The sequence below is a fragment of the Apis laboriosa genome, unplaced genomic scaffold (assembly GCF_014066325.1).
Source record: "Apis laboriosa isolate Shangri-la unplaced genomic scaffold, ASM1406632v1 scaffold26_cov146, whole genome shotgun sequence".
NCBI lineage: Eukaryota > Metazoa > Arthropoda > Insecta > Hymenoptera > Apidae > Apis > Apis laboriosa.
In genome coordinates, this window is record NW_025222592.1 from 4556138 (window position 1) to 4623635 (window position 67498).

At 43.5% G+C, this 67498-nt stretch overlaps 8 protein-coding genes across 8 annotated transcripts in view; 6 read left to right on the forward strand and 2 right to left on the reverse strand.

The window, feature by feature from the left end:
* LOC122713790 (homeobox protein ARX) overlaps nucleotides 1–1520 on the reverse strand; it is a 7802-nt gene extending 6282 nt beyond the window's left edge. The window contains exon 1 of the mRNA XM_043934562.1: nucleotides 566–1520. Within this exon, the coding sequence (XP_043790497.1) occupies nucleotides 566–1520 (955 nt within the window). The remainder of the gene's footprint in view (nucleotides 1–565) is intronic.
* A 26090-nt stretch (nucleotides 1521–27610) lies between these two features.
* On the forward strand, nucleotides 27611–28801 carry LOC122713751 (39S ribosomal protein L2, mitochondrial). Its single transcript, XM_043934490.1, has 2 exons — nucleotides 27611–27845; nucleotides 28074–28801. Exons 1-2 carry the CDS (start codon nucleotides 27611–27613, stop codon nucleotides 28769–28771), a joined length of 933 nt encoding a protein of 310 aa, XP_043790425.1. The 3' UTR covers nucleotides 28772–28801.
* On the reverse strand, nucleotides 28799–30828 carry LOC122713750 (sideroflexin-1). The gene is made up of 4 exons (XM_043934488.1): nucleotides 30382–30828; nucleotides 30129–30305; nucleotides 29376–29764; nucleotides 28799–29287 (listed from the first exon to the last, which is right to left on the reverse strand). The coding sequence occupies exons 1-4, from the start codon at nucleotides 30531–30533 to the stop codon at nucleotides 29043–29045; spliced, it is 963 nt and encodes a 320-aa protein (XP_043790423.1). The 5' UTR covers nucleotides 30534–30828; the 3' UTR covers nucleotides 28799–29042.
* Nucleotides 30829–37495: 6667 nt separating this feature from the next.
* LOC122713935 lies at nucleotides 37496–39757 on the forward strand. The gene is made up of 4 exons (XM_043934775.1): nucleotides 37496–37762; nucleotides 38340–38607; nucleotides 38856–39116; nucleotides 39672–39757. The coding sequence occupies exons 1-4, from the start codon at nucleotides 37496–37498 to the stop codon at nucleotides 39755–39757; spliced, it is 882 nt and encodes a 293-aa protein (XP_043790710.1).
* Nucleotides 39758–43750: 3993 nt separating this feature from the next.
* LOC122713908 lies at nucleotides 43751–46314 on the forward strand. Its single transcript, XM_043934737.1, has 4 exons — nucleotides 43751–44270; nucleotides 45098–45271; nucleotides 45405–45697; nucleotides 45892–46314. The coding sequence occupies exons 1-4, from the start codon at nucleotides 43751–43753 to the stop codon at nucleotides 46312–46314; spliced, it is 1410 nt and encodes a 469-aa protein (XP_043790672.1).
* Nucleotides 46315–49393: 3079 nt separating this feature from the next.
* LOC122713903 lies at nucleotides 49394–50755 on the forward strand. The gene is made up of 4 exons (XM_043934728.1): nucleotides 49394–49505; nucleotides 49662–49956; nucleotides 50029–50222; nucleotides 50400–50755. Exons 1-4 carry the CDS (start codon nucleotides 49394–49396, stop codon nucleotides 50753–50755), a joined length of 957 nt encoding a protein of 318 aa, XP_043790663.1.
* A 6374-nt stretch (nucleotides 50756–57129) lies between these two features.
* LOC122713905 lies at nucleotides 57130–59320 on the forward strand. Its single transcript, XM_043934731.1, has 2 exons — nucleotides 57130–57640; nucleotides 58950–59320. Exons 1-2 carry the CDS (start codon nucleotides 57130–57132, stop codon nucleotides 59318–59320), a joined length of 882 nt encoding a protein of 293 aa, XP_043790666.1.
* Nucleotides 59321–64123: 4803 nt separating this feature from the next.
* Nucleotides 64124–65255, forward strand: LOC122713915. Its single transcript, XM_043934750.1, has 3 exons — nucleotides 64124–64631; nucleotides 64720–64827; nucleotides 64984–65255. Exons 1-3 carry the CDS (start codon nucleotides 64124–64126, stop codon nucleotides 65253–65255), a joined length of 888 nt encoding a protein of 295 aa, XP_043790685.1.
* The last annotated feature ends 2243 nt before the right edge of the window (nucleotides 65256–67498 follow it).

Genomic DNA, 67498 nt, shown 5'->3' on the forward strand with positions numbered 1-67498 from the left:
ATTAATCGGCCACGTTTCCAACCAAATTTATAGCCGAGAAGAACGGGTAGCGAAGTGTTTCTAACGGAGCGACGGTAGAATCTGCTCTGTGAATGAAAATGTAAATATTCGGATAGCAAGATTTGTCGCGACGAATCGTGTTTACAAGCAAGGATTATTATTAATACTCGATAACACCGTACATTGTAACGAACGAACGATAACATTGGAAATATTACGAATAAAATTCATCAAACATGTATCGCGAACGACTCGTTAAAAATAACTCCTTATCGATATCGAGATATCATTGTATAAATTTCATATCAACATTAAATATTCTATCGATATAAACGATCGTATTCCGGTCTTAAATTTCTCCTAATTTATAGCTCACCGCTAAAATAATCCCCTCCTCAAAAAATTCGTCAGTATATTGTCCGTATAAACGGCACGACTCGTTAGAAAAAAAAAAAAAACTATCGTTTCCAACACAGTGTTTCAAATATTAATCAATCAATCCAAGATCAATCACCAGAGGTAGAGAGAATCGAAATCGAAGAGCAAACTGTAACTGAGTAATCACCTTCGTGCACGCTGTCGGCCCGCCGATGTCGCCGATGCTGAACGCGGGTGTGCACCACCCTTCCGCCGGTGAACTTGTTCGGATCCAATATATTCTCCACCGAGAACGCGAGACACCGTTTGTTCGCTTGCACGGTGCTCGCGGTCGTGGTGATGCCACCGCCGGTCGAGGTGCCGGTCGTTCGTGCCGCGTTCCCGGAAGTGCAGACGGTCATCACGGTTGACGCGGCGGCGGCGGCGGCGGCGGCGGCAGCGGCAGCGGCGGCGGCGTGCGCGGATATGTACACAGGTGTGCCGTGGGCAGTAGCGGTCTGTTCACCGCTTTGAACACACGAGAAAGGGTGGACGCCTCGGGCGGCGAACGGGTTAAGGAACTGGTCGGATCCACCGCCGCCCCTCGACGAGGGGGCGGTCAAGTCTACCGGGCTGCTCGGGTTGCTCTCGTCCACCTCGTCCCGACAAACGTCCACCTCGACCTCCTCGTCCTCCTGATAACTTCCGTTCCGATCCCCCGGATGCACTTCCTCCTCCTCCTCCTCCTGCTCCTCCTCGTCCTCTTCGTCCTCGACCACGTTCCTCCTCCTCCTCCTCCTCCTCCTCCTCGCGCCGCTCTCCTCGCGATCGCCGTCCTCCTCCTCCTCCTCGTCCTCCTGCTCCTCCTCCTCCTCCTCGGCCTCGTCCTCTTCCATCCTCTTCGACCGCGCCGATTCCATCTCGTGGAAAGTCGCCTCGTTGCCGTCGACCGGGCGGAGGATCGGCGAGGTCGGCGAGGGCGAGTGCTGCTGCTGGCGCGCGTTCTCGTAGCGGACAAAAGGCTCGGCTGTGCGTACGTGGAGCAACACGTGCCTCCTTTCTTGAGGCGGCAGCGACAACCCCGCACGCATATCCGCTTCCTCCCGCGGCAGAACGACCGGCCCTAGAGGCGACACGGTCCTCCCTTCCTGCATCCTCCACATAACCCTTCGAGGTTATCTCTCCTTTACCTCCTCCTCGCCTCTCGATCCTCCATTCTCTTCTTCCACTGCTCTCCTCGCGACGAAACCGCTACTACTGCTGCTGCTATTGCTATACTGTTACTGCTACCGTTGATACTCGCGAGAGAGCGAGAAACTCACACTCTTTATATAATATAATCGACGGATCCTCAAACGGTATTGGGAAACGGGTGCACCCCGACTCGGCGAGACATCACTCACACCCCCCGATCACACTCCAATTTCATCACTGATCCCTCTCCAACCGCACTATTCCTCTCCTCCTCTCCTCTATCCTCCCGGAAGAAGAGCGAGGAAGAGAACACCAAAAAAACGTTCCTCGTTCGAGACGGGACGGATGTACGAGCGAACCGAATCTCGCTTCCTCTCCGAGAACAGCGAACCGAGCGCGGAACAAATCACCGGAAACCGCGCGACGAGGGCGTCGCGTCTAACGTAGAATCCGTGTGGAATCGTGGTCGGCGATCAGAGCGTGATCGGGCGCGCGATTAGCAGTGTCTTTGGTGAGTGAGAAGCGGCGCGCGTCCCGTGAAAGCTGGCCTCGGGACCTCCACGTAGAGCCATGGTGGCTTGAATAGGTGGTATATCGGCGTATTATTAGTAGCGGAGGAGCCGTCGTAGGAGACGTGGTCGGGCGTACCGGCGTACCCCGTCTGGTGGGGTGGTTGTTCCGCCTCGAGTGGGCGTGTCCAACCCCTGCCGGCTTACCAGAGTGTGCCGTGACCGGCGAGGGGGCGTGCACAGTGTACAGGGGGTTGCGCGCACACACGTGCTCTACCCCGAGCCGTCCGTGGTGGGTCGCGATCCATGTCCACCGCGGGCGGCTCTCTCTCGTCCGTGTTGGTCGGACGCCCGCGCCAACGATCACTTACACGATCACGGGGACGCGCGCGATCCACCCAGACACCCAGCCGCGGATACTGAATGGACGGGCACGAACACGAAATCGGGAAACAGAGGCCGCGTGCAGACGTTTCGCGGCCCCACGAGCGAGCTTTCGCCAGATACTCGGGTATGTACACACAGGGAGAGAGTCCTACCTTTCCTCCCTCCCTGCGCCAGCTTTCTATCCGCCCTCCCACTCTCCCCCTCTCACCCCACTCCCTCGGATCCGGACCGGCTAAAGTGGTTTGTCTTTGATTTAACCACCACCGCCGCCGCCACCGCCGCCGCCACCGTCGATGGAGGAACGCTTTTCCCTCCACGCACGTTCCCATCGTTCAACGTTTCCCGGAGGATGTGTGGAGTTGCACGCTCTACCTGCTAGATATGTATATATATTCTTGATATACGTAGCTGGATTTATCGATGATCTTGGCACGCTAGGCGAAGCGCGTGGTGTGCGGCTTCGAAATGCCGAGGAGGATAATACAATTAAGCCGAAGATCTTTCGACGTGTCTTCTTTGGCTTTTTGAAGGCGGAAGAGGAATACGGTCGGCCGATGGATCAAGGAACAGTGGCGGCGATGCCACTGTTCACGGTAGTGGCGTGGCTGTATTGCCGCTACCGCCGCCGCTCTTAACTCGGCGCACGGATATTGTTTACCCGACCATTTAGGTAATTGCTGGCCTACCGCCCTGCCAGCCAATCGAACGTAACCGGCGGATGAGCCTGCAATACCCTCCCTCCCTTTCTCTTCCGATCAACCCTCTCTCGTCCCGCGCGTACACGCATCTCTTTCCAGCCCGTTCTATCTCGCGATTTTTCCTCCCTTTTCAACTTTTTGTTATTGTTGCCGGTAGATGTGCGCGTCTATAGAGATCCGGCTTTTGTTTGTCGTTCGATCCGCGCTCATGTTGCAGGAAGCATCTCCCTACCCTCGTCCCCGATCATCATCGAATTAGCTCGGGCCCAATCGTTCCACGAGATTGACGCTCTCTGATCGGTACTTTCCGCGAAATTGGAGAGAGCTTTTTTTTCATCGATCCTGATCGGATCGTTCGATGACCAAAGGGGGAGGGAAGTGGAGTTTTGGGAATGTAATTCATAACCTGGAGTGGAAAACGGTTCGAGGAGAATGGGAAGATTACGCAAACCTTTTCCAAAGAGAGGCTTGAGAAATAAGCCTCGAAATTTTAAAACTACGTGCGATTTGTGATATCGATGTTTCTTTCCTCGAAATTATATCGATCGTTTAATTTTCCTATCCCAAAAGAGGAAAGAAACCTCACAACACATCTCAAAAACCCCTTGAAAAATATTTTCCTAATTAACCGCAAACAGCGGAGCTAACGGTTTAACACGGCCGGTCATAATCGGTCCGCACCGTAAAAGGGTTAAACGATCGAAACGTATTTCCCAAGTAGTTCGTTGGAAATGCTCGCCCGGCTTTGCCTTCTCTTCATCCGCCCGCTAATAAGCTGTGATAATAGGGCGGCTCACCCCCTAGCCCCTCCCTCGCTCGAATCGATAAGCATAATGAACCAGATCAAATATTTATAATCCTTACGAGGCCGCTTTATCGAGTTTTACTTGGACAGTACAGATGTTCCCGAATCGCGTAATCGCATCCGGTTTGCCAGGGGCGAGGGCGAGGGAGGAGGCGAATATCGCGCGGCGGTAACTGGCTGAACCTGCCCGATGGTAGGTTTTCCACCGGATGAGGAGAGGGGGTAGCTGGTAGTTGGCCAGCTACTAATTTTCGCCCGCTCGCCGCCCGGCTAATGAGCATTATCGTAAATTTATTTCGGGGTATATACCACCGGCACCCGGCCACCGCATAAGAACTAACAAATTAATTTAATTCGTAAATGACACGTACGGCTTGCACGGTGCATTTACTGCATTGAATGCCGGCGCGCCGGGCGCGGCTCAATTTGCAGGCCGGCCACCGAAGCTTAATTAAAAATTTACACCGACAATGCGCCACGTTCCGCACGTGCCCGGATTGTTGTTGTTGTTGTTGTTGTTGTTGTTGTTGTTGTCGTCGTCGCTATTGCTGTTATCTCGTCTCGTCTGACGAAAGAATTTGATTGCGCGACGAGGGTTCTGAAACTTAACTGGGCAAAAGGGGGGGGGGGATAGTGGGGAAGGGAGAAAGATGGAAGATGCGCGTTAATAAGCGGAAACTCTTTTCGAAACTCATCGACTCGGGTGGAATAGAAAAGAAAGGAAAACAGGTTGTTAACCTGTGGAAGATTGGGGTTGGTACCCTTGGCGAGGTCGCAGGTGAGCGCAGCGGCGGATTATCCTATACCTGGCAAAGTGATGTGGGTTTAGGCGAGCGTCCCTAATAGTTCCGAAACGGTGCAAGAGGAGCGAGCTGGATAGGATAGAAGGGGAAAGGAGGAGCGAGCGAGGAGCGAGAGGGCGGTATAGGAGTTGCGCCGTTGCTAGAGAAGGATAGATCGATCGACGCGGCGGGCGGGCGCGAGGGACAAGGACGGCGCGATGGGATAGGAGATCGGGCGGAGAAAGACGTAAATGTGGAATAAGGGGCGACGGGCGAAACAGAGAAAGGACGAGGTGGAAGGAGAAGCGCGGGGGGTAGTTTGGAACGAAGATCGAACAGACCAGCCGTGACCAATTTGCGCCCGTTCCTGCTCTCGATTCCGATCCCGATCTCGCTCTCTCGTCCACGCGACACACACACTATCCAATCCTATACGCGTATGTGTAAGTATAAGTATATACATATATATATATATATATATATACACATGGAACGAGAGGAATCTTCTCTCTCGCGACGAGGGTATAGTAGCCCGTACTACTACTATTAGTAGTAGCAACGATGCCAAAAGATAGCCGGTATAGGGAGGAAAGTCGGCGCTGTGTTGTCGCTGTGTTGTGCACACAGCGCCGGCCACCCCAAAAGTTTCACGCCTATCTGGACCGACGCGGCACCCACTTCTATCCGCGCCACGATAATTGGCCAATTAAAACCGGCCGAGAGCGTTCGAGTTACCTGGCATCCGATAATTATACGGTATCCTCGCGGTGGTTCGACCACCACGTATCCACGCGACCAAGGGAGGGCGCCGGGAAGGGAGGTGGCCCCGCTCCACCTGGCCTGAAGGGAGGAACGGGGATGGATCTGACGTGGAGGAGGAGGAGGAGGAGGAGGTGGAGGAGGAAGGAAGAGAGGAAGGTTGGAATCGACTATTCCGATTACGTGGCTTCGGGATTCTCTCTCTCTCTCTCTCTCTCTTTCTCTCTCCCTCTCTCTCCGTCTCTCCTCGCGGCTTGTCCCGCCACACCCCCTCTCGTGCTTTCCCTCTCGACGTCCTGTCCTCTTCTACGTAAATCAATGCGGCCAGCACGCCCTCTCCTTAACCCCGTGACGCATGACTGGAATATTCCTCGGTTCTCCGCGTTCATCCGCGGTCTGTTTACCGGGACTCGTTTCAACCCCCGAGTCGATATCGATGCATAACGGCGGTTCGATATCTTGGTCCTGTGTGTTTATGTGTGTTTGTGTGTGTGTGCACGCGCGCGCACACACACGCCAGGTGACTCGATAAGAAGGGTGGACGGGCTGGTTGCTTGGGCTGGTGGAGAAACTGGTGGCCGGCCGGCCGGCTTGATCGACAGCTCGTTAGCCGGCATGTTAATTGATTCGATCCTTCGGAGCGGGAAGGAGAGAAGGAGGGGAGGAGAGGGAAGGGGGGAGATGGAGAATTCGATGATTTTCAAGTAAGGGTGGATGTTTCGGCGGACGAGGATCGATGAAAAATTGTAATCGTTTTGTTTGGGTTGCAAGTTCATCTTGGCGGAACGATGAAATATAATAACCATGTTTCAATTATTTTATTGCAATAGCAATTTCACGTGCAATCGCTTTTTCGAAATTATCTCTTACTACGCGAGTGAGAGTAAGAGTGTCCGTTTAGCCATCTGGATTATTTATTATTATTCATATTCGGATATATCGATTCGCACGCACCCTTGCAATACATCCCCTTACACCATTGTCAATTAAAGTAAGATTTTCGATTTTATGTAAATTGGATTTTACGTAATTTGTTCTTCCTCACGTTGGAACGGATGGATTTTCGAAACGATTTTCGTTCGATGCTTTTCATTTATCTTAATTACAAATTGTTCACGAAAGAAAAAAAAATCCACGCTTCTCTCAATTTTTCGTCTCGAAAATAAACACGTACAATTTTTATAATAAACAATCCATTTATAATCGTGGTATTACAATAACACGCGATTTACCTTACCCGGGCGTAATTTCATGCATAATATTGCCGCTCGACGAAAACGTAAATAGAAAACGTTGTGTCCGGGCCGAAACGAATTCCTTCCTCGATAATCGAATATCCGATCGGTGGAAATAAATATTTGAAATTTTTATTCAAATACAACACTCACGCACACGGGCGAGCCGAAAATGGAATTCGTATCGGGACGCATGTCTCATTAAGAATGAGTTTTCCAGTTTGATTAATCCCGTGGCCGAGTGATTGATCGTTTACCCCTAATTAGAGATCGGATAAGTCGTGAAAAAGTGGATGAAATTACGCGTGACACGGGAGGAAATTAGGTCCTCGGCGAACAGAATGATGTATGACCGTTATACTTCAGTAACCTTAGCGACAACCGCGTTAAGATACTCGTGGATACGAGGCTGCTCTATTTCCGATGGAACTTCTTCTACCACGAGGTAATTATCCTCTTAATTAGAAGCATAATTCCTCGTTGACGTCTCGTTCTCTTTTTGAAGAGACTCGGGTGAAAAATAAAGGAAGGGGAGGAGGAAAAAAAGAAAAAGAAAAAAAAGGAGAGAAAAATGGAAAAGTGGATGAGAAGATTTATGAAAATCTTTTTTCCTTTTTTTCTTTCATTTTTCGTTTGGTATATCATTTTCCACGTGGTTGCAATCGACTGATGCAACAATGGCGGGTGACTTTTAATGCGTAATCGCGTAAACGTTAATTGTTGGCGATTATCGATTCATACAATTAACATTTTCTATAGACTATTGAACACCGATTGATGTTAATTACTAAGCCCCCCTTTGTTTAATAAAGCTCGTTTTCAAACGATTATTGCTCGCCCCGCGTATCGAGCTCACGTTATTAGCGGATAGAAACGTAATTGAAAACGCGCCACCAAGAATCCGATATTCGAATTCGTGACACGCTTTCATCTTGCTGCGCGTGTCAAAAAGTAAAATTATCAATTAACGAAAAAATCTATGTTGTTCTTGAGAATATTTCCCTCGAAGAGAAAAAATAAATAAATAAAAATATTAATTTCAAGTATCGAGGCGTAAATTTATCCTACGAGAAAAAAATAATATTTCGTAGTAATGAAACCGTCCAAAAATAACTTTTAAATCGTCGCGTTTTCCAAATTCTTCGGATCGAATCTTTACACGAATCTTCACGAACGCCAAATACACGTTCATCCTTAATCATTAACACATCCACTTTCACCCAAAATTCTTCCAAAACTCCAAAATCCTCGTCCCCGAAATTCCATCGAGCCAATTTCCGTAGGACGACCCGTGGGAGGACGATCGAGGATCGAGGAGTTCTCCTCCAATTTACGCTCGGCCGCAGAGTGAGCGTAGCCCCGGTCAAAGACATCGAAACGGGCGTACATACACTCGACGTAACGGGGAACAATGGCCGTAACGGGTATCATAATGGATCTAATGACGGCACAGCTTTCCGGATAATTCGATGTCAAGGCGGCGTTTCCGCCACGATCTCCAAGTGACGCGCGTGCGAGAATAGGTCTGGGGAATAGGGCCCAAAGGAGGTGATTATACGCGCTCGTGCTCGAACGATGAACGGTTGGCAAAAGGGTCGTTTCGTATATACACATATATATATATATAATATATCGCATTAGGCGCGGGGGTGAACCGAGGCCGGGTATCGCTTACGCGTTATTATTGCAGCGATACGACACGCTACGGTGTCACCCGTGACCTCCCATGGGGGGTTTGCCACCGTATCATATACAATGTAGGTACCAACTGTCACACCATAGGCGAGAGGCGGCCAGGGTATTCCCCCGGCTGGAAACCGGCTAGGCGTGCTTTATGGTGCGTCAAATTAAAAGATTCCCTCCTTTGCGTACCCTAACTGCGATCCGATCCACTTTGGCCCCGGTTTACGATCGGAGAGAGATCGGAATCTTGGTCGAGCGATCGAGCCTTAATTCGCGGCCAATGGACCGTCGTTACGGGTGAAACGTGGCGAGAAAATTTTCTAATTCGTCGGCACCGGGATTTCTTAATCGTTCGGGAGTGTTGAGGGGGAGGCGATTTGGGATATATCGTCGAGAGAGCGACCTAGTAATTTCTAAAAAGAAGAAAAAAAAAAAGAAATGATAGAGAAGAATAATCTTTTCCTTTGAAGAAACGATAATTCCTTGATGTTTGTACGTTTAATACGTTTCACGATAAATATTGTATATATATATATATATATATATATATTCTTGTCGATATTTGTATCTTTATAACAATTAGAAATTATCTTCGAAAATAAACTTAGATACGATTTTTAAGAACGATTTTTATTCTCCCCTAAGTCTAAACTTCGGCAAACTTGATACTTTTATTATTTAACATTTCCAGTAAGCGAGCCTTCACGCATACGGATAAAACATGAATTATTAAACCCATTCTTCCCCCAATCCCCAACCTTCCACGCATACCGTTCCAAAATTCCCCGTTCAATCATCCATGAGATTCGAACGATATTTCCAAACCTCCAAACAGGTCGTTACCACAATTCATCTAGAAGCCACCCACGAATAGTTTCGCATCTCTCTCTCTCTCTCTCTGTCGTCTCTCTCTCGCGAGATCGCTCGCATAAATATCATCCTCGGTATAACGAATCGGTTCGATAATGGGTCCGATTAGGCCAGAATCGTGGCCAAAATTCGACTGGCGGTCGATTAACCACAACGCCGGCCACTTTGCACGTTTCCCTCTCGTCCAAGGAAACCGGTGTCCAAGTGTCATTCACGCTTGAAATCGCGACGACGCGTGGTCGAACAGGGCGACAGCTATATGAATTTCCGGGCGACGTGCCATTCGCCGTGAATTACAACGCTCGATCCTCCTTAACCCTCCCCCACCTCCTCCTCCCCGCGAGATCGCGTACCGAGAATTATGCGCGTCAAACGGCGTATATTTGCATATTTCGAACGAGGCACGCTCGAGGGGGGATGAGAGAGAGAGAGAGAGAAACGTTTGATAGAGGATAATTCGTGGACGAGCTCTATAACTCGTCGGCCAAGATGCTCCACGTTCGTTTGCTCCGGGTTATTTTTGCGGTCTCCCCGCTTTGTAAATAGCGGGAGGCCGCCGTTTCAAACGGCGGAAAATGATCCGGTGGTTTATAACGACCCCGTGGCGCGGGGCCATTATTTAATGGCGCAAACTATGATCCTACCTTGGAAACATCTTGTTCCAAGCTAGTTTCCATTAGACTTAGCCACGATCGTCCATTTAATAAACAAATGGTTTGCGCGCCTACGAGTCGCGCGCAAATAATAATCGGCCGGTTTGCATAATCCTCTCCTCCGCCCGTTTCTCCGCTTAATTCGCCCTCCTCCTTCCCGGTTTTCTCAAGTTGACAATAAGGGGATAAAAACAGGAAAAGATGGGGCAGGGAGAGAGAGGAGAGAAGGAGAAGATAAACAAGAGGAATTCCTTTTCGTTTCGGTGGAACGAAAGGAATGAAATTTTCGAGTGTGGACACAATTGTCAAAATATGTATATATATATATATATATATAAAAGTATATATTTCCTCAGATTGTTAATCATTTTATACCGTTCTTGTAAAAGTTCTTTATCTCAGATATTTTTACTTATTACCGTTGTTTTTCGAATTAAAATTTACAAACCGTTTCACCTTCCTTCTTCAACCGTTCGATCGCGTGTCACAATAACAAATTTTTCCTCTATTTTAATTCATCCTTTTTCGAGAGAGAGAGAAAAAAAAAAGAACAACCGTATTCATCCCGTCAAGAAAGCGGACGAACGTCGGTGCACGCACAGCGACAAAGGGGGCGGCACAAAGGGAGATCCGCGCCGAGATCTCGTAACTTGCGATGCCTCCTCCTCAGTGGCGCGACATCACGTCCTATTCGAAACGTGGGCCGAACGAGGGCGACGTTTCGAATTCTTAACGACTGTACGCGTATTAACGACGCGGTCGGTGGCAATTTCGCGCGAGACTTACGGCCGTGGCCCATCGCGGCTCGTTAGTAAAAATAATCCTCCTTCGTGGGAAAGGGGGGACGCGAGGGGGAGGGGAGGGAAGAAGTCGCAGAAACGCGGCGTTACACGCGGCTGGCAATGTAAACGAACGAGTCTATAAGTCCGTGTCGAGGCGCGAATAAACCGGGACAGCTCTTGTCTTGGACCCCGTCTCTCTCTCTCTCTCTCTCTCTCTCTCTCTCCCCCACCATCGACGACGACGAGGTTCGATCCTCCTCCCCCGTTAGACGTTTCGCCTCTTCAAAGTGTCAAGTGACAAACGGTCCCGCTACCGAGTAGGCGTAGTCGTCGGGGTGGATATAATTTGTCAGGAAATCACCCAATTAGCCTCCCAGTTATGCGGCCCAACAGATTTAACCAATTAGTTTAGCTATGCGAGCCCTAATACATTTCCACGCCGCCGCCGGCTACCGAGCCGCGCCTCTCTCGCCCTTCTCTCCCCTCCCCTCCCCTCTCCTTTTTCGCCCTTCTCTCCGCGATTCTTTCGTTCCTCCTCCTCCTCCTCCTCCTCATCGGATTTTCCTCCTTGGTTACCTCGCGAATGGAGTGGATGCATATGCATGTGTTTCGAAATTAATTTAATTTAACAAATAGGGAAATATAAGAGCATATAAGAAGACAAGAGGATCAAAAAATTATCGAGTTATTATTGTTTCTCCTGAATATATAAGAAGCAACACGAAAAAGATCGATCGATATCACGTAGTTTTTCTATTTAATTATTCTCCATAGGAGAGGAAGAGAATCCGTTCGAGGAAAGAAATCGTGTGATCAGATGCCCACGGGATGGGAGAGAAAACTGAGAGGCACGTTCTGCACATTCTGAACGCACGTTCCACGCGCACACAGCCGGGGGAAAGTGGTTAGTATCTATTTATAGAGGATCGTCGAGCGGAGTGTTCTCTCTCTCTCTCTCTCTGTCTCTCTCTCCGCGTCGGATAGGGCGGATAGGGGGAGAGAGAGAGAAAGGGAGAAGGGGAGAAAGTGGGGCTGGTACGTACAGAGAGTCGAGAGGTGAAGCAATTTGTCTCCCTAATGAGATGTCACCCCATCCGCGCGCGTGCAGCCGCGGCCAGTAAGGAGACGGACCGGGACACACGGTGAAACCGATCGAGCAGAAATTCCCCGCGCCTTCCGCTTTTTCCACCGCCGGCGGAAGGAGGCGAGGAGTATCCTTCGCGGCGACCCTTGGTGCTGATTTTTTTTGACAGTGACCGATGCATCTCGCCCCGCCTCTCGTGAGCAAGAAACGGGATCGAGAGAGAGTTGGTTTTCGAGACGTCTTAGATTCCATTCGAGTTAACGAGTTCGAACGAGGGTGGGATGTATTTTTTTTTTTTTTTTTTTTATATGAGTAGGTAGTATATACATTCGGTGTAAATCGTATCGTTTTAGGATAAGTTTGTCACGAAAATCTGTACGTGTAATTTAATTTGGTGGAAGCTCGACGAGGGAGGGATGTTATAAATGAATAAAGAATAGAGAGTTAAATAGAGGAATAAATTTATTAAGATTTTCTTCTCTCTCCATCCTGCCATCGGAACGGGAAGAATTTTAATAGGAATTAAATCAAGGAAATGAAAATTTTGTTCGAGCAAAAATACCAAGTTAAATGGAAAGTAATAATATTTATAAAAGATGAGGGTATGCGTAATTGATTATATACCGTCATAAATTTCCTGACGAAAATTGCTTCGAATTACGTACTTCAAATTAACCGTCTGCGAAACACCGAAAGACATATGGTGTAAAAAATGATCCAATCTTCCCCTGGCACGTTTACGAAGCGAGAAAAAAGAAAAAAGAAAAAAAAAAAAAAAAAAANAAAAAAGAAGGGAAAAAAAGAACGATTAATACCGTGGTATACAAAGTCTAGCACGTCTATATAAAGCTTAAGCCATCCTGAGCAAACAGTACACCGGGTAATAACGTTAATGACTGCTCGGTTGGCTGTCCCTTGCACCGAATAAACCATTCCTCTCTGGAAACCGCCCATGTCGCGGCCGCAAACGAATATACGAAGCCACGAAGCGATAAAACGAAGGCAATGATTTTGTCAACGGGCTTAAGACGTTCCGGAAATAAGCGTTTCGATCGCGCGATAGAAAAACGAGACTCGTCGACTGGTCGGTTAGGAAACCTTCGTTTTTATCTCGCAAACGCCGACCCGGTTTTCGTTAACTCTGCCCTTCTGCTCCCTTTCCTTCGAATTACGTCGTTTTCACGAAAGGATAGATTTTTTTTTTTCTTTTTTTATTTTTACTATAAAGAACGTTTCTATTAACAAATATAAGGAACAATGATTGCTCACAAGATTTTACAACAGAGTAGAAATGTAGAAACTCGTTCAAAAGTATAAGGATAATAAGAAACGGAAGAGCAAGAGAGATTTTTATTGATGCATCATCGCAGAACGAGGGGGTCCTTAGTCCTCGATTTTACGCTCTTTTACGCGGTAATCGACACGCAACTGCGGACTTTTCAAACGTTTAGGGGCATGAAATAGTGTGAAATAGTTGTGAAACATTCACCGAATCAATACGTGAACGAAAATAAAAAAAAAAAAAAAAAAAAATACGTCTGAACGTTATGCGAAAATGCGATTAATAAATTTTTGAAACGTTATCGACGTTCATCGATTAAAAGAAATAACTCGTTTCTTGCCTCAAATTCAACGTAATATTTCCACGAATATCATGTGATATCGATTAATGCACTATCATTCTTCAAACTGTGATCGAGATTCAATATTTATATTCTGATACACGTTAAAAATTATTCGACCCTGTCCAAAATTAAAATAATAAGAATTTAAATTAATCATTTACCGTACGTCGTATCGTGCATCGGCGAGTTCATAAAGAACGCAGAAATGTCGAGCAAGCCTCGCGTATTTCCATCATTATCCAGCTAGCTCCCTTTTTTTTCCTCTGGAATAAATCTCCGGCCCGTGCTTTAATCGCGGCCAAGAGAGGTCGATCGAATGGACGGAAAACATGGAAAGACAGAAAGAGAGAGATAGAGTGTGTGTGTGTGTGTGTGTGTGTGTGTGTGTGTGTGTGTGTGTATGGTCAATGGGAGCAGTCGGAGTACAGGATTGCTCTGGTCGATTCTAATTGAATCGTCCTTTGGCCTCTAAGCGATCACAGTTCCGCCCACTGTTAGAACGGGCGACCCTCTCCGCTTCTATTACGCGTTTCCAACCGGAGATTCCACGCGACTCGTCTTATTTTAGACGAGCGATCGAGCTTTTTCGACCGAAACCCCGGTGCGCGTACCTACGGCGTCGGACCACGGCCGCGATAATTGTTCGAAAATTAATTTCCTCCGATCTGGAATTGGCGTGAAACGAGGTTTGAATCGAATCGGAGAATGAAACGGAAGAATTTTAAAAGGGAAATTGGAAAACATTCCAAGAGTTAGTCACGTACATAATCACGTCAAAGATAAGAAATAACCATAAGAAATAAATAACCATTAATTCCTAGTTCTCTAACACGCATCCATTATGATATACAACTATCCATCTACATAAATATCGTCCTTTAACTTCAATACATTCGAGCATTCTATTACTCTCTTCCAAATACTACAAATTGATTCCCAATTAAACTTCCAATAAAATTATCAAAAGAAAATAAAGATGCCCAAGATAATAAAGAATAAACGTGGACCGATTACCAATTAATTAACCGACATACTTACGTCTCTCACGTCTTGTCACCCACGTATCCACCACCCACACGCGGGTTCACAATTGCACGCGACGGCGCCCACCAGCCGTTATTTTTAAAAACCGTCCTCGGAATTTCTCCTCCTTCGACCATGCTTAATTCCGTCTCTCGATAAAAACCTCGCCTTCCCCTTCCCTCCCTCCCTCCCTCCCTCCTCCCTCTCGCACGCCTTCCCTCCCACACTTCGCGAAAAAAAGAACGACGAGGAGAGCGAATTGTCGAGTGTCGAGCAAGGTGGCGAGGTCCGAAGGTGATCGCTCAAAAAAAAAAAAAAAAAAAAAANNNGCCTCCAGCCAATGTTAATACAACCCCCCTCCCTCCCCTCGCCATAAGACGATCCCCCTCCCTCCCTCCCATCGACGAAGGGGGAGCGCGCACGCGTGGGGTATTAAATTAATGTAGTCGACTCCTAGGTCGGCGATTAAACAAAGGGTGAAAATTGAGCACCGCGTGCCCCCTCCCCCTCCCTTCCTCCCGCCGCGGCGGTGGCGGCGGCGTGCTCGGCCACGAAACGGCGCATCGGCTACACCCACCCTCGGCTCGATTTCGTCGCTCGATCGCTCGTAACGCGTGGACAGCGTGGCCAGAATATATGTGTGTATATATATATATATATATGTATATATATATGTATATCGCGCTATTGGGTCGCGCTCGCGCGCTCGATGTGTGTATACATACACTGCCTTCACGGACGAGTAATCGTCCCCACGTACAATCGTGTCCGCCCGCTTTCACGGATACCACTAGGGGGGGGGGGGGGGGGGNGCCGTGGTGTCGTGGTGTTCACGGACGCGGGGTTTTCACGGGTTATATCGAAATTTCGGTTGTCTGCGAGTCGAGGAGGGGGGAGGGGGTGCGCGCACACGCGTTTAATATATGTAAACTGGCGGTGGCGGTGGCGGTGGCGGTGTACGCGCGCGCGCGCGCGTGTGTGTGTGTATACGTTGCCGGTTATACCTATGTACACATCGGCCGACCGCCGTGGGGCGGGCTTCGTTCGTTGAATGCGGTTTAATATTAATGGGAACTGATGATAAGCAGCGCAAACAAGCGTCGAGTCTCCCGGGAGAGATCTGCCTTCTGTTACCCCGGGTGCAGTGGGACCTGTGCTCTACACGCGTTCGTATATATACGTTCGCGGTGGTGGAGTGGAGTATACCGTGTAGGAGGAGGGGGGTGGGGAGAGGAGGAGGTGGAGGAGGAGGATGGCTACGACAAAGATGTCGACCTGTTTCGTTCGACTCGGGGGGCGGAGGGAAGAACGGTGTGGCGGCGTAGGGCACAGGTAGCCCGATATATCGGTAAAAACTATTTATTTCGCAGTGATAAGTATTTTCGAACGACGATGAATCGAAGGATCTTGAACGGAGAGCGAAGAATATATTTCCAAAAATTTGGATCGACGGAAAAGAGAAAGAGAAGAAATTATCGATCTTTTACACGTTTCGATGTTTCTTATAAATGTAAAGGAAAAAAAAAAAAATGAAATCAGGGGCACTTGGGTAATCGGTGGATATAAATACGTTTTGCAAACGGTCCCATACAAACACGAGCACGAACGGGGAAACTGGTGACTCTTACACGCACAGATGCACGTACAAATGAGGGAGAACTCGGGCGAGGGGTACGGGGAGGGGGTAGGAGGGGCTCGTTTGCCGGTACTTACTTTGGTCGCCTCGTCCTTTTCTCTTCCACCCTGCGTGTGTGCCAGCGGTCCTCTGTGGACACGAGCCCCCCTTCCTGCGGACCCGGTGCCTGCCTCTCTTCCCGTGGCTCCACGATTGTGCCCCGGCTAACCTATTCGGTTTCGGCGCGAGTGTTTGCTCGGCAAATTAGAAAACGATCGGCGATCGACTATTCTCGAATAGCCGAATAGGGAGACGAACACACTGTGCGTGGGGTTGTTTCGAACGTTGGGGAGAGAACTTAATGCGCCGCTACGAATCGCTTCGCTAATACGTTATAAATTCCCGGGGCGTTCGTTAACGAGGGTGGGAAGAGGGGGTTTGTGGTTTCTTCCACTTTGCTCGTGTCAATTTTACAAAACGTCGAAAACGAAAAAAAGGAAGAAATCTAGACGATCCGTGACATAAACTGTTTAACGCTGGAAACACTGGAGCTAGAAGGAAACATATATATATATATATGTACGAAACGGGGATGATTTGTGTCTCGGAACGGATCTCGTTTCGAGGAATTTCGAGGCCCATTGCCTGCCAAATTTAGGGCGTATTCCCGGCTTGGCCAGGATTTCTCGTATTCAACATCCTCGTCATCACGACCGCCGCCGTCGCTGCTCCGCGCTTGATTAAATGGCACCACGCTCGCTTACAACGTTTATTAGAACGCTCCACTGAGAATCTCCTCACGGCATGCTCCTCCTCTCTCGATCATCCATCATTTATGAATACCTCGCTCGAGCAGATGCTCGGTATGATATTCTAATACTAGGTTTAAGAAACCGAAACGAGAGATCTTTCTTCGATACCCGTCTAATTATCCTCCACTCCAAATCTAAACTTGGTTAAAGAAACATTGTCGGTTTCGGTAATACCTAAGCCCCAAGATTCGTGGGAACAATATGAAACCGAGATACTACTACTGGAACGGGGAATTCATCCGTGGCGAATAATCGAGCATTGGCAACTAATTTGGCCGACGATCATCGTCGAGAGACGATGGTGGTGTACACCGATATCTCGGTGGTGCACGGATATTCTCGCCGCCGCGAGAGGAAGCCGCAACGAGAAGTACAAAGCCTCCCTCCCTTCCCCCTCTCGTAGTACGAATAATAGTAGTAGTAGTAATAGTAGTAGTAGTAGTTTCCGTGCTACTAGGTGAGGAGGGAATAACCTAGGTGGAGAGAGACGGAGACGGATAGATAACAAGATAGATGTATAGAGAGGGAGGGAGGGAGGGAAATTGCAGAGGCAGAAGAGGAGGCGATGGAGGTGGGAATAGGGATTCCATTATTTAACCGAGGTAGTTTAGGCGAGTATTAGGGGTTTGAGTTTATGACACCCCCCTCTGCTGTCCGGATTGCCTATTAATACGATATGAGGCTGGCCCGCCTCTATTCCGCATCATCGCGCCTGGCGAGGCGCTTGCCACCCCCCGAGCACGAATTTTTTTCCTCTCTCTTTCTCTTTTTTTTTTTTTATCATGCAACGACGTTTCGTATGAATGCGAAAATTCCTTCTCCCCGCGGCGTTCACAACCCTCCACGCCTCCTCGCGATATCTTTATTGCCCGTTTTCATTCCACGCAATCTCGCCCGGTAATTTATCCGCTCGCTTCCTTTCTCGCTCGCCCGAGAGTTTCATTGCGGAATCTCGTGGATCTTCCACCGGTTCTCGTGTCCTCCTCTTTTTTTCCCCCCACCCTCTTCTCCCGCTTTTTGTTTTTTGAATCGATATCCAGTCGCCAAAGAATTCCCTCGAATCGTTCCTTTGGAAATTTTCAAGCCAGAAAGAGGTATCTTTGTTCAAAGGGGATTGCGAGCAATTTTACAATCGGGGAGCACGATTTAAGATACTTCGATTTAAATGTTTGTAATGCTTCATTTAATCAAGATATTCGAAATTAGAAAACGGTGTACTTACTTAAATCCTCGGGATTTATCAATCAATTTGACAGAGACATTGCGGAATTTCGAGAGAAAGAACCATGGACTTGGTTGTTTTTTGCAAATCTTAATCTCGCATATTTCGATCAATTGTAAATCGATCTCTCAATTACTCGGATTCGAACTTCTCTCTCTCTCTCTCTCTCTTTAAAGAGAACGCTACCCGCGTGTGCTCGCAACAAAGAGGAATCCCTCTTGTGGAACAACAAGTTCCAAGTAAGTGGATCGAGTAAGAGGTTACTTAGATTCTCTTACGCGGTAACGATCTTTCTCCCGTTGCCGCGGTCGCGATTCAAACTTTGCGTAAACGCTTGCGAAACACCGGAGGAAACGGAGGAAAGGAGAGAGAGAGAAAGAGGGAGGGAAGGAGCAAGATACAATTGGAAGAAGAAGGGAAAGGAGAAAGAGAGAGAGAGAGAGAGTTTGTACTTGGGCTTATATCCGCGTACAAATTGCCTTTCGCTTAAGAGCTAATTAAGAGGCAGTCGTATCCCCGTTGGGGGAAAGTTCCGTTGGAAAATGTATCCTCTAAACTGGCGAACGTATATCCTATGACCTCCCCTGGACTCTCGAGAACTCGAGCAGAAGAGACCCTTCCTTTTCGTGCACCTATATACAGAGAGACCGAGGCGGGTAATCGTTACGACGTATCCGTAGACAGATAAGAGCATCGACTGCTCTTCCGTCTCGATTTCCAACTCTCTCTCTCTCTCTCTCTCTCTTTCTTCCATCCGTATCTCGCCTCCTCCCCTCAGACCGGGTCCATCCAGGTTCCAGGAAGCGTAGAATCCTCTTGGATTCCCCGGAGCCGACTTATCCGCGTATACTCCTAAAGTGGCGGGTGATCCTCGATGAACCGTGACTGGTCAGGATTTCTAGCGATTCAGGGGTGAGGGGAGGGTCATCGAGGACCGTGTTACGTTCGAATTTAAAAGTTACGAGAGGACCTGGCGTGTTTAAGGGATGGCGAACGATTCGATGGAGAATTTCATAGAGAGTTTTACCATTTTTATTCTTTTGATGATTTCTTTTTCTAGAGATACTTTTATATACGTGATAAAAGTTTCGGTCTGATGATCTAAGACGCAAGATGTGAGATGGTAGAATCATCGAGGGGATATTATGTTTGAAGTTGTTGATTGTTGAAGAAGTAAAGTTATCTGATCGGAATTCTGTATCGAAAATTCGGAAAATAAGGCTTTCTTTTAAAGAGTTTATGATCGATTTGACGTTTCGAACGATCGAGAGAATCGTAGCAGATCTTATTAAAATTGGAATCAATTGTCCGATAAAATGATCGAAGAAAATAAGATTGGAAATGGTATAATAGGCAAATAAAGGGAGGCTGGTGAACTGTGAGAAACTCTCAGCTGATCTGGTGAATAGATGCACCAGGGGGATGATTTCAGAAGGGCACTTGATTATGAACAGGATGACATTAGAATAAAATTTGTGTAATCAAAATTCTATCGAAATCTTCTTCCAAAATCAAAATTTTATCTCCAACAAGTATTCAACAAATTCTCTCTTCCCGAAAAAACAGACGAATCCCCCCTCCTTCCGTACAATTATCCACGTCCTTTCGAAATCCAATCTCCAAAAACCCCGCCCCACCCCGAAAAAAACGAAAACGAGCAAGCGTCTTAGAAACAGATGTGTACAATATTTCCCGGTTGTCTCACGGTTTACCGACGCAATTAAAATTCGCCTCGCAAGCTCAAGCACGTTCATTGCCACGCCATTAATCCCCCCGAACATCCGACTAAAACCAACACGCCTCTCCTTCCCCCCTCCTCCTCTCCTAATTCTCCACCTCTAAATACCCGCCTAAATATTCGCGTCAAAGGAGCAACCCGATTCTCCTCGAATCGAGGGAGGTGAAAGAAAGAAACGGTATGGAAAAGTGAAGTCGGAAATCGTAAAGCGGTCGACACCTCGGCCCTCCTGGACAAATAAGACGGCGAGTGGAAGAAGACGAAGCGGCGACGACAACCGGCGGCGACGAGTGGGAACCGACTTGTGCCTCTCCATGTATAATACGTGACTCCATAGTACGCGGCATTCAACTACTCGACACTCGAGTTGACTCCTCGCCTCTTCCATTCAGCCCAAGAGGACGTGGACGCGGCGGGGAAGAGAGGGTAGGATGTGTCACGGATGAGGCAGGAGGCCGGGACAGGGACAGCTAAATAATAATTCTCACTTAACTAACTCGGTTAACTAGCTTCGCCGCGGCTAATAATAAAGGCGTCGTCGTGAGCGCGACGAGAGAGGGAGAGAGAGAGAGAGAGAGAGAGAGAGATCGCGTGTGCGCGTATACGAGAGAGAGAGAGGAAGAGAGAGGGAGAGGATCGTTTTCAGAGGGTGCCACGACGTCGTCGAGCTCCGAGCGGCGGAGGGAAGGGAGAGGGAAGAGCGTGGACCGCGCCGAGGTCTGAAGTCAATTTGTCGGAGAATGCGTTGGGAACACGTGCGTTCAGATTCTCTCTTCTCCGAGTCTGAGCGTAAAACAGACGTTTACGTGGTTGAAAAACTTTGGGAATTCTCCTCTCGGAGAGAAGGAAGGACGAATTAGCCCCGGCGACGAATTTCGGGCCCTAGACCGGCAGTCTGCCGCGGAGGAGACGCCCTAGGGATTTCCGGAAGGGCACCGCATTCGGTGCCTACACGTGTTGAAAAAGTCAAACACTCATTTGAACGACACGGAAAATTAGAAATTCGAAAGAGAATGAAGAACGAGTAAAGTAAATTGGCGGAATATCGTTAACGATTTATATTTGTGTAATGATAATAATAATAATTAATCTTCTCTTTATAACATTCTGTGGAACGCATTATCCAAAAGAATCTACAATGGCCAAGAACTAAGAAATCCAAGATCTATTTTTTATCGTCGTCCAGCCTGTAGTACACACTGACGAGGTGTGTGCATCGTACCCCCTTCTCCCTCTCCTTCTTCCTCTCCCCCTTCCCCAATCCTATCCCGGATGGTCCGGGGGTGTTGGTAGATCCGGGTCGACCTTTCGGTCTTTCGGGGTGGTCCGCAGCCCGCCACTACGTAGGTATCCACTTATAAACACGACCCTACTTACTCTTTCCGTAGTCTCTGGCCTCGTAGGACTCGCGTCAGGGCGGTAAAAGGGTAGATAGATACACGGCACGGTATTAGTAGGTATTAGGTGTTGGCCTGGGAAAGGCTGCACGTGCTTGCGAGGAATCCCATCCCCTCCTGCGAGTTCGGATAATTCTTTAAGTGCTTCCTTTCACCCTTCACGCCGCCTCCGATCTCGCCACTCTTACCCCGGGGGGGCCGATCCTCCACCGGTCCCGACTCACCACCCCCTTTCCTCGACACCAACACACCCCCTCTCCGCCCTCCTCAGACCGATGCGCTCCGGATCTTTTACCGGTCTACGAGTATATATATATATGTGTGTGTGTGTGTGTGTATGTATGTATAACGGTCGATCCTTTTTTCCATCCTTTTCCCCGTTTCGTTGTTGGATAGATCGCGAGGATCCTTGCTCCTCCGCAGACGGCTTTTAGCAATTTTATCGCGTGCGCGACTCCGATTCGGCTTTCACCGCCTCTTTGGACACCTTAACGGAGGAGGAGGAGGAGGAGGAGGCCCCTTAATCTTCTTAACGCGAAGTTAAGCGTTCGGAGGAGGCTGGATGCGTCGACTTTAATGCATTCGATGATAATCGGATAGGGCGCCGAATGCTGTTGTGGATTAATTATCCGGTAGGGTGTTTCAAGCGTGCGCGCGTGCCGCGCTTGAAATTGAACCGAACCGAAGAGAATTATGATTGAAAAAAAAAGAAAAGAAAAAGAATATATGATTGGAAAATTATCGACTCCTAGGTGACAGAAGTGATTTTTTTTATATAATTAGAATTACCATGATGGAATTTGTAATTTTTTTTTTTTTTTCTTTTTTAAACAAGAGAATCGAGCGGAGAATCTCGAAAGGAACTTTTTCTTAATCGGCGCGATTCAATTATACGTAAATGAAGATGCACGGGAGATAGAGGATTGAAATTTGCAGCGGTATTCATAACAGGTATGGTTTCCACTTGAAATCTCGCCGGCAACTACCCGGCCGATTTACGTATTCCCATTCCGGGGCGGTGGTGCGTCGCGCGATGGCGGCATAAATAGAGCGTTACTTTCGCAATTTGAAACGGCAGCCTCCATAATTAGAATAATATTGCCGCACGCGAGACTCGTAATTTCCGTAACGCGGCGCAGTCGAGCGGCGGAGCACTCGGTAAATGACATAATTATCGCTGAATGAGCGCGCGTATCGCGCCGGCCCCCGTCTCTCTCTCTCTCTCTCCCTCTCTCTGTCTCTCTCTGTCGAGCGAAATTACTTCGTAACACCTAGTTTTCACCGCGCGGATCCTTCCACTCCGCGTCCCTTCCACGCCGGGCAAAATAATCCGTATCCGTGCAACCCGTTCCACTCGTTGTCTCCGACCTCCGACAAGGACGTCCTTCCACAGGATCACCCTCCTCCTCTAAAAGAGTAGATGTGGTCTCTCGCGGAAAAGTGAACGAACCAAGCCAACTCCTCGAACATCTGGATGAAATTAACTCGACCGGTTCTTCCGCAGACAGACTGTCTGCCGCGTCTTCTTTTCTTCCCCTCCTGAGATATTTCTTTTTCTCTTTCTCTCTCTCTCTAAAGGAAACACTCTTCTCCTCCGATTCCGAGCGACAGGATTAGTCGAGAATTAGTCGTGCGAAATTGTTATATATATATATATACAGAAATCTTCATTGTCGACCTCCCTTTTCCCTCTTGTTTAACGATTGTTTAAAACGAGGAAAATCCGCGCGACGAAAAAGTTGATTCGAATTCGAAACAGGGAAGAGATAAGAATGAGAGATTGATAAAATTTATTCCGTCGATGGAAAAAAGGAAAAAAAAAAAAAAAAAAAAAAAAAAAAGTGTCTTCGGTTCGGTCCGCCGATCAAAGACAATCGAGCGTGGAAAAATACGCGGGGGAATGGCGGCGGACAATGGGTCGGCGCGGTCGGATAAAAAGCGCGAGCTACGCTGAAATGAAAGGCATTGAATTCGTCGCGGACGGATTTATAGGTAATTATTTTTCTCGAACGTGTCCCAACCGTCCCCCTTTATCGAGAGAGGCGTAGGTGGTGGAGAAAGGAAGGAGAGGAGGGAGGCCGCGGACGTGCCTCGTCAAGCGAGTATCTCTCTGGCGAACGAGAGCCACCGCTGGGCGTGGAAACTAAAGCCTGATCATGTCGCGGATGTACATTTTCTACGGGGATCGTATTCAGCGAGGAAACGGCGAGATGCGAGGAGAGGGTGAGGCGGAGGAGGGCGAGGTGGTTGCAGCCAAAAGGGAGGTGCGAGGGTGTATATAACCGGCGACAATTGCCGGATACTGCGATTCGCGCGAATCGCACAAGGACTTAGCTCGTATATATATATATATATGTATATACGTATATACATACGAATATACCGTGAATCCTCGCCATGAGGCCGAGTGGAACAGGCGGATCGAGGAGGAGGAGGAGGAGGAGGAGGATGAGGAACCGTTGAGAAGATAGTGGAGGCAAGAATGGGACAGATGGAGGGGCGAGAGAAAGAGGGATGGCGAACGGCGGTGAGGGCGAGGGGTTGTATAGATACATCCCTGCGGCGGTGGTTTGTAATATTATGATAACCCTCCCTGGCTGCCTGGCTGCCTCACCCCTACCCTCGTTTCCCTCCTACGCGGCCCAGGCTGCGCGGCCACCCTCTTTCAGCGGCCATGTTGCCGGGAAATATGATTATTGTTATTATTTGCACCCTCCTTCGACCGCATCCTCCTGACTCCTCACCTCCTCGTGGCAATCCTCTCATCCTACCGCTCTTCCCTCTCCCTCCCTCTTCCCGTCTTTCTTTCGCCAGCACGTCCCGTTTCACCGTCTCTTCAGCCGCCTCCGATGCTCTTGTTGCCATCCTCCCTTCCGTATATTCCTTTCCTTCGTCTCTCTGATCTCTATCTGATTTTCTCCTTCCGTCCCTCTCCCTCTCGTCGCTACTCGTCCCCTTCGATCAAACTCGATTCTCTTCTCTTCAAGGCTCGCCCGCCTCTACACGATCCTACAATGACGATTCTTCGCTCTCCGATGAATTAAGAGGGAACGAACAGAAATAAGTTAAAAGAAGAGAGGGGAAAAAAAAAAAAAAGATCAACGATGATTCTTTTTTTTATCGCCTTCCATTCTATTCCCGTGTTTCTTTGTTCTTCCATCCTTTTCGTCTCTATGGCCGTTCGCGAAACTTTACGACGAAAAATGCCATCCCTGTGTGTCGTGCTTCTTTCCATCGGTCCTTCTATTTTTTTTTTTTTTTTTTCTTTTTCGTTCTATACCGCTTGCGTTTCTTTTTTTTTTTTCCCAGAGTATTTTGCTCTTCCTCGTCTCCTTCTTTTTATTTTTATCTAACGCTTCTTCCCGTCTTTGTCGTTTACCCCGACACCTCTTTTTCTTTCTCGACGCGCAGTTCATCCGCAACTCGTCCCTGCGGAAACGTTTCATCGACCGAGACCATCGTCCTCCTACCACCTTTCCTTGTTTTTTTCGCAGCTTTCCTCCGGGCTTTTCTTCTTTTTTTTTTTCCCCCTTTTTCCACCATCCCCGAAACTTTCCTCGCGTGACTAATATTGAGAAGTATCTCTCCGCCCGTGTTTGAGGAGCGAGACGGTTATCTCGAATCAGACTGATAACCGGAAACTTAAAAAAAAAAAAAAAAAAAAAAAAAAAAAAAAAAAAGAAAAGAAGGGAGATCTTTTTAAACGTAATTCGTGTTTCAACGCTCGAACGCTGTCTCCAAACTTTCTCGAATAATAATCGTGCAAAAGGAGAGGGGGGGGAAAAAGAAAAAAGGAAGAAAAAAAAATAAGACGGGCTATTCTTCCAAGAAATCTCGAGTACAAGCTTAAATATCCTCTTCTTAACCCTCTCTTCTGGAAAAGGGATCGCGAGAATCGCGTCGACGTGCAGACCATTTCCCGCAAATTCGACTAATCGTGTTATTCGTCGATTCCTCCTCGGTATATACGTTGTAGAACGCCGACGATAGAAGCAGTTAAATGTAACGAGAATCGTTGGTGTGACGTAAGAAAGGAAGAAATAAACGAACAGCCATCGGGTCGGAAGGGAGCCGGGATGGGTGGTTAGAACGACGAAGAAACGAACGGACGAATAAACGAACGTTGCGAGGGCGAGGTGGAAAAAGGAAAAGAGAAAAGAAAACGAAAAAAGAAAACGAAAAAGAAGAAAAGAGAAGAAAGAGAAAACGAAGAAGGGAAGCGAGGAAGGTGGTGGTCTCGGTCTCGTACCAGTCGCGAGAGTCGTGGTAATAAATGGGCAACACGAGCGCTTATAAGGGGTAGGTAATCTAAAGCTTTCGAGGCGGTAGCGGGGAACGTGGAGAGAAAGCGAGGAGGAAGATGGAGGATGGGGGAGGAGAGGGAGGGCGAGGGTGGATGGTGAACCTGTGTGTAGGATGAGAGAAGAACCGGCTGGAGGAGGAGACCACGGAGGAAGGGGGATAAGGGTGGTTACGGTGAGGGTGTGAGATAAGGTATAAGGTGGGTAAGATGGCGGACAATTTGCCGCTCGACTACTCTTGCCCGCACCCCTCCCTCCACGCGATTCCACCCCTCCCCCTCCGGCCCATGTACCGGGTAATAGATGTTCCTCCTTCGCAACCAACAGAGAAACGTTGAACGCGCGCGCAAGCACCGGTTTCCACCCTCCTCAACCCCTTACCTCATTCCCTTTCTCGCTATCTCTCTTTCTTTTCCTATCCGAACCAACGTCTCCTCTTTCTCCGCACGGAAAGACCCTTCTCGCGGCTTTTCCATCCCTTTCTCGACGCGTGTGGAACCGCGCATGAACCTATATATATACATATATATATATATATATATTGTGTATATATATGTACGTATATGCACATGTATAAGCGACGAGATGAGAGGAGAATCACGCGTGCACGCGAGCAGCGGAGGACACGTACATGGCGGAAAGTTGCGGCCGCGTTCGCATATACACCAACTGGCTCCGCGGTATTCACGTTCGTGGTACGTAGGTATTTTAAACGCTCTCCACACCGTCACCTGCCGCCGCCACTGCTCGCTCCACCCTTCGCGCCTCCACCTCCCGCCCCTCCTGCCCGCCACCCGACAGTCTACCCGCCAGACCGCACCAGCATGCTCTCTCTTAGCATTCCATCCGCCATCTTCTCACTTAATAAAATAATTACCCCAGGCCAATTAAGCGTTCCCCACCCCTTTCAACCCTTCGTCCCCACCGATCCCCTCGTCCCGAGGCCATCCTCGTCGCACCAACGCCTAACCCCTGCTCCTCGCTAGGAGGAGGAGGAGGAGGAGGAGGAGCAGGTGGAGGAGGAGAAGTACAAGGCTCGCGTATAACTCGCGCGTTCTTGCTCCTTTGAGCGAAGAGGCTTTCTTCTTGGGAGAGAGGCAGCTATTCCGCACGGTCGTTACACGACCGTTTACTCGGTATTATTATTTCAAAATGCCCGCCAAATACGGGGTACGATTAAACCTGGCGAGAATTATTCAAACGCGATTACGCGTGCCTCGATGTATTATGATTTATAAACGTGATTTCGATCATAGTTGGAGTTTTTCACGCGAGAATGATATTTTTTTTGGGCTGGGAAAGGGGGGCAGGGATGTTGTTGTGGATTTTTTTTTTTAAAGAGGTTACGATCGGTCGTTATGTATGCATGTGTATATGTATATATATGCATATGTGTACGTATATGGAGAAGGGGGGCCCGCGAGGGCGCGCTCGCGCTGTTCCCGCGTATTTTATACGCGCATCGTTATTTAACGGCTCACCACTCGCACTTTTTCCCGTGTACGGGAGAGATTTAACGTGCACCGGCGATAATGCATTTTATATTTATGCACCGGTGAAAATTTAGCATGAAACGGCGATGCATTGCTCGTCAGCACGGAAAATCATTTATTGATTTCCAATAACGGTGTTTTATCTTTCGTATAAATATAATGGCCTCGGTAACGTACCTGATGAATCCGGCACGCCCTATTTTTCATCGTTGTAAATGACTCTCGTCTTGCTTTCCATTTTCGATCGTTGGGTAATTGCTTTGTCCTTGACAGGAAGCATCGAAGACCGTATTTCTTAGTGTAGTGAGGCGATCCTCGATTTTTAAAAGATCTCACTCTACATTCTACTTCACACTTTCGTAACACTAGTAGTATCAATCCACGCTAAAACAAATTTATCAATAATTAACGCGAAATTCAAAATTTATTCGACATAGAGCACTATCGCACTTCTGCTAACTAGTCAAATCAGAAACTAACGAATTAGAATTCGTTTAAAGCATTGGTGACGACATCTATTGACAACTGCTCGATTTAAACTCGGTCTTAAGACGCGATGATGGCGCTGTGATCAATTCGTATCAAGATGTCTACCATGTCGTTGATAAGTCGCGTTTTCGGTAAATACGCTGCAGAAATTTGTTATAAAACTGCTTCGGTATCGTGTCAAATACAGCCAAAGAGAAATCAATGGAATCTAGTGAAAAGTGCAAAAGCTGGAATCAAAGGGAAGAGCTATAGAAGAATTGTACATTTCAAAAATGAATACACAATTGAACCTTTAAAGGTTACGAATTTAGGAGGCAGAGATCCTGTTACAGGTGTGTATTTTACTTACATTTTTTACTTTATACCCATGAGATATAATAAACGATGTTGATTTTGACGAGATAAATTAATTTTCAATGTATATTTTGATTCGGATTTTTTTCATTTGATAATAAAATTCTCAGTTGATAAAATAGTTTTCTGGCGAGAATTTCGATCAACATATATAATGAATTAACGTTAAATTATTCATCCATTATATTATTTATGTTTAAAAATAGGAAGAATAGTAGCCAAAGGAATCGGTGGAGGTATTAAACACAAATATCATTGGATTAGATGGATCAGAGATGGACCCACTGATCTTAATGAACCTCCAAAGAAAGATAAAATTTTGGCAATAATCAAAGATGGTTGCAGAACGTCAAATGTGGCTTTGATCGGAAGTGGCAATCAAATGCAATATATCCTCGCTACTGAGAATATGAAAGTTGGAGATATAATTCATACTCATAAAGCTATCCCTCCGAATCCAGTCAGAGCTTATGAGGGAGATTCTTATCCGCTTGGTGCATTACCCAAAGGTACAAACGTCAATTGCGTGGAAAAGTATCCAGGTTTAGGTGGTTTTCTTATTCATTCCGCCGGAACGTACGGTACAATATTAAGAAAAGATGGATCTGATCGTGTAATTGTTAAAATGCCAAGCAAGAGGGAATTCAGCTTACACGAAAGTTGCATGGCAACAGTCGGTAGATTGTCGAACGTCGAGCATAATACGATACCGATTGGTAGCGCCCAAAAAAATAGAGAGCTCGGAAATCGACCGAGAAGCGGTCTGTGGCAGAGAAAAACAGGTCGACACGGTCGGAAAATTAAACCTACACCTCCATTACGAATGATTGGGCCAGATATGACTGATTTAAAATACGAAAAGCTCGAATTAAATTTATCGTGTTTTAATGTTGTCAAAAATTAAATTGCATTCAATAAATATTATTGTACTGTTTTATTGTCTTCGTTATTTCACCTTGCTAGTTTTTTTTCATAGTTGCAACACGTAATTGTAATATATACCAGAGAATAACACTGGATATGTTTACATCTGTGTCTCGATTCTGATAGAATCGTTATTGAATCTTTAACGATTCTGTTTCTATAGAAATATTACGATAATTATAATTCGCTTCTTCTTGCGATGTATCTTTTCAATCGCGCACGCTTTCTTTGGCAGTATTTCGATATTTTGTTCAAAGACCTTTATTGTAATACACTGTTTGAAGATTAGGATACTTGGAGAGTATTTGTTCCCGTACATCTGGTTCCAGATCGTCTACCGAAATGGCTACTCGTTGCTCGAATAGCGCACAACAAAGAGGAGTGGCGAATGTTAAGCAAATTCCGCAAATTAAAACTTGTATAGGTACGACAGCCCATTTCGCACATCGTAACAATTTTCGTCGTTCGATTGCATTCATTATGAAGGGCGCCAATGCTAAAAATACACGCGTAAAATATTGATTATTCAACAAATGATGATGAAAATTTCGTAATATATTTTCCAACGTATTTTAAAAACTTACTCATGCTCGGTACGGCCATAAGGACACGGGACAGAGTAACAGCGGCAATCGCCCTTTTAGCGGCACGTTTACTGTTTCCAATCTTTATTCCTTTCTCTGTTTGTAATTCAATACCATTTTGAAGCTCTGACATCCTCATGAAAGGAATATTTACGCAGTTGGCAGCGGCCACTGCTGCGAATGGAACCAATCGACACACCAGAGGTGGTGCATTCCGGAATAGTCGATTCAGGCTGAGGGCTGTTATTACAGCTCCTCCAGTTGCAATACCGTAACTTTGCAAGATCATGTGTGTGGGAATCGGACTCGATCCACTACGGTTCGTATAATTGACGATAGCGTTGAACGATTGATTCATCCATTGCCAGAACACGACATGCGTTGTTGTTCTAAAGAATTAAAAAATTAAATATTTTAACAGAGAATTGTGATAAAAATTATTTAAAAATTCGTGTTCTTTTTTTTTTTTCAAAATTTGCATTATTATCTCTCTCTCTACGAATGCAAATCTATGTTGCACACACGATAAATTTGAATTAAATTTTTTTTCGCATATTTATTACTCATGTTTATGTATCTCTGCGTTGTAATACGATTAAACAAACAAATATAAATCGTGATTCGATAGGATTCGCAAAAGGTGAAAGGTCCGACAAATGTTTATCAATTCAACGCCACGATATAAACCGATACAAACCTAAATTTTCTTATTCCAATTTTCATATAGATTAACGTAAAAATTCGAATACGCACTTGTAGAACGTTAACATACATCCTGTGATCATCATGTTCATGGGTACTTGAGCGCTCATCCGACCTATCAGGAACATTTTCTCTCCCGTGTCGGGATGGAACGCGCTGTCGTACAAGTATTTGCATCTCCACAACTCGTCCTCAGTGATTTTCAATTCCGCCAGACTCTCCCCTTTCCTGGATAATATCATACAATTCGACAATCACATTCGTCACAAACCAATCATCATATGGACAAATCGTGTTACATTACCTGTATTTGGTGACCACGTCTCGTGCATACTCCAGCTGTTTCCCGGTGGCAAACAAATTCAAAGGATTCGTTACCGCTAGAAAGTGAAGCGCCCTACCCTTGTACGTGCTCTGGTCCCAATACGGTTTCTCGATGTCGATTCTCTTCGACATTTTGCCAACTCCTCCTGCTCCTCCTGCCACTCGTTCCTTCTCCTACCGGCTGCTCTCTCACACCTGTTCCGTCTGTTTCCTCTGTTACACGGCCACGCACCCCCACCACGCGGCCCTACCAGGTTTTTTACCACCAACGGTCTCGTCCGCTCGCTCGGTGCGCTCGATTCTAAGACGAGAGGACGATTTCATACGGCCTGATCCTCGAGAGAGGACGCTCACACGCTTAAGGCATATAGCGTCTCACGCCGGCGACTGAATCGAACCGTTGCACAACGCGATATCGCCCCATCGCCGGCTTGCTCGACCTTTCGATCCCGATACTTCTCTCTCTCTATATTCTCCTCTGCTTCTCACCCCTTCGAAATTATTATCGATAACGCGCGCACGCCTGCGCGACCACCACCTACTACTGACCGCCAGCTTACCTTCTCCGCCAAGAGATGGTGACACTTTTATCGATGATCAGTTTGGAGAATTTTTTTTTTTTTTTTTTTTTTTTTTTGGAACGAGTTGAAATTTTATTCTCGTTGCTCGGGTTTGGAAAGGTAGATATAAAGGTAGATTTTTTTAATTATGGTAATTAGCAATCATTGTGTATGTAAAGTCATTTGTTTTTTTTTTCTTTTTTAAGGTGGTAGTTTAGTTCAAAATTTGAAATTTTATTTTCGTTTGGAAAGTTTGTTGGAAGGAAGAAGGTTATTTGTTGTATTCTTTTGAACGAGAGTGGAGGATTAAGAATTTTTGAAATTATTTTGAAGAGTGGTACAGTAAATTCTTAGGGGTAAGGATTGTACTCTTAATTTTTGTTTCTTCAACCCTCTAACAGATGGAGTGACGCGTCACTTCTATAAAAATATGTTTCAAGTTTCAAGTAATGGTTACAGGTGTTTGAAATTTATCTCGAAATATCGTATTGTTTTTTTGTTTCATTTATATCCCCACTCCTATTCACATTACATTTCGTGACATGATAATATAATAAACGCTAGATGCAGTTAGATGAAATGTTATGTTACTAACCTTTAAATCACGATCTATCAAATTTTATTGCTTATTCTATTTGATTTTTGTAGTAACGTAAATGGCCACGTTACAAATGAAAATCGATCGCAGTAAATTGAAATCAATTATTCGATAAACTTTATGTGTATATATATATGTCCAGTTTTTGATATATGTCCTTTTTTGACAGTGTCTTATCCCTTTTCTTGATAATTAAAAAAATGAACGAAGACGCGGCCTTCTTAGGGAATCCCGTATGAAAATTCACCACTCTCGGTTTTATAATGTTAATTTATTAATTAATCAAATTGCGACACGTTGATCCAATTCGAGTTTAAGCTTAATAATTATTTGTCAGTTGGAAAAAAAAAAATCTCATAAATACCAAATACCTCCATTTTTCATCGTTTCACGATCACCAATCGTTCCATTTCTCTTTTATTAACTTTTCTTCTATATTCCTATTCTATATACTTTCTTACCTCTTATTTCTTAATTCACAGATGATTTACCGATTCGTAAAAATTCCTCTCGAATTTCATTTCGCTCACAAGCGACACGTTTGATTCTTCGTTTTATCCGCGCAACGCGTATAATAAATGGCGAAGAAACGTTAAAAATTAATAACTGAAAGGGGCGAGCACGTGTTCTTTCCAGGCCAGAAATATCTTATCGGACATTTATTGCACCGTCCTGTTTCAATTTTCATGTAGCATATTTTTGCCTCATATTTTTCCTTTAATCGAGAATCGAGGTCGTTCACAGTGTGTATTTATCACTGCTCGGAATTTGTAATTAAACGTTTTAATCTTTTTGATTATGTCAAAACGCGCCGGCTTTAAGGCTTGCGATCATCAGCCAGTTCATCTCACACTTGTTGCCCCACTTGTTCATCGCACGTACCGTGCAACTGAAATCGAAAACGAAAGGCAAGAAAACGTACGCGGAAATTGTAATTTGCATCATTATGCGCCGATTATGCGCGCATCCACCACTATTGTCTAAACATAAATGTTAATTCTACCGGTAAAAACTTTGGGTGATTAAATTGATGAAGCTTAAATAGGATATTTATAAATATATATTAGCCTGTACTTTAATACCAGCTTTCCAAGTTTTTGTTAAAATAATAAAAATATATATATATATTAAATGTTTAAATGCGTTCTAAATAATTAATATTGAAATAATAATTTAACGTTTTTCTTAATAATAGAAATTTTTGTTCGCAAATGACAACAAATGATTTGAATGATTTGAAATACTTACTCGAGTTTTTAGAAGACGAAAAATCAATTAGTTATCACCAAACCAGTTAGTTACGTCAATGTCTTATCGAATATCCTGCTCTGGATACAAGCCTCATTTTTAATCGCTTATCACAAAGTGAAATTAAGAAGATTTTCGATAAAACCATGATAATTGGAATTGAAAATGGATTCAAAAATCATTTTCTTATCCACAGTAAGTATAAGTGAATCTAGAAAATTAAAAAATAAAAGTAAATAATTAATTTCTTTACACTTTTTCATTATTGCTGATTTCTTGATCCCTTTTTAAAGAAAAAAAAAAAAAAAAAAAAAAAAAAAATACTCCAGCATACTCTAGTTTCTAAAATTAAGAATTCTAAAATGTAATAATTATTCCGTTTCTACTTCTTCTTTTCAATAATCCGGATCCATATTATTTTTTTTACAGGGGACAAGTTTTTTACGACGCAGTATTCAGGCCGTGAAATTTTCACGCGTCCACACGTCGTCCATCCAGGTATCAACAGACGATCAATTTTACCGATCAATTTACCGAGCATTTCTTTTTTCGCGAGCTTAACTATATCTTCTGATTCCATGCCATAAACGGCATAATTTCATAATGATTGCCTCGCTTCGTATTGAGAATAAAAATGAAACGATCCTTCTTCTTATCCGGAAGTTCAATAATTATCGACGATCGATACTTTCACCGGGGCGGAATTATATCGTTTATGGATCGCGTTCCCGAGCAATCGTGCATACGAGATCTATGGGGGGGAGGGGGCGCGTCTATTGGCGCGGAAATGGAGGCCAATTGGAAGCAGCGAACGTAGGACGATGAGCGAACCGTAAACGATGACGAGGAGCCTTCTCCTTTCCACGATATTTTCTAACGATAGCTCGAGTTTGCTTCGAAACAATGAAATTATTCGCAAATTATGCGAACCAGGAGGACTATTATTATTATTATTTTTTTTTTTTTTTTTATTATCCCAATTCGTTGATTCGAAACGTCTTGATTCCGTTTCCGTGAAATGTGGCGCAGTCTTGTTTGACGTCAATTTTTCTTTTTTTTCTTTTTTTTGTCCCCCCTTTACGTTTCTTACGAGGGAAGAATCGTTGTGTCGTTCGACATTGTTTCTTTGGGAAAGAAAGAAAAAAAAGTATCCATGGCGTGGCTTCGTTAATCGATAATAAATAATAAAATTCGTTGCGATGTGTTTATTTATGATGGATTTCTACGAATTTTGCTACGAGGAGGAGAAGAAAGGATATTGTCGAATTTTGTTTATTTATCTCATCTTCTGTGTCGTTCAATGTTTATGATATAATTCTTTAAATGATTGTCACTTATCATATGTTATGTTGGTAATATTATCTCGTAGTATTATTTCACTCGTATCGTATTTAACACGATATGAACATGTTATATCCGTGTGATAAGTTTACATTATACATCGATGTACGTTAATAATGTGTTATAGAAATGGCAAAGTCGTTATTATAAAACCAATTGAACAGAATAAGCTTTTTGATCGCAAGTATGGTGATTTGAGAGATTAAATATGATTATTAACCTTATTACTTGTACGATTACGGATCGATTATGCAAATTGTACTCGATCTTATGCTTATTCCGCATTCTAATTTTTATGGAAACTTATCTGTTTACGTTTGATTGATCACAAAAAAAAAAAAAAAATAGAAAGAAGGAGAAAAAGAAAATTTGAATCTTAGAAAGATTCGACTCCGTAATTAATACAACGAATTGAACGAATACCTGCAGCGATAATCGATAAACAATCTCATTCACAATTTTCTCTTCTTATTAAATCCAATAGAAATCATCTTCATCCACGAAGAGAATGAAATATTTATTTTTTTTGCAAAAATCCTTGCAGGAATTATCTATAAAAGCGGTGGTCAAACTGGATTATCGTCATATCCTGTGGACAATTACACAAAAGTGGGTCAAAATAAAAAAAAAAAAAATATAATTGTAAAGCAGGTTACATAGCTAGAGACATGGCGCATCCAAGGATTCTGCCTTCCAGACATCGGACGAGGCCTGGATTTTTATATCTAAAGTCAAAGCTGCTCGTTCTGCTTCCACTTTTTGTTTGATTTATCGATCAATTCTATAAACCTGTTATTTATTAATTCTTCGTACCAATAGTTATTTATTTTTATTTACATCCGGGTCGCTTGATTCCATCAAACATTTTTCTTTAAAACAACATTTTCATTTCTGAAAAAAAAAAAAAAAAATATATGTATATATATATATATTCATTCAATTTTTGATCAATTATATAGAATAAATTAATAATTATATTTGCAATATTTAATTGATTAAAAAGAAACACGAAACCTGAAATATGAAATATTACAAACTATTAACATTGTTTAATAAAGATCAACGACAGTGGAGCAATTCAAGATTTTATTCGTAAGAGAAACGGGATACAGGATAAAAATAGAGAATACACGTACATACGAGAAATCCAAATAAAAAATCGAAATACTTCTTTTGATAGCGTAATCAATGGCTGGAAAACGGACAAGCAGGATTAAATAACGATTTATTCTTAGAGACCGAAAGAACGTAAGAAAGTGTTTAAGAGTAATGTTTATGCGTGAAAATAAAATACGATAGTTCTAGTTGGAGTGTTATCAAACGTGCAAAAAATTAGAATCGAAATCGAAATAAAATTAGAGATGAAATTCATCGATCCAGTTTCTTCGAATTTTTCTCAGCTTCAGAATTTACATGTACTTTATCTAACAATGTGATTTTTTAAGAAGAATTTCACTTCTGTATAATAAAATAGAATTAATAAAAAAAATTTTCTCTTTGAAAAGAGAAAAGAGATTTATTTACAGTAATTAAAATTATAAATAACTTAATCTCGAAAGTGAAAATTCGATCACGATCCGCACACGATGAAAAATACAAATTGTTCAAAATATTAATTATTACGTTATCGAAGTTAATCGATAATAAAAAGATTGTATAATAAAATTGTATGTTTTTCGTATTTTATTAACATCCGAGGATTTTCAGAATTATTTTCGGACAAATTAAATCGATCGACGAGGAACAAATTTATCCTTGCCATCGAATAAAGTTCGAATCACGTTAAGGGAAACGGTGTAGAAATTTTCTCCTGGAAAAGTAAAAGGAATGGAATACGGTTTGGTCGGGTAAAGGAAGTGGACGAATAAAGAAAAATATTACACGTAATTACGAATATTTTGCGAGGATAACAAGATTTGATCGACGACCACTAAACTACTTTTTACCAGTTTTGTTTCTTTCTTCTTTTTCTTCTTTTTTAACTGAATCTTGTAAATTCTCGTTTGCACGGTTTATTTGAAACCGTATCGTAAAAATATTCGAGTTGTCTAAAGATGTTACGGGTCATTAAGAAATCTGTGTCACTGATTACGACCAGTTAGATAAGCAAAAGTAAAGATTCAGAAGGAACGAGAAAGCTTGCAAAACATTTTCTTGCTCTCCTTGCGAATAATCGCGAACAATCGTGATAATTTCTTTTCTTTCCTTCCTCGAATCGACAAATTTGAATCTTTTTACTCTCTGACCTCAAGTTTACCGTGCCATTAAGACTTTTATTACGATTTTCGAATTTTTAAGGCATAATTTTTCTCCTTTTCTTTTCTTGTAGTTGTACTTGTAGTTTTCTTCGAATTGTTAAATATAAATTTTTTTTTTAATTTCCATAGATTTTCAAATCTTGGAGTATGTCCTTTCTTCTTCTTCTTCTTTTTCTTCTTCTTTTTTTTGAATCATTACAAAGTGTATCAATCTTTTTATTCTTCTTGTATAGAAAATAAATAATAATATTATTTTCTTCGAATCATTAAATATACATTTTTTCTTCTTATTCAAAGATTTCTTAAATAATTAAATTCTTAATATTTTTATCGTTATCTTGAAATTATTAACGCCATTTTTTTTTAATTATATGCATATCTTATTACCTAATTATTTTAATTCGATCGAAAATAGTTTAGAAAAACAGGTAAGGGTATATAAACCGGTCGCAGAAAGAGGTTGACTGAGTTCCATTTTCTTACTCGTTAGACAAGCTGTTCCACATTATCACTGATAATCATATAGAAATTTCAATGGAATATTAATGCATTCTTTTTTTTCACAAGAAACTCAACGATTAAAAATAATCAAAATTCTACGATTCTCCTTTCAAATTTAACAATAACTGAACAATAACAAAATTTCCATACTTGTAACAAGGACTTTTTGCCTTGCTCGATCGAACAAAACGATTCAACGATTCCCATTGAAAAACGACGAGTCGCATTTCTGACTTCTGATCCTCAGAAGTTTCTTATCCAATTCACAGCCGGTTCCATCGAGATCGTTCGCCTTTTCACAAACTGCGCGTGCAGAATCAAGCTCCAGTCTCTGCTGCAAGATTATCTAAGCCGGTACCCCCACCGACCTAAATGCACCAGATATAAATGGTCAAGACACCTTCTAAGATGTCAGATAGTGAGTGGACTTAATCTCTCGATCATCCTGCATTTTCATCCTCGGCCGAGAGAGGCGGTGCTCGTGCTCGAGCTCGATCCATCGATCGAAAGGAACCATTCTTCTTCGGGAATAATCATGGAAAGGGAGACCCGTGGAAAAAATTGGTGTACAGAATAAAAATCAAGGTGATGAACAATTCGGTGATGGTGTTCTTCGTTCAACGAGTCATGAGTCGTGGTTCGAGGCTGAATTGCTTCCATAGAATTTTATTGGTGACGATATTTTGTCTCTCGTCGACCACGTCCTCTTACATTTTCAATTCGAACAACAACAACAACAACAACAACTCGACGTACGTCGAGAGATGCCGAGCTGATTGCGCGTCGCACAAGGATCTTATAAGTTGCGGCAAGTTCAGGGTCGTTAGATGGTTGAACGACATCGCGATGGAGAAGGTAAGGATTCGTCGAATTTTTTTTTTTCTTTTACAAGATTGAAATACTTATTAGAATATTCAAAGAGTATTTTCAAATTTTTGTTCAATTCAAAATATTATAAATGAGAATCGCGTGGCGTTAAATAATTTTTGGATTACGAAATTTCATGCACTAGTTCTTCAATAAAACTCGTTCATTCCTTATTCATTATTCGTAAAAACGAAGCAATCTTTTCCACAAGATATTTTTCGTGTAAAATTAACGACAGCAATTTGATTGAAGCATTGCATTACGATTTCGTTACAACAAACCGTTATTATAATCCGCTGCGTTCGTGCAGCGGCGAGAGTATCGAGACACACGATCCTCTCTCTTACTTTTCTAGACTTTTACTTTTTAATACCATTATAACGATCGAACACGCCACACGATTTTTCATTTATCATTCCCCCTTTTTGATCTATCGTTACACTCAAATCGGATCGAATGAGAAAGAAATCCAATTATTAATAAATATCTAATTATTTTGTTAATTTTCGTAATATTTCTTTTTAATGATAAAATAATGATTAATGGATGACTGAAACCTCGTTAGGAATTCAAGTATGGCGCGATCCGCATCGTCAGAATCCCGTCACTGTCGCAGCAACCGGTTATCCCGAAATTGCCCGAGTCTCGCGCGTTCAAGACCGGCATAATGGAGGCCTTGAACTTCGCCAGGGACACGGCTGAGGATCTTATTACGAAACGAGCTTTCGTTTACACGATCGACAACACGGCTTCCGCGAGAAGTTTCGGCACTATGCCTATGATCGTGGACGAGGATCAACTCGCTCGGATGGAGAGCAGGGGCATATCCGACGGTAATTTGCACTCCTTCCTCAACCCCTTTTTTACCTATAAACGAGCAGAAATAAGTAAAAAAAAAAAAAAAAAAAATAAGTGTTTCGAATGGAAATTGAAAATAATCTTGACGAATAATCCGATCGATCGAAATTTGATTCAACGCGAAAGAGATTTCAAAAGAGATTGGAATAAGAATAACAGAAATATTAATAATAAAAAGGATTTCGACCGATCCTTTCTTTTTAATAAATTTCCATTTTGACAGCTGCTTGGCGAGGGATCAAGCACAAGAAGGCTCTGATCCTCCCACTCTTGATCCTCTTCAAATTGATGAAGCTGAAACTTTGGATAGTGCCCATCTTCCTCGCCGTTCACTTCATCAAAAAGATCCTAGTGATCGCCTCGATCCTCCTCCCGATACTGTTCACGCGTCTCAAGATCTGCAAAATGTCGCAGCCCTATCATCAAGCTTACCCCCACCACCTGTGGACTACGGCCGCCGAGGCGCCGATCGATTATCCATCAGGTAAATTCGAAGCAGAAAATGCGACCGCCTTTACCTTTCTCACCGGTGTGGTGTCACGGTTCGTTGTCATTTTGGAACGTGTACGATATTACGAGGCACGATTTTAAGACCGACACGACCGTGACGATTGGTCGAAATAACGCGCGTATAAATAATGTAATCGTGCGGTGCCCGATGACACAATACCTCTTTCGCGAACCACAGTTATATAACACGCTCGATGATCCCTCGAATTGATGGGCGAGAAGCGATTCCAATGATATCTCGTGCGATGATCGCAGTGATTTCCACCGTAATTGCACGTATTTTCTCTGGAATATGGAAAAAAAAANAAAAAAAAAAAAAAGAGATTAGTCGAGTGTAACCGATCCCCCGTTTTCTAGGCTGAGATCGACTAATCTGCCCTCCTTACCTCGCTCCTTTACACAAGATAAAATAAAATAAAATAACTTTTCACGATAATAATACACACCGTCACAAAATTACTTAGAATATTTCCAATATTTATTCAGTTCCGTGTCTCAATTCGATTGGTAATGGAATTTTTGTCCACAGGATACGGAGAGGAAATCTGGCCGTCTCACAGAAACGACTATCAACAAGGTTCTCCCTATCTAGCCTACCGCAACCCGTATGGATGAAGCTAGAAAACTAAAACCCAAAAAGAAAAGATTCATCTCAACTCGTGCCAAATCTCGCTCGGACACATCTTTCCACCTTTCTTCTGCTCGCTCTTTCCTCTTTCTAAACACTTTCTTAACACAAGGGACATCGTATTTAGCGGTGATTATCGATCGCTTTCCACCCGGCGAGAAATGACTTTCACACGTTGCCAAGTACCGTTACCATTATTTGTAACGAGGCGCACGTAATCAAAGCGGATTTTTCTTTTCTTTTTTCGCGTATACGTCACGCGAGTTATTCGTTTCTCGAATTGATTAGGTGTACCGTAAATCCGTAGGAATTCGCCAACGACCTCGCGTGATGCCCACTTCCGGGATAACGTAACGAGGCTTGTAACAGGCTTTCCAAGAACGCGGGAAGACGCGTACTTTTGTGAATTACGTTACTTGGGTCCCGACGATTTGGACGAAAAAATTCTGTTAATAAAGTTGAGTGAAAAATCTCGTTTCACGTACATTTATTATTCTCTGAAACGAATTAATTGAATTAGTTGTAATTAGTTCTAATATGTATATATATATATATATATTTTCATAAAATAAAATTGGATGGACAAGATTACTTGCAAATAGAAAAACTCACTAAACTTACCCTTCGCCATCACGTTCCTCTTAATTTTTGAATAAAGAAAGTCAATTTGTACAGTTGTAATCTCTCCACGATTTCTTCTTCGTATACGAAATTTCCGTCGAAAGTTCCCCTCTTCCTCTGCCAAAAATTTTCCAAACGCATGGAACGAGGCGCGAACGATGGGCAGGATGGCGGTCAAGGTCGACTGGAAACTCTTGTGGAAAGGCGCGGCGCACCAATGACCCACTGACAGATTTGGACGGTGCGTGGCTCCCCGTGACGCGCGCTTCCGCACGGTGACCCGCGTGCGATCGGGAGGCACGACCGTTACAGGGCCGGTTGTACAGGCATGCTCGTAGATGGATGCGGCGCCGATCGTTCCACGCGATAATACCATCCGTCGCGTTTAATAACAATGATTGCAGCCGATCGGGTGGAACGGTCGGCGCGAGACGGCGACCGACACGCAGCTTGCGCTTGCGCCGTACGTACTCCACCGTTACGTTCGAAGCCGGAGTATTAACATAACGGCGCTCCCCGATGGCGAGAATCGAGGGGGGTTTCTCCAGGGGTTGCGAAGTGTTGCGAGCGAAATTTTTCTTCTCGAAATACAGTCGAGTAAATTTCTTATCAGGTTTTCTGTTCAAAGTCGGGGAGAAATAAGAATAAGAATTTTTGCTATTCTATTTTTAAATACAGGTATAATATAGGTTAGTAATATAGATTCTTAATTGAATGTCTTGTAATATCCGAGGAATGTAAAAAGAAGAATTTGAAACATCTTTTGCTCTCTTTTGCCATTCGTTGTTGGGAAATTTATGCATGCATAGGGAGGGGATGGGGGGGGGGGAGTCTGATCGAAAGAGAGGAGGTTAGAATAGATTGCTTTCTATATAGTAATTGGTATTTTTTGGAATCTCTTCTCCCGCGATAAACATATCCGTGTTTTATCTATTCAAAAATCGATGAATTATTCATCAACAGATTCCGTTGTTGGCTATCTCAACAGAGATCTATATAAAGTGTTTCGTTAATTACCTATTCATTATACTATATTCTAGAGGATGACCATCCTTCTCTCGATTCTCTTCGTTTTTTACGAGATAAATCTTTCTTACTTCTCCCCACGTATAATTTCGACTTATAATTCAGAAAATCGAATCACGTCTATCGTTTCGTAACACCATAATCGATTCTGGTTGACAAAACAACGACGTTTGTCTTCCTCAAATCCGTGGGCGATGAATTATTCCAAACACGACCCAGTTTCCAAACCAAATAAATTTTTACCATTTTAACCCGTGAGTCGTGAGAAAGTACCATATCATCCTCGCGTGTACCCACTTTAACCACGTATACTTTCGATCCGAATCGAATTTAAAAATTTGAAACTTGCTCGCTTAAACTCGAACCGAACGGCAATTTTACCTTCAACCATCCCTCAATACCATGATGAACGAGAATAAAAAATCTTCCTCGACCCAAATTCAACGTTGGTGAGCGAAGATTTCCAGGGATTGAAATTCTTATCGCGCGCCCGATCGAATTTTCCTTGGCACGCGCGCGCACGAATCAAGGAATGGGACAAAACCGCGAGTGAAATCGTGAGAGTGCGCGCGACGAAACAAAGTCTATTTGAACTTCCTCGAGACACCCTTTTCTATTGATTAGCGTAGTTAACATTGACATTCTTTCTTTCTTTCCTTCCTTCTCTCCATCTCTGTCGATCACAGAGGAAAGACGAGGTTCGCGAGTGAGAAATTTTATCCACTGCGGGATCTTTTCGACCCACGGGGGGAGAGAAAAATAAATTGAAAACCGGATTAGCGGCCTACTTGAATTTTAAAAATGCTCGATTATTCGTGTCGATGGTGCAACGACACTTGAAAGAAGCGCTTTACGCCGGGAATTTTCCACGACGAGCTTTCCGCGCGAGCTTCGACCTCGCGTCGCGTGAGATTCGATTTCTCTTCGAGGGGGGCTGGGCTTTCTACGTTGAAAAATTGGATCGATGAGGAAAATAAAAGCAAAATTCCTGTTTACCACGTCTCCTCGTAATTCCAAAAACCACTGAAAAAAAAAAGACCAAACTAATTAAAAAATCAGAGCAAAAGAGTAAAGGGCAGACGATAAAAAAAAAAAAAAAAATAAAGAAAAACAAGAAAAGGAACGAATCAGCCGAAATTCCAAGCGGTGAAATCGGTCCGGCGATCGTCACTTAGACCCGCGTCGAGAATTCGATTGGATTTGAATGAGAGGAGGACGGGTGGCGTTCCGCGCGGTGGACGAAAGGAGACGGGCGATGCGTGGCGGGAGTTGGACCGGCGAATGAACGGGGAGAACGAAGGTGGAAAGGAAGGAACAGAGGGACGGGCAGACGAATGGCCGGGTAACCCAGATCGGATCTGCCCAACCGATCCTACGAGGAGAGACTCGCCAGTCGCGCTCGAGTCGACCACAGTGTACGGGTTCTCGAACGGGTTTGCTCGATTATTCGCCTGTTGCACGCGTGCTTGCGTCGTTCGTGCTTGCTTCGATAATAAAAATTTCTGCTTAGAGGAATCGTTGAATTACGTTGAGTCGGTCGGAAGGATATACACTTCGATGGCTGACCGGATCCGTTTACGTCGTGTCGTGACGTGAAGAGGAAGAAAGAATCTGGTGTCAATTCTTCTGGATTTGCGGATTGTCTCTTCTCTCGAAACGAAACCAACGAACCAGGATCGTGAATCGGCGATCCTGTTGAACGAATATCTCTCTACACTCGAAGCAGATATAAAGGTAAACATGGTGTATATATATATATATATATATATTACCTCCGTTCAGAGATCCGTTGCATCGGGATCGTGTTGTTTTTATTCAGAATCGATACTGTTACGCTATTTACCGTATCTTTGTGCAAGTGTAAAAGCTTACGAGACACGATTTCTCACGCTGTGCACTTTTCTTATTTTCGATACGAAACACACGTGCAATTTAACTACTATAATCATCACAATCACGTCTCACAATTACGTTAAATTATCGCTAATAATAGAACTTTCGTGTCCCCTTACATCACAAATACACAAAAAATTACGTAACAATCTATACAAATACACGTATCTATCCAATCTTAATTTTCTCGACAGTTTTAACAAACTTAAAAAATCTTTTTAAAGATAATATTAAATAAACCGTGTTCTTTCATTCATTTCAATTCAATTGAAACAAACGAAATTATTCCAGGGAGGGAACGAGCCTCAGACATGCAGCTACATTTCGGCAGTAAAAGCTAGCCGAGAGGAGAGCGAGAGAGAGAGAGAGAGCGAGAAATAGAGATAGACAGAGGAAAAGAGAGAGAGAGAGAGGGTCAGAGGAGCGCTTGCTTGGGGACGATGCGTGTGACGAGGATCTTGTGGATGTTGGCGGCCGCGTGGCTGGCGGCCGGGGTCAAGGACCACGTGGCGGCCTTGAACGAGACCAGCCACCGTCTCGACCAACCCGTCGAGAACGAGGTTTCGTTCACCAGCGGCGAGGCCACGGACCGTCACCACCACCCGCATCAAACCGTGCCCGGCAAACCTACGAAGCTGGACGTGAACGTGAATCAAATGGTCGAAACGGACGACAGATCCCGATACCGGGTCGAGGAGAACTCGACCAACGTTCACGATTTTCCAGAGGAGGAAGAGGAAGAGGAAGAGGAAGGGGCGATTCCTGGCTCGCGCGTCCTTGGAAACGATCCACTCGACAACAACGCGACGGACGCGTCGCGGATAATGGGGAGCGGGGACGGGAGGAAGGGCGAAAAAGGTAAAGAGGAGAGGCGGCAGGACGCGAGAGAGCACGTGGTAATGATACGTGGTCCGAGGAAGGAGTTAGTAGCCGGTAGAAAAGCTAGAAACTTCTTGAACGGTGAGTCCGCGTGAACGTGTCACGCTTTCGTAATCCTCGCACCGGAAGGGAGAGGTGGTTTCAGAGCGCCGTGGTTCTATTTTTATTCAATGTTTGCCGGATTTGCCTTTATGGATGTTCGCTTATGGATCTTCGTCCGAATTTTTCAATTATCACACGCGGATGGAATCGATCACCGATCGATACGGAAAATGGCTGGCCGGGTCTCGATCGGTATTCACTTCTCTATCCGTTGTTGCAGTTCCGCCAGGAAACGATCTCCTCCGTCCGAGAAAGTAGGCAAATTGTTCGAACTTTTTTCCTTCTGTAAAACGTTGTAGCGGTAAGTAAAAGTATAAAATAAATTTTCGAGGGAAGAAAGAAAAGTATAGCGTTTTGGTGGAAGCCTACTTTCCGTATTTCGTTAAATTCGTCGAGTTTTCGAGGACGATTTTCGAGGATGATCGATGATACGATCGAGGCCCGTAAGGCGAGAAAGAAATTTGCAAGAAAGTCGTTGCACGTACACGCACAAAGATCGAACGACGGATGGACCGCCGAAGAATTCCGCTTTTCACGAACGCACCACCGATCTTTTTAGCTTTCTCGCTGAAAAAAAAAAAAATTAGCTTGGCCACCTGCTGATTTATTATTGGCAAATATTAATCGAAATCGTTACGTCGATATTGGTCGCTTAAAAAATTTCGATTACACGATTCGAGTGAAATTTCAGAGAGAGAGGAGAGAGAGAGAGAGAGAAAGAGAGAAAGAATAGACGCGATGGCTGCAGCAGCATGGCTTACAGGACTAACCGCAGTGCTTTAATACGCTGGTACTTTTGCTTTCAGCCATCTTTCAGGGAAAGAGTTCCTTTTTAACAGGATTCGGACTTGGTTTTCTAGCATTCGGCCTGAAGAAGCTGCTGCTACCTCTGATTTTCGGTGTACAGATCATTAAGAGCGTCCTGCTCGCACTTTTCCTGCCCAGTATCATAGGGAGTATCGGTAATATCGTTGGCAAAGGTGAATATTCGTACCCTCGTCTTCTCGCAATTCTCCCAATTCTTTCTAGAAAATTTTTTTTTTTCCACAAATTTATTCCATCGAGTGTTTTAAAAAAGCGTTAAATTCACGTGATCAATCTCTTCTCATTTAGGGGTTTCTTCGTTCGCCCAATCGTCGCACACCACGGCCCAACCCGAAGAGAATTTCGAGTTCAAGGATAATTCAGATCTGTACAACGATGATTATTTGACCAGGCAACCTGTTGGAACTCTACCGGCCTCCGCCATGTACGACGAAACCATGATGCAGTCACAAAAGACACCGGAAATCGCCTCGAGATATTCTTTCACCGATCACAGAATGACGCATGCTAATGCAGTCGCTGATCGTTATTACACCAGGCACGTCGCTGCTAATGGACTTTCTAAAAAGCAAGATTTCAAGGTAAGGAGTATACTCTTCAATTTATTTCTTTTTTAAATTCAATATATAACACCTTCCACATTCAAAAAAATATTTTTATATATCCTTCAGCCATTTACCAATTACACAGTTCATTTACACAATTTTCTCAATCAATCAGGATTTGAAAGAAAGAAAGAAAGAAAGAAATTCAACGGTTTAATAAACTCTTTCAGGTGTTCCACGAGATTCCAACGAGCTCGTTGCTGTTGACCAACTACGATCCTTTCTACTCCCCCCTATTGTCGCGCCTGGACGCGGTGTTTTCGCGCCTCGGTCACACGACCGAAGGTTGCAGGGAGTACGCGGTGTGCGCCATGTATCGAAGCCCGGCCAGATACGCGCCGTACTCGAACCTCGTCTCGGCGCAATTGTCCAGGGAATTGAACGAGCTGAGGAGGCCGAGCAGCGACAATCCTGACGTGCTCAGGTTCTTCCGTTACATGAAGGCGGCCAAGGACGGCCAGGATGGCGTCAAGTGCGAGGTGGCCTATTCCAATTGCGCGATCGCGAGGGAAGATCAAAATCTGAGGCAGAATCAGGCGATGCTGGCCACGTATCAGGACATCGACAAACTGGTGCACGCGAGGAAGTTGTAAGAACGAGGAAGATGGAAACGAGTGTGATCGAATCTTTCCTCGACAAGTTTCGAAAGTCTTCGAAGAGATTTTCGAGCCGGTCGTGATCCAATCGAATAAATATTTTTTTCGTGCACGGGTACCTGATGAGCGAGGCGTTTCGAGCATGCGTTCTTAGCTTTCCAACCAGATAACGGAGTCCGATTCTTCACAATAGTTTGAAGAGAAGTATTTTTCTTTTAGATCTAGATTATCTTACACGATATCGATTCAAAGATGATTTAATCCAGTTCTATGCGGGCATCGAAATCTCCACGAAACTCTCTTTTCCTCAGCTCAGAAAGATTCGAAGGATTAAAAGAAATCTCAAGTCTCGAAGCATCCACAGCTCCTAGGTGCCTGTGTATCTACGTACACGATGACGGATCGTTTCACAGGGCAATTACATGGCCGGTAGTCCGGATCAAAGACAGTTAAACCGAAGCAATTTCGTCCCGATTAAATGGGCAGAAGGCTGGCAACGAAAAAAAAGAAACGTCGATAACGGTACACGATAGCTGGAAACGCGTGTTCTTCGTTACGTTGCGCAATAGGAGGACGAATAATTATTACTCGATCAGAAGAGACACGCACGATTTATCAGGAGGAAAACAGTTTACACGCGTGTTTCTCTTCTTATAATATAAGATATCTCGTTAATTATCTTTGAATCGCCGACGATTCGTTCATTAGTAGATAATATTTAGATAATACGATCTGAATAAAGTGATTCTTAAAATAATTTTTCTTTTCTTCTTTTTAAAACGATGATTCGTTCGTCGACGATTCAAAGACTAAATTCGATCGAGAGTCGAAGGAGTGGAAAATCATGGTATGTGATGTGTAACGTCACCACGGTTTTCCAAGGCAAAGAAAAGCAATTCCATTTGATTTATTAATTAATCGGCAAGATTAGCTAATGATCACACGGTGGAGTTGGAGATCGTGACGAACACCTTTTTCTTTCTTTTAATTTAATTTAGTTATTTAATTATTCGCGATAATCAGGGCCGGATCCAAGATTTAGTTATTTATTTATTTTAAGCCAAGGGCGAGACTATTTGGCTGTTAATTAATTTAAATTAATCAATCGAGCGCGGGGATGATATGAATATTCCCGGGCAAAACTATTATTTATTAATATAATGATATTTCCATCAGGGTCGGAGAGAGTCGGCCCGACTTCTGGGTCAACCGAGTTCTTTGTACAGTGCGTCAATAAAATTGTGAATGCGCTACCGATTTCTTCTTTCTTTTTTTTTTTTTTTATTTTTATTTTTATTTTTTTTTTCCGTTACGAAAACATATTGGCACACACCATTCACAGTAATTTGGAATTTAATTCAATGCAATTATATATTATACAGGATGTTGATATATTTGTTCATAGTTTTGGAGGATAGGATTTTTCTTCTCTACAAACAAACATACGTAATTATTTATAATTCGAAGAATTATATACGAAATGAAATTGCAGTTTTAACAATTGGATAAGGAAATTGTTTTTTTTTTTTTTCGATCAATCAATTTTCTTTATTCATCCTCCAAAGCTATTTCACGAATATCATCAACGCTCGGTAAAAAGAAAGAAAGCTTCTTTATCGAAAGATATAAAAATATTTTCGTTTCGGGATTAATAATGAGCGAAAAAAATTTTGTATTCCAGTCTCGATTGCCAATTTTTCGTTTCCACGAAAGGATAGTAATCGAATATCTAGAATTCACAGTTTCGAAAGAACGAAGAGTTGAACGAATATATGTTGGAGAAGACGGGAGGAGAAAACGAAAGGAGCAGGCTCGATGACGCACTCTCGAACGTGGATTACGAAGGAAAGTCCAACGACTTCTTCTCGTTCTCGTCATCACTCTTGCTCCTCCCTGCTCGCTCGAAACCGACTTGTTCCGGATCCCGCATCCGGGGACCGGCTTTCACTTTCGATTTTTACATGCTCCCTTTTCTGCCCCCGCACGAATCACAACCTACGAATCCTTCTCCTCTCACTCCACGAGCCTCCTCTCGTATATAAATAAAGAGGAACAGACGAGCGTGCCGATCGTCTCTAAGTCCATCCTCCATTGCATTTTCTTCCATCGAGAAGGTGAGACTTTTTTTTTCTCTTTTTCGAAACTCAAAATTCGATTCAATTTCGTCGCACGATTGTCCGATGAAAATCTTCCAATTTTTATACAAATGTAAAAAAAAGAGATTCTACGTTAAAAAATTCGATCATTGTGAGATTTCTCTGACTGACAATTCCAAAAAAAAAAAAAAAATCCAATATCCAAGTCACTTATTATATTATATTATACATATATATATAATATAATAAAATCGAACTTTATTACTTGATTAAATTAAAATCGACGCGACTAACTAATTCACGAATCGATTTCCTCAAAGCCAAGATTAAATTAAATATTAATCTAGTAATTAGAAACGTTACAATTAAGAAAAGGATATTAGCTGCACACGGTGAATTCGGTTAAAGAGAATGCGTGATCGGCGTAACGAATGCGATGGACGCGCGACCGGAATACAAGGTTACGGACCCGGTTCCTTTGAACCAGGACTCGCGATTGGTCCGCCGAGGTAACGGAACTTGGAGATCCGCCGCGTGGTTAACGATCCAACTTGTTGGGTCTCCCGACAGACGTTCGACCGCGGTTCGTGAATCACGATCGCCGTGATTCTCTTCTATTTTTTTTTTTTTTTTTTTTTTTTTTTTTTTTCCCTCCCCCTGGAATCGTGGAATCGATGTCGTTACCCGATCCAGTCGCTCCAGACGAGGATTTTTAGAGACAGAGCGCGATCCATTTTCCAAACGTCACTCGTTTCCCCCATTTCCTCCTTTTCTTTCCTCTTTCTATTCCTTCCTTTCCGCTCGAGTTGAAAAAGAGTGCAGCGACCGTTTCTTTCTGGCCAAGAAATGGTATCCCGTTAAGGGATACCATCATGTCGTGCGTATTCGTGTATATATTTTCGCGTTGAGAGAGGATGTTGTTTTCGCGAGTGTGTCGATAAAGGAAAGGTGATTGCAGGATTCGTGCGACGTTCAGAAGAATGCGACTAGTGCAATTGCCGGTAACGATAGGTTACGTGGTGTTGTTGACGCTGTTGGTACCGTGTCTGTCGGTCACATTCGAGGATGGAACTTCCGGATCCGAGGCACGCGGTGAGTCATTTGGAAACGTTCGATTTTGACACGAATGGAAAATTTCGAAATATTGGAAAGTAAATTACGAGACAATTTCGAAAGAACGAAGAAAGAGGTTTCGAAATTTGTAAATCGATCTAATTCGAGAATTTTTCGATTTTTCGAAAATTTCAGAGAATCACGTGCCGGAAGAACGGGCGAATTTCAACAAGACGCGGCAAGGGAAGGGACTTTTCGATTGGATAGGCGGAGTGGATCGAAACGTGGATCCTTACGTGGCAAAGACGAATCAAGGATGTTTAAACGGCGATCTAGCTGAATGCTTCAAATCTCAGGCTTTGGGTTATTTCTCCGATTTCTTCGACCAGCCTCGCTACGATATGAACGAACACGTGAAGATCGTCAGGATGTCGAATGACATCGTGCAGGAGGTCGATCGTCAACCGTATGAATACTCCAGCGAAGCCAGGTATCCAAAAAATATATCTGCACAGTTCATTTTTTATCAATTACGAATATTTCAATTTTTTCTCTTTTTCAGGTCTACAGACTCTGAATGGGACCAACTGATGAAGTTCGCTCTGAGAAAAATTGAAAAATTCGTGAAAACCGTGGCCATCGAATTGCACGTACCTTCTGAGGAAACTGGAGAAAACGAAGTGTACGCGCCGCGATTCTTGGATGAAATCGCCGACGAAATTGATACTCTTGAGAACAAAAAGGATACCCTTTTCTGTGAGCAAATAAATCAATCTATTTAAGATTCATTAGCGAAAAATAATTCTCCAAAATGTGTACATTCGTATATTATCTTCAATATCTCTTTCTACGTTAATTTTAATTTTAAAGACTTTAAAGTACACTTATTGGATCTGTTTCTAAATAATATTAATCTTGTATTTCTTCTAACAGCTCGTAATCAATTCAAGAGACTTCTAATCCCCATGCTGCTCGTGTTGAAGCTGTTCAAACTGAAGCTGCTCTTGTTCCTGCCTCTGATCCTGGGCCTGGCGTCCTTCAAGAAGTTTCTAGGCTTCCTTGCGATCGTGATACCCGGTTTAATCGGCTTCTTCAAACTTTACAAGCCGTTTACACAGACTTATCATCCACCTGTGTACAGTCAAAGTGGCATAGCTTATCCGTATCACAAGGAAAACAGTTATCCTTATCCCGGGGAACACCACGGTCCTGAATATCCAACTGGATATTACAGAGACACCTATGGACAGGAACTTGCTTATCGAGGCTATCGAGATTACCACTCATAAAGTCATAAAGAGAATCGAATATTGAAAATTTTCCATCCATCTTCGCTCTCTTCGATGTTCACCTGATGATAGTATTATGATATCTTTGTATCTATACAATGATACAGTTTTTTTTTTTATATTATTACGTTTGATGGAATTGTATCGAAGAAATCTTTGTAAAAGATTTCTTTTCATGTTTCTTTGAGAATTTATCCAAGGGATACGATACGCTCTCTTTTTTTAGATTATAAATCATTGCCATCATTGAACGCAATAGTCTTTCGTTCGAATATTGTAAGTGATCAGCTATGTCCACTTTTCATTTATAAATTTGAATAAGTTCTCTCTATGTGTGTGTGTGTGTGTGTGAGTGTGTGTGTGTGTGTGTGAGTATGCGTGAGTATGTACGAAATAACAAGTTGTGATAATTTATTCTCTATACATTTAGGATTTTAAGATTTTAGATTTTATTATTTTTCCGGACAATTAATAAATTCATAAATTTAATTATAGCTGTATGATTCGATTCATACGTTATATACATAATAATTATTAAACGAAATAAAAATACGGAAACTTTCTCAAAATTTGAATAACAGTCGGCGCCTTTACTTCTTTACTTTTCATAATTATTCTCGTATTGCATTTCTTATAATAATTAAAATTAATAATTAAGTAGTAAAAACGGATTATAACAAAATTTATTGCGGAATTAAAAGACATTGTTGTTGTTGTTGTTGTTGTTGTTGTCGTTGTTTCATTGAAATATCTCTTTGAATGGAAAGCTTGCTCGAAGCGTAGTGCCGTATAAAATTTCATTAATATCAGATTACTTGTTTTCATGTTTCTCTGCATTCCTTCCACGATCGTCAAAGGCGTCAAAAAAATGGGGACGGCACAAGTTTACGGCAGAGGGCCACCGCTCATGTATCTTTATAGATCGTTGCACGTCGACGCAAACATACGTTGCCACCGAAAAAATATTATCCCAACAACGTAAACGCAAATCGAGCATAAGAATTTGAATTCTCGTACTTTTCTTTATTTTCTGAAAAATTTCGCAACGAGACACTTTTAATTCTAAATTACACGCTGCAACCTCGATAAGAGATAATAATATTTTTACGTATCCAAACTTGCAAATTTCAAGATAGATCGAATCGAAAAAGCTTTGTTTTCTGTAATTTCTATTTCAATTTTTATAAATGTATCTCAACTTTAACCACCTAAATCTAACGATTTCCCTTCACAAGGATTTTTTTATTCTTTCCAGCGCAAAATAACGTGTCATTAAGCCACTAAGTGTCGTTATTAACTTCCATTTTCTCGCCACCCCTCTCTCAAACCCCATTTTCTCTCGTCAAACATTTCCACCTGTGCAAACACAGCCGGAGAACCACTCGTCCTCCAAAATAATATTCCTCGATCGAACAACGAAGCACTTCGCATTCTTTCGTTCTCCTCCTCCTCCTCTTCTTCTTCTTCATGGATGAAACGCAACCGCGCGATAAGTTTGAAGTCGCGTGAAAATCTTGTCTCTCTCTTTCTCTCTTTCTTCCTATCTCTTCCTCTCTCCATTTCTCTCTCTCTCTCTCGCCGTAAGAAAAGGTGGAACGAGAGGCAACCGGTTCGACGCGATTCTCACTCGCGATCCAGAGAATCGGATGGAGCGGACCTGTTGACCAAGTGGCCTCGTTCGAGCCAGAAGAGCGGAAACGGCCGATACACGGAAAACACGGAAAGTCTCGCGCAAAAACAATCGATTTTACGAACCAGTTTTTACTTATCATCCAGTCTCACAATGGAATCGTCGCTTCTCATTGCGAGCGTCTGATTTACACGATTGATCCTTCTTCAAGGAGATTCTTCAGGGAGTAGAATTGTGTAATTAGGAATTAATTAGTCTGAATATAAAAGAGCGCAGTATCATTCTTGCTGATCATTTATCTTCGTTGGGATCGTTGGTTTTCATACATTTCTCAGTATCTGTTATTTAATACTCGTTACAAAGATGTTTGTTATATATAAATTTTTGTATAAGTAGAATTCTGCAAAGCAAAGCCTCCTTGCTTCGAGAATACTGGAATACTGGAACGAAGCGTGCTCTATAATATTTTATTGAATATTCAAGGAAAAAGAAATTTTTAAAACAGGACGCAAACTCGTTCCATCGTCTCTTCGTTTCGTACAACGATATCGCGATATAAACGGCCGGAAACGTTGATGATTTCACTTTTAAATGGCCTGCCTCAACGATGTGATTCTTTCGAACATCTCTATCCCTATTAACAAATGTTGAAATTAACAATAATATTCGTCCACGCTGTTCGATGCACGGGAAGGGAAGCGAAATTTCCTGCGTGCGTGTGACACGGTCGACCAAATCGTCGATACGAGTGGTATCAAGCGAGGAGGGGAAAAAAAAAAAAAAAAAAAAAAAATGAGGGAACAAGGTTACCGAGGAGAAAGTTAACGAAACAGGTAGATATCAAAGGCACTCGAGCAATGCAAATCGACCAAAGATCGCACGTGACTGTTCGCGATCCTTTTTTCTTTTTTCTTTCTATTTTTCTCGAGCCTAAGAGAATTTTTTTTGATTCCTCGTCAGTTTCGTAATTGGACGAAGAGAACGATTTCTTAAATTGGCGAATCTGTTTATTAAATCCAAATCCGGAATTATTGAAATTTTATAGAACGAATAATATCCAATTTATGGAGAATTTTATTCGATTCGCGAAGATTACGATTTGAAAAACTTTTTATCGAATACAAATGTCTCTTTGCAATCGTATTTTTTCGTTTTCAAAACGAAAGAAAAGGAAGTCACTTATGAAATTGAGGAAGGATTTAAGGGGAAAATTATTGTTAATGAATCGAATATAAAACACTTGGGAGGCTGAATATATGTATATACGTCGAGTTGGATGAACGAGAGTTTGGCACGAAAGTATGCCTGCTTTTACCTGGATGAATGTAATCGATGATGTACATACCTGCGGTTTTCCTGGTCAGTTAGGTGTGTTTACTTAGATAAGATGCGATTTAATGAGTGGATATTCTCCACAAGACAGATAGGATGTTAAACATTAGCCTCGAACAAGCCAAGCTAAGGTACAGTGTCTGAAGTACAATAATTTATACAAGTGATCGTTGTATAAACAACGTCGCAAAAATTCCAATTTCACACGATTGACAACTTGAATGGTATTAATAATATCCTACTATGTTACGCGAAAAATTTTCCAATTTAAAATTTACAACGATCGATGTTAAATCTTGAAAAATAAAAATCTTCAAATAAAATCGTTGAAAAATCGGATCACCCACGCTGTGGGCGTTCAAAACTGACGAATTGGAATTCGACGTAACGGTCCTCGAACCTTTAACCAAAACACCTTCCGGGGATTGGAAGATCGAGTCGAATAATCGTTTACCATATATGAATCCGCGGCTGGCATACTTCTCTTATTTTTTCTCTTATCTTTATTTTTTTCTTTCTTCAACATTTTGCCGATCGAACAAACCAATCCGTAATTTCGAGTTTTTCAACGCGAATGAAAAGAATCGATATATATATATATATATATATATATGGATTCGAGGACAAACCGATCGATTCACGGCTCGAAATGGAAATTCTAGCGCGAAATCTACGATCGGTGATTTCAGATACGAACACGGCGGTGTTCGCGTTTCAGGTCATGTGGATTAGCGGTTTAGTTTCGGTATCGAATTTTAATTTCACCGATCGAAGGAATTAGATTTCACTGGGTGATTTATCGACCGGTTGACCGATTATCTTTGGAAATTTGAATATTTCGAAAGTTTCGAGGGGACGACGTTGTTTACGAGTCGAAAGTCGAATAAAATTTTAATAACCGGCCGAAAACTCTCGAGGCGAACTCTGATAAAAAAAAAAAAAAAATAGATCTGGAAAGAAATGCGAAAAAAAAAAATTACCGCAACAAGTTCAAATTCAAAGTTGATTCAGATCGTCGATATATGTTCGATCTCGTAACTCGACGTTGAATCTTTTTTACCCGTTTCGGGAAAGTAGCAAGAGCTACTCGATTCAAGAATGAAAAGCGGATATCGGATGTATGTTTTTCTACACGTTCCACCGCCTAGTTTTATTACTCGGATCTCGGCGACATCTCGCGATATCGTTACTTGCAGCGTTGTCCCCTTGATTTCGCCGATAACTTCACCAATAACTGTTCCTCCACGAAGCCGCGTATCATTTCGGAACGCAAACAACGGCAACAGCACGGTATTCCACCTTTCCACCGATTCATACGAAGACGTCCAAGAGAATCCGTTTATTTACTTTACGCTCAATCGATTCTTTTTTTACCGCATTGTTCAAATATTTGATTCTTCTTATCCCATCTCCTTAATAAAATCGTATTTGAATCCTTGCTTCTGTCCCGAATGTTTTCTCATTTCCATCTATGGACGAGCCACGGGTTGGAGTAATTCTTTTATTTCTATCCAGGTTAAGACACCACGAGTTTCCCACTACGATTAGGAAAAAGAGATCGCGCGTGTTATGTCTTTTTTTCCTTCTTCTTTTCCTTTTTATTTAAACGCTCGAAACCAGGCAAAAGAAATCTTCTGCTGCGGCAAGTTGCAGCAATCATGCAGAAGGAGGCTCCGAACTTGGCACACTTCGTTTGGCACACGCTCCTCCTCCTCCTCCTCCCGTTAATTGTTTCTTATTACGGCACGCGATATTTACTTTCTTTACGAGCGTAATATAACGAGGGCCCCCTAGTTGCTTTCTAGAATATTTTTCACCTCGATTCCGGCGTTCCTTGCCGGCCCACGAGTCACGAGATCGCTACCGATCGCTTCCGTCCGTTCTTCCCCTTCCCTCGAAACGAATCTGGAAAGAAACTAACCGATGAAATTAGCGAAATAATCCGTGAAATAACGAATACTCAACATCCATCTCAAACTTATCCCCAAATTTACTTTACTTTTTCGATCTCTGTTAAATCCTCTTACCGCAATCGACAACGTGCCCCTCCCTCTCTCTCCCCCCAAAAAACCAACTCCAAGCCAACTAAAAAAAAAAAGACATTCGAGAGGAGTTCAGAAAAGAGTTCTATACGTACAGAAATAATATAAATATCGCGGAGATCGCGAATCGATCTCTGTTAAATTCTCTTACCGCAATCGACAACGTGCCCCTTCCTCTCTCTCTCCCCAAAAAACCAACTCCAACTAAAAAAAAAAAAAAAGACGTTCGAGAGTGCGAGAGGAGTTCAGAAAGGAGTTCTATACATTGTACAATAAATAATATAAATATCGCGGAGATCGCGAATCGATCTCTGTTAAATCCTCTTACCGCAATCGACAACGTGCCCCTCCCTCTCTCTCTCCCCAAAAAACCAACTAAAAAAAAAAAAAGACGTTCGAGAGTGCGAGAAGAGTTCAGAAAGGAGTTGTATACGTACAGAAATAATATAAATATCGCGGAGATCGCGAATCGATCGCGACACCGATGCAGCTCCTCGGTCAAGTGTCTGACAAAGTGGTCGGCTGCGCGCGTGTTCCACATCCGTGACACGGTTCTCGCGACACGGGTCGTGGCTGGACACCACCAGGAGAGTCCAGGAATCGGTGACGTGTGTTGGTTCGAGAGACGACCTCCACACTACGGTGCCCAACACCACCACCGAGGTGTCCCGAGGTGTCCGGCAAAGGTGGAACCAGTTTGCGGGCACGCTGCTCGGATCTCTGTCGGGGGTCGGCGCTCTTTTCAGCCGAGATGAGAGCGCGGGTAGAGGAGGGAGGCGGGAGCGCAGCCACACGGTGGATCCCACCACTGTGTTCATCATGTGACCGGCAGTCGACCGGCAGCCAACCTCGTATCAAAGGCAAAAGTGGCCACCACCCGCCCCCGTGTGCTCGGAGCGCGCACCGTGGTGTGGTGGACCTGTGTGTGCCGCACCGCGTTTTCGCGTGCACGCATATTCGGCCGGTTTGCCTACGTATATAAAAGCGGCCGGGGCGAGACGACCGGGTTCAGAATACTCGCTACGCTCGATCCACGCATCGGGTGGTGGACCCGCCGTCGGTTCAACGTAGGAAAGGGACAGAGAGAAGAGGCGCGGCACCGTGCTTCCTTCCACCCAGCTTCCTTCCGCTCGTCTTCTTCGATCGAGAAAATCTAAATTTCCGTGAGTATCGTCTCATCGCCAAAGTGTCTTCCCTATCTTCTCACTATCTTCTCTCTCTGTGAAGAGAAGGGCGGAGAGAATATTTCTTCATTCCCGGTGGATTCAAATTTTTCTTTTTCTCCTCTTCTCGTGAAAATTGGAAACGAACGATTTCGATTTCTTCGACGTCGTCGAATCGAAAAGTTTTTCGTTTTGCAGATAGGCAGGATGAAGGCCGTGGTGTTGCTCCTGTCGATCTCGTTGCTGGCCGCCCTGTGCCCGGCAACCCCGTTGGAGAAGCTCGACAAGATGAGCGTCCTCGAGCAGCAGTCCGTGACGCTAACGGATCGGGCCAAGTACGAGGAGGAGCTTCTAAGGAAGCTCAACTCCAAGTGCTCGCAAAACGACATGAGCAGTTGCGTGATGCTCAAGCTGGTCACGTACATGAACAAGCTGCTGAAGAAGGCGTCGATCAAGTTGACCGACGACATCGAGATCAGAAAAACGAGCCAAGCATCCGAGGAAGTGATCACGTTCGAGGCAGGGAGGAGCAAAGACGATGAATCCGAGGTCCTCGACCTCGTCGCCAACAAGGTGTACGCGTTCGTCAAGTCGAGGAGCATCAAATGGAGGATCCTGCCCGAGGACGATGTTGTAGTTTCCGCCTCCGAGGACGAGAGCGGGTCCTTCAACCTCGGACTGTCCATCGAGAGGGCGGATAACGTTCCCGTACAAGATGGTAAACGTATTCCATTCTACTTCTAATTAATAAATTTTCATCTCTCAACGAGGAAGATTTCTATTTTTATTTCGATCAAATTCGATTCTATATTATAAAAATCCAGATCTTCAATCTATTCTTCGGTAAAAATATTCTCGCATTCCATCATCTACTTTTAATTAATAAATTTTAATCTCTCAACGAGGGAGATTTCTTCGATCCTATATTATAAAAATCCAAATCTTCAATCTATTCTTCGGTAAAAATATTCTCTCGTATTCTATCATCTAACTAATAAATTTTAATCTCTCAACGAGGGAAATTTCTTCGATCCTATATTACAAAAATCCAGATCTTCAACCTGGAGGAATCTATTCTCTGATAAAGATATTCTCGTATTCCATCAAATTTTAATCTCTCAATGAGATTTTTATTTTTATTTCAAATTCGATCCTATATTATAAAAATCCAAATCTTCAATCTATTCTTCGGTAAAAATATTCTCGTATTCTATCATCCACTTCTAATTAATAAATTTTAATCTCTTAACGAGATTTCTTCGATCCTATATTATAAAAATCTAGATCTTCAATCTGGAAGAATCTATTCTCTGATAAAGATATTCTCGTATTCCATCATTTAATTAATAAATTTTAATCTCTCAATGAGAGAGATTTTTATTTTTATTTCAAATTCGATCCTATATTATAAAAATCCAAATCTTCGATTTATTCTTCGGTAAAAATATTCTCTCGTATTCTATCATGTAACTAATAAATTTTAATCACTCAACGAGGGAGATTTCTTCGATCCTATATTACAAAAATCCAGATCTTCAATCTGGAAGAATCTATTCTCTGATAAAGATATTCTCGTATTCCATCATTTAATTAATAAATTTTAATCTCTCAATGAGAAAGATTTTTATTTTTATTTCAAATTCGATCCTATATTATAAAAATCCAAATCTTCAATCTATTCTTCGGTAAAAATATTCTCTCGTATTCTATCATCTAACTAATAAATTTTAATCTCTCAACGAGGAAGATTTCTTCGATCCTATATTACAAAAATCCAGATCTTCAATCTGGAGGAATCTATTCTCCTCCGGTTACGCAAGTTGGCCGACTCGTTCATCTTGGTCGCCCGCCTCTCGACTTTTACTCTCCCCCCAATTGCCTTCGTTCCTTCGATCCAAGCATCCGAATGTCGCGCTTCCGGATCCAATCCATCACGAAAATTATTTCGAATCGATCGTTTTTTTTTAAAGAGAGCGAATATAAACTATTGTATAAACGATTGATCGTTGAGATGGTTGATTTTCCAGGTCGTGGCAAGAAGAACAACAACATGGGCCCGTTGATCGCAGCTGCTGTGCTGAAGATCGGTCTGATCGGAGGTCTCGCCTTCAAAGCGCTCGCGCTATTGGTCGGGAAAGCGTTGCTCCTCTCGAAGATCGCTCTGTTGCTGGCCGGTATAATAGGCCTGAAGAAGCTGTTCTCCCAGCAGAAACACGTGACGTACGAGGTGGTCGCCCATCCTCATCACAGCTCCAGTCACACGTTCAGCTCGGACCACGGCCACGGCGACAGCTACTCGAGCGGTTGGGCCAGAAGTTTCCACGGCCCCCAGGAGCCTATTTCCGGTGTTCAGGGTGACGCCGCCCACGAGCTGGCCTACTCGGCGCACACGAAGTAAAGAAAGAAAAAGAAGGAAAGGAGAATCCCAGCGGAATTCGGATTCCCAGCGGTACTCGAGATTTTTGCCGGCGTCATTTTGTCGGACAAATTTCCATTCGTGGCCGCCAATTTTTCTTGCCAACGCGCTCTTCTCGCCTCCTCTCCACTTCTCTTCGTCTTCTTCTTCCTTGTATTCCCGTAATTTTTATTATCTATTTCTTCTTCATCTCTCTCTCTCTCTCTCTTTCTCTTTCTTTCTTTCTCTCTCTTCGCCCGATTTCTTCCGAAGAGAGGCAACTCTTTGCTGTTCGACCGTAGACGATAGACTTGGACAGATCGTGACAGAGTTTGGACAGAGTTTCTTTCGAGATGGAATGCAAAATAATTTTCAAATTTTGCATACACGGATGTCGCCATCGATATTTTTTCCCCGTTGATACAATTTTTATTCGTGCCAAAAAATCGATATCCTCGCAGCGTTTTCCTACGCTTGGGGAAGAATTATATATACGCGGATATTATTTCGATCGAGAAATCGCGTTCCCACGAGCTCATCGAGCGCTCGGATCACGTTTACAGGTAGACGGACGAACGAGACGCACCCATCGACACGGAATACTACTACTACTACTATTACTATTACTACTACATCGACGAGTGGACTGTTTCCATAACAACTGTAACTATACTCTATTTATCGACTAATTTATGATTAACTTATTCGCCACCACTGCGAGGCGCAGAACTGTAAAATAATGTTATTATTTACGTTGTTATTTACTTGTATAAATAAATATTTATTTTGTTGTTATTTATACACACGTTTGCATCTAATCTTCTCTGTATAAAAAAAAAAAAAACTAGTCCAATATTTGGAAGAAACTTTTGCGTTCTCAATTCCCATCCCTATTTTGTTTAATAGTTTTATACGATATTTATTGGAATTATAAAAAAAAAAAAAGAAGACTGTGTACATAAATATATTATCAAATTATCGAAGAACGCGTGGCAATAAAATGAATAATTGTTTTTACTTAAATGGTAAAGGTAGGTGGAAACGAGTTCTCGATTGCGGATCATTATTCGAATCACTGTACTTGGACGACAGAGATTACACGTTTAAGCGTTCATCGTGATTAAATTCGAATAAGAAATTCGCGACCGAACTCGTACAATTTTTTATTAAATAAGGCCATTTTGCAAAAGAAGAAGGAGAATGATAAACGTAACATGAAAAGGAAATATGTATTAAATATTCCTATAAAATTTTTTCATTCTAGATCCAGAAATTATATTTACACTAATTACCGAAACGCGGTTATATAGATCGAATAAATGAAAATTAACAGGTTGATATTAATTAATGCGAGTTAATGGAAAATTATGCCATCAAAGTTCCATCCGTATTTATCTTAAGAGTAGTAAAAAAAAAAAAAAAAAATGATTATACACGGAACGAAAGTTCGATAAATTATTTCTAACTGTTCGATAGGAAAAATATGCGATATATTCGTGGTATTCGTCACGTCGTGCTCCGCTTTGCGGAACTTAGCGGGACTTCAACACCACCACCACCAGATGGCGTCGAGCTAGGAATTTGACTCGACTCACGACCAATCTTTATCCTCGGATGCATACGCAATTATAAATCCATCCACTATTCGTTCCAAACTTCCAACTTCTTACTCGTAAAAAAATTTCTCAGCATTCTTCCACGCGTGCAAAAAAAATTCAAACACATTCGTTTAATCGAATTTCTTCTTTGCTTTCGAGCAATCGTAACGTGGAATCTTCGAGATAAAACAAGCCCAAATTCTTGGGACAAAAGGAGAAAGAAGCCTCCCTACTGATCGTCGAAGGGAAAACGAAAAAGTAGCGGCGATCCAAGAGTAGAGGCATCTCTCATTCAAATAAACCGTCCCCGTTTCGCCCGTGGCCGCTTTCTCCGCCTCGATCGGGAAGGATCGGAAAGAAGATGACGACGATGACGATGACGACGACGACGACGACGATGATGGCTCGATAAGGGACACCCAGGAGAAACAATCTCTTTCTCTCCCTTTCCCACTCCTCGCGCGATCAACTTTCGGTTTCGGGTATCGGAGAGAGAGGCGGTCAACGTCATCGTTGACCCAGTTCTCGAAAATTGGAGAGGAAAAGAAAAAAAAAAAAAAAAAAAAAAAATATCGACACGTGGATCACGAAAAAATTCGAGGACATTTCGATCGATAATTATTCGATCAATTATTAAATCGAGGTGGGGGGGGAAAAAAAAGGAATATTTCGTGTATACTTTATATAAACGAATTTCGAAGAATTTAATATCATTTTTTGATAATTGCGAAAATTCATACGATTGAACGTATAATCGTTGGAAAGGAATAAAAGTATATCGTAACGAAAGGATCGAGATCGTTATTTCTTCGATCGAATTTATTATTATTATTATTATTATTATTATTATTATTATAACGCGCGCGATCGAAAATTAGTGGCCTGGTTTCGTTTCGGGCGCGCGTTTTCGCCCGATTCGGAGAAATTCGTCGCGAGAGGAGAAAGTATCTGGACGTATCGATCGTATCTTTTTCTTATTATCGTCGTAGAAGGATGTTGGACGCGCGTAAATGGTGTCGACCGGTCTTCGTCTGAATGATCGACCGCCTGCCTGTTGCCGACACACATTTCGTCTATCGAAAGGAGAAAACTGTCTGCGACCGTAGATTCCACCAACTCGTTCTAAATCGTCCTCCTCCCTCGCTCATTATTACGGAAGTGTCCCGGGGAGAAACCCGAGCCCGATTAAATTCCTGATCCTCTCTCCCCCTCCGTCCCTCTTCTTCTTCTTCTTCTTCTTCTTCTTCTTCTTCTTCTTCTCTTTCTCGTCTCTTTCCTCGCACGTGTTTTTAACACGGAAAAACAAGGACACTTGAGTTTACTCGTTTGAAAAACTTGATGATCATTACACAGGATATTAAAAGCCGTCGTTAAGGGGAAATTTACGATCGTAAAATATTAAATTGAAGGTGTTGGGTAATTAAAGGCAGCTACTTTGACGGGGAAAGAAAGATAATTGAATTCTAAATATAGAAGAGTTGACTAAGTACAGTTAAATTGCTGTAACGAAGTTTATAAATTAAGAAATAATTAAGAAATTTACCTTTAAGGAATGAAACGTGAAAATTTGAAATTTTTACATATCTTTAATATTTACAACTCGTCTAAATACGAATTCACCAATACCAAGCATCGTGATACACGTTTCAAAAATTTCCCAACAACCATCCCCTCCTTCCCTCCCCACCCTTTCCACCCTCTTAAATTTCCTAAAAAAAAAATTTGAATCCATAATTTGTCCAAAAAGAAAAGAAAAGAAAAAAAAAAAAACTTGCTTTTCCTTCAAGCGAAACCAAAACCGAAACACGGAATCGACCCATCCTCTCCGAGAAAGAAAAAAGAAAAACAAAAAAAAGGGACAAGGAAAACCAGGAAGAAAGCCTCATCGTCGATCGGGTTTCAAGGATACACGATCGTCCGTGTGGCGTGGCGTCGTGGCAAGGAACGAGCGAACGGTATCAAACCGGGCCTAGTTATACCAACCATCCAACGCTACACGTATACACGTATACCGTGTATCGTTCAAGCGGCACGCGAAGGGAAGTGGAACAGAAGAGAAAGGTATGCGGCAAGATGAACTAGTTTCGTTCCTGGCCTGGCGTCGATCGATTCCTTCTTCCCTCTGCTCCTATCCCATATCCCATCTCATCTATCGTACGCCCGTCCATCCGTTGTCGATCATCCCTCCCTCCCTCCCTTTGGGAATAAAGAAGGAAAATTCTCTCTGTTCACGATCCATCTCCCATTCAAAAATTCACGCGCTTTCGTTTCAATTAATTCCGCTTCGAGTTCCAGCCTCGATGAAAATTTTCTCCTCGAGGAAGCAAAAAGGAAAGAAAAAAAAATTTAAACGAGTCGCTGGAGGAAAATCCAACGTGGTTGCCAATTTGTAATGTAACGTAATAATAATATGTGGCGCGGATCTCGTGCCGCTAATTACGGATCGAAAGATGTACACGGGCAGGGAGAGAAGGAAGGCTGCGCTTGCTTACAACACCCGAGATTCGAAATCGGTTACGTTCTCTTCTGCTCCACTAAATCGCGGAAAGAGGGAAAGGAAGCCCCGTTTGTTCGTTCCGTTTGGGCGGGGTGTTGCGGCGCGACGCGATATCCAGTGATCTAGAATAAAGGGAGAGAGCGGATGAGAAGAGAGGACGCGAGAGAGAGAGAGAGAGAGAGAGAGATGGAGGCGTATAGCAGCCAACCGCGGCGTAACGCTCTGAAACGCTTGGGAAAAATGAGAATTAAAAAAACTAGGGGAGGAGGAGATGATAAAGATGGAGAGGAGGCAGAGAGAAAAAAGGGGAAGAGGAGGAAAAAGAGAAAAAACTAGGGGGGGAGGGGGGAGCGAGCGGGGGCGAAGGATCGGAAGCGCAAGCAGCAACGGGCGAGCGACAACGAGAGAAGAGAACGGCCGCCGGCATCCGAGCCGGCCGCTCTCCTTGCTCCTTTTCCTTTTTTTCCCCCTTTTCTTTTTTTCTCCTTTTCCTTTTTTCCTCTTTTTCATAGCTACGATCACCGACCGGCACGTACAACTATATATAAACTCCGATTTCAAATCCGCCTAGATGCACCGCTCGGACCTCCGCCGTAGGTTCGCCACAGGTCCGACAATTTTCTTCAACGAAGCGCGTGTTCTACGCGGCCGCGTGTCGATCGTGCAGAGTCGGAAGTCGGAAACAGTCGGAGCGGGCACGGGGCAGCGAGCATGGATTGGGCGAGGATCGCGTTCACGCTACGCTACGGGGGGGGACGCGGCCGTTGCTTGGCCATCTGCCTGTCCGTCGTCTGCGTGTTTTGCATCGCGAGTCAGGCTGACGCGACGACGACGAGGACGACGACAACGACGGCCGGAAACGAGACGAAGGACGCTGGAGGCTGGGCCTCCGGATTCGCGGCCGATTGCTCGGGCGCGGACCCGTCTAAGAATATTTCTGTGTCTTGTTACGGGGTCAGGATCGTGAGGAGGATCGTGCAACAATTTTTGGAGAGGTCGAGCCAGGAGCCGAATCTCGAGATCTTCGACGGCGTGAGCTTGGTCGAGGTGCCGCCGGCCTCCTCGTCCCCGTTGAGGAAGGGCAAGTTCATGAAGGGATTCGGGGGCGTGGGAAGCCTGATGCAGTTTTTGGAGGGGAGGGAGCTGAGGATTAAACTGCCCGCCTTGTTGCCGCAGAATATCGAGAGCGCCCTTCAAGAGAGTTTGCCGGTCGATCAAGGTTCACCCTCGATGAGAGATTCGATTTGATCCAAGATATTAGTTGGGAGGGTGATTTCATTTGCCTATTTGTTTGTATGTGGTTTCAGCTAGACGAGGAAGCGGCGGAGGATTCGGGGGCGGCGGTGGAGGCGGTGGATTCCGCGGTGGAAAGAAGGGCGGTGGTGGCGGGATGATGATGCTGGCTCTGATGATGGGTAAGACGAGTTTTCCGAAACAAAACATTTTCCCCTCCTTCCCTTGTTTCCTCGTCTGAAAAATATATTTCGCACCCATTTATTATTATTAAAATCCCTCCTAAAGGATCGAGATACTAAGAGATCGATTACCTGACTGATCTTTGCAATTTTCAGGCAAGATGATGGCGGCGCTAGGATTCGGCGCTCTCGGTCTGCTGGCCATGAAGGCGTTGATGGTGTCCGCGTTGGCCTTGATGCTCTCGTTGATCGTGGCCGTGAAGAAACTGGCGAGCGGGCACGAGAGCGGCGGCGGCCACCACGTGGTGTACGCGCAGGACGTCGGCCACCACCATTACCGGAAGAAGCGGTCCTCCGTAGGCGAGGAGGACGCGGGCCTTCCTTACAGGGGATACGCTCACCTGTTCGGCGACTCGAGGGTGTCCTGATCCGATCTTGATCCTGATCCGCGCTGGACCGGCTTCGTCGCCTCTTCGAGACGAGACAGCAGCACCGATACATTTGTTAATTGATTAAAAGTCGACGGGGGAGAGAGGGAGAGAGAGAGAGAGAGAGAGAGAAAGCACGAGGCACGAGACACGGGACGAGACAAGGACGGCCATACTGGACGGTGACAATGACATTGAGACGATGGAGGTAGTGAGACGGACGAACACTTTTGACGCACACTTTTGCTCCGTTAGAAAGTGACGGGTTTTAAAGATTTCGCACGTGACACGTACACAACGGAGTGTTGAAAAACGTAACGATCGGTTGTGATGGATCGCGCGACACGGGAGGAACGACGAAACGGGCGCTGGACACGCTGGAGAAATCCAAGCTTCGGTCATCAAACTTCACACTCACCAAGAATAATTTATTTATTATCCTTTCTTTCGTTCTCTCATCTGATTCATTTCCATTTCTTCCTCTTTTGTATTATTTATTTATTTATCGCAACCGAATAAAAATTTGTATCCAATTTGTTTGGCTGAAAACAATCGTGTGTACGTTCCATTCTTCCGTCACTTTCCGTCACTCGAGAGAGAGAGAGAGTAAGAAATTTTGGTTCCGGATATCGTTGGAAAATTTGTACATAATGTCGGATTTATTCTATCTCTCGATTAAGAAAAGGGGAGAAAAAAAGACATTTCTAAAATTTCAAACATACTGCAAGAAAATTCGTAAACAAACTGTTCCATTAATTCGATTCGATTCGTAATTGGACCAGATATTCCGTTCCATTTTGTCGCTCGAGCAAAAAAAGAAAAGAAAGAAGAAACTCGAAAATTTCCAATATATGTATACATATATATCAGAAAAGAAAGAATCCGTTCTAGGATTAGAAAAGAAGAAGAAAATTCTAAAATTCTATTGGAAATCGATAATCGAGAATACTTGGACCAACGTGTAATAATATCCGATCGAATATATATATATAGAAAAATCGGGCGATGGGATCGAAGCCGATCGAGGAAAGTGTGCCAACGAGCCGCCATTTGCCGTGCGTTGCATATTTCAGTTGTCCGCGCTCGCGATTAAACTCTCCCTCCGCCCGCCTATTCCTAATCGATCGGATTAACGAGCATAAAAGTGGCAAAAAGCCACTTATCACGGCGCGATCCGGATGTCCGCGTTGGTGGGTTGGCGGGTTGTGGGTAAGCGTGTCTCGCAAGTAGCACAAACCGATTGTGTAAGAAATCGTGCAAAGTGAAACGTGGTCGCTCGGTTTCGACCAACGTCTCGCGGAGTTGTGCGTGATCGCAATCACCGTGAAAAGTCGGCGTCGGATCGGGCTCGAATTAATTAATGATATATATATATATATACAATTCTAAGTTAAACGAGAAAGATTCGTTTATATCTTTCTCTACCAAAATGAAAATTTTACGCCAACGAGAGATCGCATCCCTGGAAAATTTCACTGTAAAAAAAAAAAAAAAAAAAAATTGATTTCGCGCCTTTGGAAATCGAGGCCTCGTCGAACGAATTTTCGAATCTCGTTTCGAAGAGAGGATTCGAAGCCGCGGTCGAGCGGTCGAGCGGCAGAGTCGGCTCAGCTTTCGAGAGCCTTCCTCTTTCTATGCAACCTTCCCAACCCCCCTCCCTCCCCAACAACGTTGCGCGTTCCCCTACCCCGGCCCCGACCGAGGCCCCGTTTCTTCGCCGAGTTGTTCGGGGGCCTGGTGGGAGGATGAGCGCGGCCGAGGAGACCGAGACCCACTGGCACAGATTCCACACACTTCCTTTTTTTTACGTTTGAAATATCATAAAACGGGGGAAACGCGGTGGTAATCGGCTCAGATCATCCAGTGAACGCCGCGCACTCGTAACAAAGCGGGCGATGAACCGATTCCCCGGCCCGGAAATGCGACTCCAATTGGAATCTTATGTTTCGTAAACAATAGTAAACAGAGTTCGATCGAATTCTTTTCATATCTCTATTGTGCTTCTTTCATCGATCTTATTGTAACTCGTTTTCCTATTTTCCTTTATTTCTATTTCTCTCTCTCTCCCTCTTATCGAAACTTTCTTCGTCGATATAAATATAATAAGTTTCTTTGATTGATTGATTTTTGATAATCCATCAACTTTCTCGATTAATAAAAAAGAAGAGAAAAGTTTCTTCGTTATCGATTCGTTTCATTCGAATTCCTCGAGAAAATTCCTTTATACGTTTTTTTTCTTCTTC

What these genes read in the sequence shown, in the direction of transcription:
- LOC122713908 (XM_043934737.1), top strand. Translation starts at nt 43,751, where the DNA reads ATGCGTGTGACGAGGATCTTGTGGATGTTGGCGGCCGCGTGGCTGGCG. An exon ending in CGGTAATATCGTTGGCAAAG is followed by an intron (nt 45,272 to 45,404) that starts GTGAATATTCGT and finishes CTTCTCATTTAG; the next exon opens with GGGTTTCTTCGTTCGCCCAA. An exon ending in CTAAAAAGCAAGATTTCAAG is followed by an intron (nt 45,698 to 45,891) that starts GTAAGGAGTATA and finishes AAACTCTTTCAG; the next exon opens with GTGTTCCACGAGATTCCAAC.
- LOC122713915 (XM_043934750.1), top strand. Translation starts at nt 64,124, where the DNA reads ATGGATTGGGCGAGGATCGCGTTCACGCTACGCTACGGGGGGGGACGC. An exon ending in GAGTTTGCCGGTCGATCAAG is followed by an intron (nt 64,632 to 64,719) that starts GTTCACCCTCGA and finishes ATGTGGTTTCAG; the next exon opens with CTAGACGAGGAAGCGGCGGA. An exon ending in GATGCTGGCTCTGATGATGG is followed by an intron (nt 64,828 to 64,983) that starts GTAAGACGAGTT and finishes TGCAATTTTCAG; the next exon opens with GCAAGATGATGGCGGCGCTA.
- LOC122713751 (XM_043934490.1), top strand. Translation starts at nt 27,611, where the DNA reads ATGTCTACCATGTCGTTGATAAGTCGCGTTTTCGGTAAATACGCTGCA. An exon ending in AGGCAGAGATCCTGTTACAG is followed by an intron (nt 27,846 to 28,073) that starts GTGTGTATTTTA and finishes GTTTAAAAATAG; the next exon opens with GAAGAATAGTAGCCAAAGGA.
- LOC122713935 (XM_043934775.1), top strand. Translation starts at nt 37,496, where the DNA reads ATGAACAATTCGGTGATGGTGTTCTTCGTTCAACGAGTCATGAGTCGT. An exon ending in GAGCAGGGGCATATCCGACG is followed by an intron (nt 38,608 to 38,855) that starts GTAATTTGCACT and finishes CCATTTTGACAG; the next exon opens with CTGCTTGGCGAGGGATCAAG. An exon ending in GCCGATCGATTATCCATCAG is followed by an intron (nt 39,117 to 39,671) that starts GTAAATTCGAAG and finishes TTTTGTCCACAG; the next exon opens with GATACGGAGAGGAAATCTGG.
- LOC122713905 (XM_043934731.1), top strand. Translation starts at nt 57,130, where the DNA reads ATGAAGGCCGTGGTGTTGCTCCTGTCGATCTCGTTGCTGGCCGCCCTG. An exon ending in TAACGTTCCCGTACAAGATG is followed by an intron (nt 57,641 to 58,949) that starts GTAAACGTATTC and finishes TTGATTTTCCAG; the next exon opens with GTCGTGGCAAGAAGAACAAC.
- LOC122713903 (XM_043934728.1), top strand. Translation starts at nt 49,394, where the DNA reads ATGCGACTAGTGCAATTGCCGGTAACGATAGGTTACGTGGTGTTGTTG. An exon ending in TTCCGGATCCGAGGCACGCG is followed by an intron (nt 49,506 to 49,661) that starts GTGAGTCATTTG and finishes CGAAAATTTCAG; the next exon opens with AGAATCACGTGCCGGAAGAA. An exon ending in GAATACTCCAGCGAAGCCAG is followed by an intron (nt 49,957 to 50,028) that starts GTATCCAAAAAA and finishes TCTCTTTTTCAG; the next exon opens with GTCTACAGACTCTGAATGGG.
- LOC122713750 (XM_043934488.1), bottom strand. Translation starts at nt 30,533, where the DNA reads ATGTCGAAGAGAATCGACATCGAGAAACCGTATTGGGACCAGAGCACG. An exon ending in TGTATGTTAACGTTCTACAA is followed by an intron (nt 29,765 to 30,128) that starts GTGCGTATTCGA and finishes TTAATTCTTTAG; the next exon opens with AACAACAACGCATGTCGTGT. An exon ending in TATGGCCGTACCGAGCATGA is followed by an intron (nt 29,288 to 29,375) that starts GTAAGTTTTTAA and finishes GTGTATTTTTAG; the next exon opens with CATTGGCGCCCTTCATAATG.